Raw genomic sequence first — 72,089 nt, 5'->3', positions numbered from 1 at the left:
AGTGTTTACTGCCTCAGCCCACATGGTCTTGGGCAGTTTCTTCTCAAACAGGAGACATCTGGCCATATCCATCAGACTTCTGTTCTTCCTTTCAGATACCCCATTCTGCTGGGGTGTGTACACATTTGTAAGCTGGTGTTTGATGCCAGCATCACTGCAAATGGCTTGGAACTGAGCTGAAGTGTACTCAGTACCATTGTCTGACCTTATCGATTTCAGCTTGCAGCCTGTTTGTGTCTCTACAGCAGTTTTAAACTTCACAAACACTTAAGCTACCTCAGACTTGTATTTCAAGAAGAAAATCCAGCAAAACCTTGTAAAATCATCAATAAAGAGAATGAAATACCTGTTTTTGCTGAGTGATTCAGTTCTCATAGGTCCACACACATCAGAGTGCACTAGCTGCAATCTTTCAGTGGCTCTTCATGCTGAGTTTGTTGGGAATGGCAGTCTTGCCTGTTTTCCCATCTGGCACACTTCACACACATCATCATGCTCCACTGAGCTGGTGAAGTTCTCTGCCAAGCCTTCTTTGGCCATTCGAACCATTGATCTGAAGTTGGCATGCCCGAGCCTTTGATGCCAAAGCTTGGAATCATCAACAGAGCCTGTGTATGCTGACTTTGAGTCATTTGGCCAGTGCACCTCAAAGCATTTGTCAGTCATTGTGATTGTCATAAGGCTTGATCCACTTGGATCAGCAATGTGGCACTGTTTGTCCTTGAACACAACAGAATAGCCTTTCTCGAGCAATTGAGCTATCTTTGAGAAGGTTTCACAATCTCGAGCACCAAAAGCACATTTGGAATAATCTTGTTGCCTGTAGGAGTACATATCAGCACCTCTCCTCTTCCTTCAGCCCTTATGAACTGACCATTTCCAACCTTGACCTTGGTTTTGCAACTTCTATCCAAGGTTTTAAACAAGGAGGCATCTGGTGACATGTGGTTAGTGCAACCACTGTCTAATAACCAGCCTTTTGAGCATTTCTTCTCAGCAGCTAAGCAAGAAACAGTAAAGACCTGCTCTTCTCGGTCACTACTGTCCTCAGCTACTCGAGCTTCAACCTTTGGTTGTTGAAATTGACTCTGCCTTGGCTTGGTTTTGTTTTTGCAAACCCTCTCAAAATGGCCTTTCTTCTTGCAGTGTTGACATACTGCATCTGGCCTGAACCAGCATCTATCTTCTGGATGACCTGGCCTCTTGCAATGTCTGCAGGGCTGGTCATTGGTCCTTGCAGCATCAGGCTTAGGCCTGCTTTTCCAAAGCTTTTTGCCTCTTGGAGCATTGGTGCTCGAGGCTTCTCTGGCCTTGGCATTGAATGCACCTTCCTGGTGATCTTCAGCTCTGCTAGCTCTTCTTTGTTCCTGAGCATAAAATGTGTTGATTAGCTCGGTCAGGGAGATGCTAGCTAGGTCTCTTGAGTCCTCTAGAGAGGATATATTGGCCTCATATCTCTCAGGCAAAGTGGAGAGGACTTTCTCCACTATTCTTGCCTCATCAAAGTGCTCACCAAGGAGCCTTATACTGTTAACCACTGCCATGATTCTATCTGCATACTGCTTCACTGTTTCTTCTTCCTTCATCTTCAGATTCTCGAAATCCCTTCTCAAATTCAACAGCTGTTGTTGACTTGTCCTCTCAGTGCCTTGAAACTCCTCCTTAAGCTTGTCCCAGGCCTGTTTTGGAGTCTCACAGGCCATAATCCTTGTGAAAATCACATCTGACACTGAGTTCTGGATGCAAGACGTGGCCTTATGCCTCTTGGTTCTCTCATCAGCATGCTGCCTGATTTGAGCCACTATTGGATTGGCTCTAAGTGGCTCTGGTTCAACATCTGAGTTGACCACCTCCCACAGATCAAAAGCCTGCAGGTAGGTTTTCATTTTGACCACCCATATGTGGTAGCCTTCTCCATTGAAGACTTGAGGTGCAGCTGGTGAAAAGCTTGATGAAGCCATAGATTTGTATAACAGATCCCTTAAGAAGTAAGCTCTAGATACCAATTGTTGGTGTTGGAGGTAGTAGCAAGCTGCTGAAGCTTTGCTTGGACAGCAAGCCTCGAGGCTTGGAGAAGAAACAATCGAGCAAAGAAAAACAGAAAGAAAAATGCAAGTAGGAAAACAGAAAAGAAAAGAGATAATTTGAATGAAAAATAAGCTAATTTTCATTAACATTCAAAGAGGCTCAATACCATTACATATATGAGATAACACATCACAAAAATAGACAAGTTACCACCTAATCTTGTACCTAACACCACTAAATTACATTGAAACTTGATAATATGACTTGCTCAAGTTGTATTGCTGAATTATCAGTCAATCAACATCAAAGATACATCAAAATGTTTACCTACTTAGTTCAATTTGAACTAAATCACAAAAGGCTTAAAGAGTAACAAAATGCAACAAGCAAATCAGCAACTTCATTCTCCAACTGCTGCACACCACAGCCCGATTGCCTGCTGCCATTTCTTCCAGCATGGCCACCTTTGCATGTCGTGCATGGCCACCTTTTCATATCGTGCATGGCCACCTTTGCATTGGAACTAAACTCAACACTTTCCTTTGTTAAGTGCTTCAAACTTACTGCAGAAAGGCTCTCATCTTTCTATCTAACATCCCGATTCAGACCTATTACCATCTCCAGACAACACGTTCACTTGTGGCTTTTATGTTGTTGGTTTTACTAACTCAAAGGAGAAAACAGTTGTTTGGATGGCTAATTATGACAAACCCGTCAATGGCAAAGGTTCGAGAGTTTCTCTGCGACGGGATGGTGCCCTTGTCCTGACTGATGTCGATGGCTCCACTATATGGCAGACCAACACCAGCTCCACTGATGCTCAACAGGCAGAGCTTTTGAATAATGGAAATCTGGTTCTTAAGAACTCATCTGGCAAAATTCTATGGCGAAGTGTTGAAGATGAGGAGGAGCAAAGGAAGAAAATAGAGAGCACAGGACAATGAAGCAAGATGCAAGAAATATTTTTACTTGCTCATGAATGTGCAGCAAGGGAGCTTATGGCTGATAGCTCATTTTGCTCATTCATTCAACTAGAAAAAACAATACATTTATAGCCAAATACATCACCAAATACTACCTACTACCACTAATCCTACTTTGAAACAAGTAAAACTTAACTTGCACACAAGCTGATTATGTCAATCAACACCTAAAAACATCAAAACACTACCAACTTAGTTCATTTTCAACTAAGTAGCTTAACAAAGTAACTAAACAACCTTACTGTTACAGCAAGCATACATGTTACAGCATGTTTACAAGCCGCATGCACTTAACCAAAAATATAACAGCAGCATGGTTGGTCAATTATCAACACTCCTCCTTGGACTCCATGCTGCAAATACCAATCATTCATCAAGTTTTTTTAACTTGGCAGTCCTTGATGCTTTTTTTCAAGCTGACTCTGCTCAAGCAATTCATTTTCAACCTTGGCTTCATTCTCAACCAAGTCTGACTTACACACTTTACTATCCCAATCTTTTGTGCCAAAAATTTGTTCATCAAATGGAGTCTTGTCCTCCTTCACAGCCTTGGTTGACAACTTGCCTTCAAACACATCTTGCCTTGTTTCTTTGTTCATTATAGTCTTGTTTCTTCTTGCACATACTCCCTCCTACTGTGGAGTGTCTTCATGCACATACTCCATCAACTCTTCCTTCAGCTTATCCCAAGCTTGTTTGGGAGTCTCACAGGGGTGAGCTGTTGTTGTCTTTTTTACAAGCAGCCCTCAAAGACTTGGGCTCATGATACCATTTGTTGGGGATGAGGAGGAGCAAAGGAAGAAAACAGAGAGCACAGAACAATGAAGCAAAATGCAAGAAATATTTTTACTTACTTACAAATGTGCAGTAAGGGAGCTTATGGCTGATAGCTCATTTTGCTCATTCATTCAACTAGAAAAAACAATACATTTATAGCCAAATACATCACCAAATACTACTTACTACCACTAATCATACTTTGAAACAAGTAAAACTTAACTTGCACACAAGCTGATTATGTCAATCAACGCCTAAAAACATCAAAACAATACCAACTTAGTTCATTTTCAACTAAATAGCTTAACAAAGTAACTAAACAACCTTGTTTATTAAAGAAGCATAATCTTCTTGACATGTTTATAAGCTGCATGCACTTAAACAAAAATATAACAGCAGTATGGTTGACCATTTTTCAACACAAAGCTTTGATTTCCCTACAGATATACTTCTTCCCCAACTCTTTGCCAGGAGTAAAAGGTTGATTTCCAGGTTAGGAAACGGAAATTATGCTGCTGGATATTTCATTTTTTGCTTTGATAACGATAATGTCTTGAAGTTGATGTATGATGGGCCTGATACTTCAAGCTTGTATTGGCCTGACGTTGACAATACTATCTTTGGAAATGGAAGAATGAGCTATAACAGTAACAGAGTTGCATCTTTAGATGACGTGGGGAGGTTCTCGTCAAGTGATCAGTTAGAATTCAGTGCTTCTGATTTGGGTTTGGGGATCAAAAGGAGGCTAACAATTGATTACGATGGAAACCTCAGGCTATATAGCTTGAATTATGTAACAGGTTTGAGGACGATCACCTGGGAAGCTGTTCTACAATAGTGTCAAGTGCATGGAATTTGCGGAAGGAACGGGATCTGTGTCAATACACCGAGCCCAAAATACTCTTGCCTGCCTAGATATGAGATGACCGACCCAAGTAACTGGAACAAAGGTTGCAAGCCCAGGTTCAATAAAACCTGTTCAGCGTCCCAACAGCCGATGACATTCATGGAGATTCCTCACGTGGATTTCTACAGGTATGATATCATTTATAACATTAACAAGACATTTTGATTGGTGCAAGAATGTATGCATAAATGATAACTCTTGTCAAGCATTTAGCTATAATAAGATAAAAGGGGAAGGAAAATGTTATACGAAAGCTGCATTGTTAAATGGTTACAAGTCTCCTAAAGTTAGAGTCACCACATATTTGAAAGCACCTTTGTGTTTAGAAACATTTGAATACACCATTCCCAATGGCACTGGTCTTACATGCAGCACAAAAGGACCTAAACCTGTGACAAGCTTTTCTTCTATGTACGCAGCCAAAGTTAAAAGGATGAAATGGGCTTATCTATATTGGTTTGCCTTTGTTATTGGTGCAATTGAAATGATTTTCATAGTGTCAGGTTCGTGGCTTCTTTTCAAGAGACATGATGTGTCTGATGTGGTTAAAGAAGGTTATCGTGTGATAGCTAGCCAATTCACGAAGTTTAGCTATTTCGAACTTAAGAAAGCCACCAGTAACTTCAAAGAAGAGCTAGGTAAAGGAGCCTCCGGAGCTGTGTTTAAGGGTGTCTTGGCAGACGAAAGAGTGGTTGCTGTAAAGAAATTGGGAGATGCATATCTATCAGAGGAAGTTTTTTGGGCAGAAATGAGCACAATTCGGACAATCTACCACATGAACCTTGTGAGAATGTGACGATTTTGTTCAGAGTGTAGACATAGACTCTTGGATTATGAGTACGTAGAGAATCAGTCATTGGACCAACATCTTTTCTCGAGTAATGTTATTGGGTGGAAAGAGAGGTTTAAAGTTGCCTTAGGGACGGCTAAAGGTTTGGCCTATCTTCACCATGAGTGCTTAGAATGGGCTATACACTGCGACGTGAAACCTGAAAATATACTTTTGGATGGAGAATTCGAGCCCAAAATTTTAGATTTTGGACTAGCAAAACTGTCTCAAAGGGATCGCAAGAACCCTGAATTCTCTCGTATATGAGGAACAAAAGGTTATATGGCTCCTGAGTGGGCATTAAACCTTCCAATCACTGCAAAAGTTGATGTATAGAGTCGTGATCTTGGAGCTAGTGAAAGGCAATCGACTATCCAATTGGGTGTTGGAGGATGGCGAGCAGCAGGAAACTGAAGTGACGAAGTTTCTCAGGGATATCAAAAGAAAAATTCAGAGTGAAGAGGTGGCATGGATAGAAGATAGAGTGGATACAATATTGAATGGAGAATTCAATAGAAACCAAGCTGAGAAAATGAACGAAATTGGAATTTCTTGCATGGAGGAAGATAAAACAGGAGACCAACAATGGATTCCATTGTCCAAGCTCTATTGGAATGTGAAGAGGGAGCTAGAGTCCAGAGCAATCTTGACCCTCGTAGCAGCATCTGAACTGCAAATTTATTTTCAAGCTATCCAATTTGGTAATTTGTGTTTTTAAGATATCATATATTCCGAGTGATCCATCTCACAGAATACCCTCTGCGGACTTCATCAGAAATTAGCTTGACACATCCCTTTGGAGCCTGGAGGGGGTTTCCATCCCACATTTTTCACCACCATCATTTGTAGTTTTTGCTCTCACACCACTACATGTTCAACTTATTCTCTAATTAATCCTTTGAATAGTCTTCCATGATAATACATCTTCACATGGTTCAACTGATTATTGATGTATTCATGCTATGCAGCTTAATCTCGCGTTTTAAACTATTACACCTATGAGATCCAGAGATTTTAGTTTAACAACTTCACAATTTTAATAATTTGTCAATGTAATGTTTTGAAATTTATATATGGCTCTTGAATTCAAAATTTTAGATTTGGAAAATTAAAACAATTCAAATATAAGATTTTTACTCATTTGGATTTTAATTTCCACTTTTGAAATTTAGAAATTAATTGTTTAAAAACTATAAATGAATGGATAAATTATAGATCTATCAAAGGGTCGAGTAGACCGTCTAGCCCGATAGACCCGACTCAAGTCTGGTTGGGTTTGAACAAGGATTTTATACCTCGAGCTGACTCGGTCTGGTCCGAATTAATTTAAATAATTAAAATCATTTTTAAAATTTAAATTTATTATAAAATATCTACTAAATATTTTTTTAATAGTAAAAGGAGCTTTTTGGGCATGCCTAGGCAAGGAATTTTTTTGAAACTGAGCTTCAGCCCGACCCGGCATGACACAACCCATGGACAACTTTAGTAAACTATATCATTAGTCACTCAACTATTAGCGTGTTTCTATTTTGGTCACTAAACCATAAAAATTTTCTATTTCGCCATTAACGTTTTAGATCATTTATGTTTTGGTCACTACCTGTTAAATAGTAAACAAAAATATGACGTGTCAATTTTCTAACCGGTATAATAATTAATTTAGTCCCCAATATTTACATATTATATCAATTTGATCCTCAAAAACATTAAATATAAATATAATTAAATTATTATATATTATGAGAAAATACAAATATAATATTATTTATATATAAATATTATGCTTGAATCATATTGTTCCTTTTATGTTTATAAAGAAATTTTGAATCAAATATCCTGATGCTCCACGCTATGCATCTTTGATTCATAAATATTTTACTTTTTATTTACATAAAATAAAAAAATACGTTAATCATAAATAGTTTATTCTTATATATTTCTATATAGTGAAAGATATTATGTGCTTAAGCTTGTTTGAATCGATGTTGCAATAACAATATCAATAGACCAATATTAATAGACCTGGACGATGTTAGAAGGTAGGCAGAGGTTTTAGCCACACCAAAATTGAAAAATTACATTTTTAACCTTGGATATGTATAAAATTATAGGGTAAATTATGCTCATGGTCACTCTAAAATAGGGTATGTTCTATTTTGGTCACTCCAATTTTTTCTCAATTTAGTTACTTGAAGTAAGATAATTGTGCGATTTAGTCACTGTTGTTAAAATTTTCGTTTTCTTTTAACAAATTGCTAACGTGGCACAATAAGTGACTGACACGTGGCAATTTTTTTGTTGAATATTGACTAAAGTTTAGGGACCTTTCTATAAAGTTCAGGGGGAAATTATCTTGGACTAATTATAAAGAGGTCCTTAAACTTTAGTCAAAAGTCAACAAAAAAATGGCCACGTGTCAGTCACTTACTGTGCCACATCAGCAATTCGTTAAAAGAGGTAATTTTAATGGCAATGACTAATTCGTACAATTATCTTAATTCGAGTGATTAAATTAAGAAAAAATTGGAGTAATCAAAATAGGACAAACCTTATTTTAAAGTGATCATGGTGTAATTTATGCAAAATTATATGTTAGTGTATGGTAAAATTGCACATTAACTCCTTAATATGACAAGATTTTGAAAAATCTTTTAAAATTATAAAACTATTAATTAAGAAAAAGAGTAAAATTATATTTGAACTTTTATAAAATATATAAGTTAAGAGAAATAACCTCCCAACAGAACTAGAATTCATTCGAATTTTTTTCTACATTCAGTTTCACTAAACCTTAGATAGTATTTTATTACAATATAGCCAAGAGAAGAAAAAAAGTAGGCGGTTGTATATATGTACATGATGAGACAAGATGTGAAGAATGAAACAGAGTGAGACTAAGTAGTGTCCATTGTATGCTGCGGTTGAGGTAGTTTAATTATTTGTCTTAGTTGGATTGATAATTTAATCAAACAAAATTTTTGGATTTGTTAATGTGATTTATTTATAGAAATCAATTTTTGGTTTTTGAAAATTGGATTGAATTTGAGTGAATCCATTCAACCCTTTGAATGTGGAGATTCGGTCGAGATTGAGTTGTTGATTTTGAGATCATATCTTCGATTAAATGAACTTTGAATGTTAACGATGTAATAGTTATTTTCAAAGAATTATTTTATATTCACTTAAATTCTATGTTAGCAAGTTGAAATTGATATATGCTTTGAGGCTTGTCTAGGCTATATAATGAGAGCTTATTTAAGAGCACTTTAATTTGTATTAAAGTTGTGTGACCTAATCTTGTTAAATAAAATAAGAGATTGCTTGCAAGTCAAGTTAAACAAAATATATTTTTTTCTAAAAGATTTAGTCTTTGTTAGTATAATATATTTAGCATTTATTAGCATAATTTATTTGACCTCATTTAATTTAGCCTATAAATAGGCTCTTTTACAACTTTAGAAAACACACCCATTAAAAGATTATAACTCATAACACTTTTGGAGAATTTTGTATTTACGTTTTGAGGGTTCTTTGTTTTCGAGTTTTGGGATTTAGTTTTTATCTCCATCTTTTGTACTCTTAATTCTTTTGCCATTATAATAAAATTATATTTGCCCGTGGTTTTTTATCCTCTTTGGAAGGGTTTTTTTACGTTAAATTTGTGTGTTCAATTTCTTAACCGGGTCGATCCCCAACAAGTGGTATCAAAGTAAGGTTCAATTTTTGTAGATCAATCCGTTCAGAGATGGCAACAATAAGGTTGGACATTGAGAAGTTCAATGGTGTCACAAATTTCAATTTGTGGCAAGTTCAGATGATGGAAATTCTAGTTCAGACCGGCCTAAAAAGGGTCGTTATCGAAAAAAAACCTAAAAATTTAGATCAAACAGAATGGGAAGAGCTTGATGGAAAGACCATGTCGGCAATCCAGTTGTGCCTCACGAATAAGGTATTGTAGGAGGTATTGATGGAGAAAACCTCATCCGCCTTGTGGAAAAGGTTAGAAACTCTTTATGTGACCAAGTCTCTGACTAACCGTTTAGTGTTGAAACAATGTCTATTTACGTTTCGCATGAACGAATGTGAGCTTCTTAGAGATCAAATTAGTTAATTTATTACTTTTTGAATTATTTAAAGAATGTTAAGGTGAAGATTAACGATGAAGATCAGGCTATGCTATTATTGTACTCTTTACCCTCTTCATACAAGTCTTTCAGGGAGACTCTGATTTATGGCATAGACAAACTCTCATTTGAGGATATGAAGGGTCATTTGTTGAGTAAAGAAAAACTCGACAATGAGTTTGATTCGGATAGCAAGGCAGGTTGGCAAGCTTTCGCTTTGATAACATCAAAGATGCAAAACAAAAGGTGTCACTATTGTAAGAATTTAAGTCACGTCAACACATATTGTTATAAGCTAATAAAAGAGCTGTTGAGAGTAACGAGGAAGATGTAGTTGGTGCTAATTTGGCCGACGAAAGTGGTGATGATTTCTTGCTAGTGTCAACGAGTGAGAGCTCTGAGCTTATGTCCGAATGGATCCTAGGTTCAGGATGTTCTTTCCACATGTGTCCCAACAGAGAATGATTATTCACATACAGTTCGGTTGAAAGTGGAGTTGTACGCATGAGAAATGATTCATCCGGTAAGGTAATCGGAATTGGTACTGTTGAAATTAGGATGCACGATGGGATGATTAGGACACTCTCAGATGTCAATTATATATCTTATTTACGAAAGAATCTCATCTCTTTAAGTATTTTAGACTCAAAAGGTTGCAGAATCAACATCGAGTTGAGCGATATTAAGGTGTCTCGTGGAGCTCTCATTTTGTTAAAAGGTAAAAGGACCGACAATCTTTATATTTTGGAAGGTTCTACAGTGACCGGTGAAATCGGACATCCCTCGTCTGTTACGGAGTCGAAATCAACTCGTTTGGAGCGGAGGTAACTTGGTCATAGGAAGGAAAAATTTATGACCATTTTGTTGAATAGAGGTTCTCTTTTGGATGCAAGTTTTGAAAAGTTAGGGCACTGTGTTCGTGAAAATTCAGACCTGGGTTAGTTTTGATTTCGCAGTGCACAAGTCGAAGGCTAGAAGTCTTCTAGCTTTTAAGCACAGATTTGACTCAGTTAATTCCCTGCATAGTTCAAGATAGGCCCATGGCGAGCTTTGGCAAAGATGGCATTGTGAGAATTCATGTCAATGTGAAGATTGTTAAAGTTGTGTGACCCAAATTCCTGTTAAATAAAATAAGAGATTGCTTGCAAGTCAAGTTAAACAAAATATATTTTCTTTCTATAAGATTTAGTATTTATTAGTATAATATTTTTAGCATTTATTAGCATAATTTATTTGACCTATAAATAGCTCTTTTACAACATTAGAAAACACACCCATTAAAAGATTAGAACTCATAACATTTTTGGAGAATTTTTTGTTTATGTTTTCAGGGTTCTTCTTTTTCAAGTTTCAAGGTTTAGTTTTTATCTCCATCTTTTGAACTCTTCGTTCTTTTGCCATCATATTATCTTTGCCCGCGGTTTTTTATCCTCTTTGGAGGGGTTTTTCCACGTTAATTTTGTGTGTTCAATTTCTCAATTTCTTCCTCTATTTTTACTTGTTCGTTGCATAATTAGGTTGATCCCCAACAATATATTCATTCAGGAATTATTTTTGTAAGATAGAACAAACTGAATTGTAATCATTGTTGAGTGTTTATGGCCCAAGTTCTTAAGGGGAGGAATTGTAGGTGAGTGTGGTAGTCTTTAAGTACAAAGGTCAGATCTCTATACTTGAGGAATGATATAGAGTGAATCACTTGTTATATTGTGGACCAAATATAGTGAAATTACTCACTGAGTTAGGCTCTCCAGACGTAAGGAAACCGAACTGCCTAAACAAATATTTGTGTTCTTTGTATTTTTGTTTGCACAGTTTTCGCAATACTAAGTTGTGGTGGCTACTACTGTGACACCCCAAACCCAGCCGGGATGATCTAAACCGAATTTCGAGCGACACATTAGCCATTGAGGTGACTCTCCGAAAAACTACCACAAATCATACCAATCATTCATACTCACCATACATATACAAAATATTTCATACAAGCATTTAGTCCTAAGAGCATGCTTTTCTAAATCAAACAATAAGTCATATAATAAGCAAAATAAGGCGTACCTGAATTTCGACAGGCTTTACTACCTGCAAAATGTCTCGTTAGTTCATATAGGCAATATTATATAATTCAAACAACAATTTCATACAAACAAGCAAACATGGAGATTAAGAAGTCCCAAAAATTAAACAGACCAAAAACTCAATTACAACCCTTTAAATAAATTATTTTTAAATTGTCTTAAACTATCTAACTCCCATTCTAAGTCTCTAGCCCGAGAATGTCCCACATTGCCATATTGAGGATTCTATAAGCTCAGCGCACATACCATATAAAGAAAGTTTATGTGATAGATCACTGAACTATCACCCTCCTCGCTATCCCGCGAGCTGTTTAACTGGAAAGAGAAAAAAATAAAGAGATGAACTTGGGAAGGCTCAGTGAATAAACATGTATACAACACTAGAAAACACATCAATATTCCATATACCAAACAGCTCACATACAAACAAATCATATATAACAGTTTGCATATAAACGGTTTCACATATAAGTGGTTCGCATATCATCAGTTCACATATAACTAACCCAATTTAGTTTAGTGATATATTGGTAGTTCGTGAAAAGGAAGCATAATCAAATTTTATACTCATTGGATAAACGAATCTCCCAAAACACACCCTAAGACTCATAAAGTTACTCGAATCGCCATATAAGTGTAGCACGAATGCTCACACTCTCTGGAAAACACACATTTACGATCTCCGGTGAATAGAGCATTGCTCGACATTCCCTTATTTCTCCATCGAATCACCGGGCCAAAATACCCTATCACACTATATGGGTGAGCACTCACAATTCTATAGCATGCAAACTATATCCAATGGTTCCAAAAATTTACAATGCCAACATATCACAGTAATATACATTTACAAATCACGTCATTTTAGGCACACAACTTTCACTGAGCTCGCAGTACCACAACACGTCATAATATAGTTCGCAAAGCATTAAGCTCGCATATACAGAACATCAAGCATAAAATAACAAGGTTCGTATATGACATATGTTCGCATGCAATGTGGGTTTTCATAATATTATAGGTACACACACAACATAATAGATTTAAAGTTTGCACACTGCATATATACATTTATATATTAAATAATACAAAACCCTTTTAATGCAAAGATATATATTATTTATAATAAAACCTACGCATCCATTCATATAATACAAAATGCAAAAATATATATTATTTACAATAATCTGTGCATGCATTCATTGTATATAGTAGTACCCTTCTTACATCATGATTATATATTATATAAATTAAGTCCCATAACACTTATATAATATATATAACAGTGCGCATATTTATATTATATAACAAACTTTAGACTCACATATATATAGTATAGTATATCTTTAACCTAACCTTGGACACACATATACATTTCTTCAAGGTTCGCACGTCTTACTTGACTTCCAGTTGTGCGCTACCTCATTCTCAGGTGCAGTATACAGAGTACTCACTTTGTTCACCACAACATCGACTATGTGACCTTCTCATTGCCTTTATCTCTACTAGTCGATGCTCCTCCCAAATTTTCAGTTTCGCACGAACAAATACACATTACATAATTGTTTAAAATAATTTAATTCATTCTCTACTGCACAAAAGTCCACTATTTACGTTATTTTTAACAGACTTTTACTATGTCATTATTTCCCTTTATTTTTTTAACTTTTAACCCTCCTAGCTTACATATATTTGCAGACCTAAGTTGTTAAAAAAAAGGTAATCCTAAACTTTTTTCTTCCACAACCAACCACTGTTCATCGTCTTCCTAAAGAGCAAAACCATTTGGTTTATAAATTCCCTTAAAAACTTTGCTGAATCAGATCATAAAACCTTCTAATATTATCAAACCTCATTGAAAATCATTTAGAAAAAACATATTTCATAGCTTTACCAGCTTCGGTCCACTATTTTCATGAAGCCAAACATTAAAAAAAAAACAAAGACTATTATATTTCTTAATCTTATCTAAACCATAGATAATTTAGTCAAAAGCATTTCATGCATATTTGATATGAAAATAGATTGTTTACCTTCGATTTTGCTATCCTTTGTGACTCCCGAGTGGTCTACTTAATAACTGAGCCAAAGCTTAAGAGAAAAAAATGGTGTTTTACTTGAGAATTTAAAGAAGAAAATGGTGTTTGGTTGCTCAGAAAATACCATGTGCAGAAAATTTTTTAGAGCAAACCAACTACCAGAAGCAACAAATTTTTGAAATGAAGGAAGTGTGAAAAGAAAGAAAATAATAAAATAAAGAAATTGAAAACATGAGGAAGAAAATGAACAGTAATGGCTTATATAGCCAAATTCATTTATAAATTTGGTTTATTTATCCTATAAATTCCTCCTATTTCTACCATTGTTTTAACAAGTCCCCCACTAACCATTAGTCCTAATTTACCCATTTAAGTTCTCTAATTTAGCTTCTATTCCTATTTAGTACTAATTACGAATGTGTTTTCTATTTACCCTATTTTTAATCTACAACTTAATGCTAATACTACCGACCCGATTTTCAGGATGTGACAACTCTCTCCTTCTAACAAGAATTTCGTCCTCGAAATTACCTGAACTGAATAGATAAGGATATTGTCGTCTCATCGCATCCTTGGTTTCCCAAGTATCTTCCTCAGTCTTGTGGTTGCACCACAAAACCTTTACCAAAGGTATGTTCTTGTTACGCAACACCTTAACCTCATAAGCTAAGATCTCAACTAGTTCCTCCTCATAAGTAAGATCATGTCGAACATCGATCTCCTTAACCGGAATAACATGCGACGAATCAGATTGATACTTACGTAACAGAGATACATAAAATACATTGCGAATTCGCTCAAGTTCAGCTGGTAATCTGAGTCAATAAACTACTGCTCCAATCCTCTCAATAACCTCATAAGGTCTAATAAATCTCGGACTCAACTTTCCTTTTCGTTCAATTCTTAAAACTTTCTTTCCAAGGTGAAACCTTGAGAACACTCGATCCCCAACCTAAAACTCGATGTCACAACATTTCAAATATGCATAAGACCTCTGCCTATCAGAAGTGGCTTTCCGCCTATCACCAATCAGTTTCACCTTTTCTTCAGTCTCCCGAATCAAATCCGGACCCACAACACGTCTTTCACCCAGCTTAGACGAACAAAGATAAGTTCTACACCTCCTACCATACAATGCCTCGAACGGTGCCATCTAAATACTCAATTGGTAACTATTATTGTATGCAAATATCACTAAAGGTAGATATCGCTCCCAACTATCACCAAACTCAATGACACAACTGTGTAACACATCCTCAAGTATATGAATTACCCGTTACGATTGACCATCTATCTGGGGATGATAAGCCGTACTAAAGTTAAGCTTTGAACCCAAATTTCCCTAAAGGCCCATCTAAAACCTCAAGGTAAATTATAGATCTCTATCTAAAATGATTGAAACTAGTAAACCATGAAGTCGAAATATCTTCACCACGTACAACTCAACCAATCTCTCTATCGAGTAATTAGTATGCACTGTTAGAAAATGCGCACTCTTTGAGAATTGATCAACAATCATCCAAATCAAACTTTTCTTCGTCGGAGCCAGTGGTAAACCCAAAATAAAATTCATCGTAATCCTTTCCAGTTCTATTCAGGAATCTGTATCGGCTGTAACAAACCCGAAGGATGTTAATGTTTCGCCTTCACCTTTTGACAAACCATATAACGGCCCACGAAGTCGGTAACATCCCGCTTCAATCTAGGCCACCAATACAACTCCCTAAAACCCCTATACATCTTGATACTATCGAGGTGCATAGCATAAAGGCTACTATGCGCCTCAGTAAGGATCGTATGCCTAGGTTCCTCATCAACAGGCACACACAGTCTCCCACAAAAACTCAAGATGCCATAAAAATTCAACTCAAAATTTCCACTGCTACCATCATCGACTTGCTTGATCTTTTTTGCTAAGAACTCATCCACTAACTGCCTCTCATTAACCTGACTAGACAAAGTTGGCTTCACCTGAAGCTCGACCAACAACCCACTATCACTGGTTAAACTCAACCGTTCAAACATAGCTCACAATTCAACCATCGACTTTCGACTCAAAGCATCAACAACCATATTCGCTTTGCCAATGTGATATTCAATCACACTATCATAGTCCTTTAGCAACTCAATCTAGCGCATCTATCCCAAGTTTCGCTCCTTCTGGATAAGAGATACTTAATACTATTATGATCGGTGTAGATAACACACATTTCACCATAAAGATAGTGACGCCGAAACTTGAGCACAAAGACCACAGCAGTTAACTCCAAATCATGGGTTGGGTAATTACGCTCATGTGACATCAACTGTCTCGAAGCATACGCTACCATTTTCTCACCCTGCATTAAAACACATCCAAGCCCCGTATATAATGCATCACTATTGACAACATACTCTTACCCAGACTTAGGTTGAACCAACACTGCCGCCTCAGTCAATATTGTTTTCAGCTTCTCAAAACATCACTGTCTTTTCTCAGTCCACTTGAACAGCACATACTTCTGAAGTAGCTTCGTTAAAGGTACAGCTATAATGGGAAACCCTTCAACGAATCTACAATAGTACTCCCGTTAATCCCAGAAAACTGTAGACCTCAGTAACACTCTTCGGCTACTTCCACTTCAGAATAGCCTCAACCTTCTTCGGATCCACACAAATCCCTTCGAAAGACACCACTTGCCTGAGGAACATTACTTTCAAAAGCCAAAACTCGCAGTTACTTAACTTCGCATACAACTGTTTCTCTCGCAAAATCTGAAGTACAACCTGTAGATGTGTACCATGATCATCCTTGGTACAAGAATACACGAGAATACCATAAACACTACAGGTGCATTCGCCAACCCAAACGACATAACCAAGAACTCGTAATGCCCATATCGAGTCCTGAATGCAGTTTTTAAGATATTAACCTCTTTCACCTTGAGTTGATAATACCCAAACCTCAAATTGATCTTCGAGAACATTGTCACTCCTTAAAACTAATCAAATAGGTCATCAATTCGAGGCAACAAATACTTATTACTGATGGTTAACTTGTTCAACTATCGATAATCAATACACAACCTCAAGGTACCATCTTTCTTCTTTATAAATAACACTGGCGCACCTAATGTGATACACTCAGTCAGATAAACCCTCGATCCAACAAGTCTTGCAACTAGATCTTCAACTCTTTGAGTTCTTTTGGTGCCATGTAATAAGGTTCCATAGACACCGGTACGATACCAGGATAAACCTCAATACCAAACTTAACTTCTCGATCTGGCAAAAAATTGGGTAACTCCTCTAGAAAGACATCAGGAAAATCCTTCACAGTGCGAATATCCTAAACTTCCGAACCTTTAATCCCAGAATTAAGCACGTAAATTAAGTAAACTTCACAACCTTTACTCATCAGCTACTCAGTCTTAGTCGCGAACACCACATTAGAGAAGAATTTGGGTCACTCCCCCAAAACTACAATATCTAATCCGCCTTCGACTCCGAAAGTAAGATGCTTCATATCAAAATCGATCCTTGCCCTATGCTCCGTCAACCAATCCATCCCAAGAATTACGTCAAACCCACAAAACAAGAGTTTTATCAGATCCACATAAAAAGTGTATCATAGTACTACTGCCAATGGACACATTTGATAAACCTAATCAACCAAAACACTTCCTCCCAACAAACTCATCACTACCATTCCCTGCCTAATGGTCTCTACCAGAATCCCTCACTCACTTGCTAAATCAGTCACAATATACGAATGAGTAGAACTCGAATCTATCAACAAAATAAAGAGAATAATTTTAGTAGAAAGGTACTTGCTATCACATCCGTCATCGAGCGCTCCCGCGACTCCTTTATAGCATAAACAAGAGTAAGTCCACCCGACTCGGTTAGTGAAGTTACAGTATGGGCGACTGATCTCCGACCCATCGATCTCCCATTCCCTCCACGACCTCAACCTCGGCCTTTAACAAGTGTTGCAGTATGAGCCATCTCGTCTCTCATCGGACAGTTATGAATTCAATGCTCCTTCGACCCGCAGTGTAGGCATGCCCCAAACACCCTCCAGCACACTCATGAATGCCTACATTCACAGTGTTGACACACCGGGAACCCGACCAATCCACCCGAAAAAACTACCATTGTACTCTGTGGTCTGGCCTGACTCGAACGAGAATCTCGCCAATCATTCCTATCAGACCTTTGAATCTCTTGACCTCTCTTGCCTAGCCTCCCCGATGACTCTGACCAATCAAAGCCCTTCTTCCCAGCCTCAGTGGCAACCGGCCTTGGTGGCTCGGTTAACGTCTCTTCCACAGCCTTAGCCCTTTCTACCAAATTATTGAAAACCTCTGCACTCTGTGTTACTAGGTATACTCGAATGTTTCGATTTAGCCTAAATCGAAACCTCTTACATATCTTCCTTTCAAAGAATACCATCTCCGGAGTATTCTAACTGAGTCGTACAAACTCAGACTCATACTCAGCCACAGACATAGTTCACTGAACCAGATCCAAAAACTCTCTTCCTCGCATTTAGGTATTGCTCTCCCAAGTACTTTTTTGGAAGGATTCCAAAAAGAACTCTCAAGTCAGGTGATCAGCAGTAGTCCCCTCTTTACCGTATTCTACCATCGATGAGCTTCACCGTTTAGTAAGGATACGATGCAACCCAACCTTTCATCATTCGAGCATCCCATCTGTTCAAGGATCCTTTCAACACTCTCCAACCAATATTCAACAATCATCGGATCAACTCCCTTAGCTCCCCAAAACTCTTTACCACCCAAAGCTCGAAGTCGTTCGAGTGACCAACCTCTAGCAGTTGGGGCATGGTTCCCACCAACTAGGGGTGAGCAAAATTCGATTCGATTCGAAAAAATCGAAAAAAAAATCGAATTTTGAATTATTCGAATCGAGTTAATCGAATTAATTGAATCAATTCGAATTTTTTCTTTTGAATTTCGAGTTCGAATCGAGTTGAATTTTCGAATTCGAATAACTCGAATAATTCGAATAAAAACTATATTTTTTATTTTTAAAATATACTACATATATTTTTTATTTTTAAAATACACTACATTTAAAACAAAATTACTTCCAAAATCCCTAACTAAGCCCGTGCCCTCCCTCCTCCCTTTTTTCCCAATTCAAAAATCTTCACCTCCGTCCACCCTTCTCCACCGATCCACCTCCATTCCCGGGTCCTCCACGGTACCGATGCTCCACCGCCAAGGTTTTTACGTCTTCTACCTTGGATTTCTAAGGTATATTAACTTTATTCCTTTCCTTACATCGTATTTTCTTTAACATGTTCGGTTTGGTAATATCTTTTCTTCCCATAACAATACAAAAATAAACCAAAGCCCTAAAACAACCCAAGTATAATCTTAAGAAAATGGAAAACAGTAGCTCTACTTAACAAAGCAAAATCAGTTCCTTTAAACCCATCACCCAAAATACCTTTCTTTTGCCACGTGTTTCTTCTTTCCGAACTTAAACCTATTCTCATTATTCAACTTGCTTTTTCCCTTTTCGGGTATCAAATAAATATCCCTTTTTTAATAAATATTGGATCTTTTTTTCTGTTTGTTTTTGGATTCAGCTTTGGGATCTGAGATTCTTCACATAAGGTATACCTCTATACCCCTTTTTGTTTCTCTCTTGGTGTTAATTCTTGTTTTATTTCGTATTTCTTTTGATTGAATGATCATTGGGTGTTTTGTTTCATGGGGAAAATGGGATTTAAATAGATATTGAAGGGTTATTTTAATAATTATTATTTGTTACTTCTTTCCATGAAAAATGGGATTTTAAGTAGATATCGAGGTTCTTTTTAATCTTTTTTCTTTAGTTCATTCTAGCTATGGACTTTACTATTTTAGTGATTGAATTTAGGAGGTCTCATATGTGTGTGTGTGTTCATGATTTTCATCTTCATTTTGTGATAGGTTGTTTTTCAATTTTAATTCATAAACCCTAGGGCAATACCATCTATATTATCTGTGGAATTTGAGAACTTAGGCCACACTTAATGGAAAGTGGGAGCAGTTTTCAATTGTGTATTTAATATCATTTCTATACATATTTCACATCTTTGTATTTGGCATTTTTTACCGAATCAAGTGCTTATAAATAACTATTTGAACATTAAAACACTGTTTTAACAACTAGTTACAAAGTTCAGTAGAGCTACTATTTTTCCATTTTTTTGATTTCTAAGGTATATCAAAGCAGAGCAGGCTTGAGTTTTCTTTAAGTTTGCAGGGAGAGAGTGGAATTCCCTTTTATTTTCACTACTTATTGTTTAGTTCTTAAGCTTTTCTTGTGGGGGTGGTGAGAAAGAACTTATATCATCTCTGGTACTAAACATAACCAACACAAAAAATAAGAATCTTTTAGTTCTTAAGTTTGCAGTCAATTATTTTTTATTATAATCTTTTTGTATTATTCTTGTTGTTTATTTGGAATCATGTTGTTTATTTCGGTTGATGTTGTGTTACTTTTATTTATTCACTTATTTACTTCAATTTTTGTTGTATGATTATGTTTAAAAACTTTAAAGAAAATTATTTTTAAAAATTACATAAAATAAACAACAATAATTTTATTTTATTTTTAAACTTAACTCGAACAAATAATTCGATTCGATTCGATTCGATCTCTATCTCACTCGATTCGATTCGATAAAACTTCAAATAAAGTTAGGATGATAAAATGATATTCGAAAACTCGATTAACTCGAAAATTTTCGATTCGATTCGATTCGATTCGATCGAATGCTCACCCCTACCACCAACTATACTCTAGAACGCCTCAATCAGTGCTTAAACCAAGGGCTTGAAACCAGTTCCAAATGCAGCTTGTCTCGGAGGTGGTTCCACCAGTGCATTCGTAGCTAGATGCCCACGTCTAGAAGGCATATCCATCTATTATTTGCTTTAATTTAAATAAAATAAAAAAGTTAGAAGTGCCAAGTGATCCAAGGTAATTTTTTTCAAGAAAATATTTTCAAAGAAGACAATGTGTTCTTGTTCCTACCCCATTTACAACTAATTTTCATACAAAATTATTTTTGTCCAAAAATGCTAAAATTATTTATTTACTTATTAAAACCCCATTTATTATTTTTATTTTATAAACCTAGCTCTAATACCACTAAATATGATACCCTAAACCCAACTGAAACAATCTAACCTAAATTTTGAGCAACACATTAGCCACCAAGGTAACTCTCTGAAAAACTACCACAAATCACACCAACCATCCATACTCACCACACAGATACAAAATATTTCACACAAGCATTTAGTTCTAAGAGCATGCTTTTCTAAATCAAGCAATAAGTCATGCAATAAGCGGAATAAGACGTACCTGAATTTCAACAGGCTCTACTAGCTGAAAAATGTCCCGTTAGTTCATATAGGCAGTATCATATAATTCAAACAACTGGAGATTAAAAAGTCCCAAAAATTAAACAAACCAAAAACTTAATTACAACCCTTTAAAAAATTATTTTTAAATTATCTTAAACTATCTAAGTCACATTCTAAGGCTCTAGCCTAGGAATGTCCCACATTGCCTTCTTGGGGTTCTATAAGTCCAGCGCACATACTGTAGGAAGAAATTTTGTTCGATGGATCACTGAACTGCCAACCTCCTCGCTATCCCGCTAGTTGTTTATCTAGAAGGAAAAAAATAAAGAGATGAGCTTAGGAAAGCACAGTGAATACACATGTATACAGCACTAGAAAACACATCAATATTCCACATACCAAACAGCCCACATACAAACAAATCATATATAATAGTTCGCATATAAACGATTTTGCATATTGGTGGTTCGCATATCATCAGTTCACATATAACAAACCAAGTTCAGTTTAGTGATATATTGGCAGTTCGTGAAAAGGAAGCATAATCAAATTCTATACTTATTGGATAAACAAATCTCCCAAAACACACCCTAAGACTCATAAAGTCACTAGAATCGCCATATAAGTGTAGCACGAATGCTCACACTCTTCGGAAAACACACCCTTACGATCCCTGGTGAATGGAGCATTGCTCGACATACCCTCATTTCTCCATCGAATCACCACCACAATGCCCTATCACACTATATGAGTGAGCACTCACAATCCTATAGCATGCCAACTGTATCCAATGGTTCCAAAAATTCACAATGCCAACATATCACAGTAATACACATTTACAGATCACTTTATTTTAGGCACACAATTTTATCAAAGCTCGTAATACCACAACCTGTCATAATATAGTTTACAAAGCATTAAGCTCACATATACAAAACATCAAGCATAAAATAACAGGTTCGGATATGACATGTTTGCATGCAATGTAGGTTTTCATAATATTATAGGTACACACAATGTAGTAGATTTAAGGTTCGCACACTGCATATATACATTTATATATTAAATAATACAAAACCCTTTTAATGCAAAGATATATTTATTATTTATAATGAAACCTGCGGATGCATTTATTGTATATGGTAGTTCCCTTCTTACATCATGATTATATATTATATAAATTAAGTCCCATAACACTTATATAATATATATATAACAATGCGCATAGTTATATTATATAACAAACTTTAGACGCCTATATCTATATAGTATATATTTAACCTAACCCTAGACGCACATATATATTTCTTCAAATCCGCACGTCTTACTTGACTTCCAATCGTGCGTGACATCGTTTTCAAGTGCAGTACACAGAGTACTCACCTTGTTCACCACAACATTGACTATGTAACCTTCTCCTTATCTTTGCTAGTCGATGCTCCTTCAAATTTTTCAGCTTCACACGAACAAATACACATCACATAATTGTTTAAAATAATTTAATTCATTCTCTACTCCACAGCAGCCCACTATTTACATTATTTCTAACAAATTTTTACTATGTCATTATTTCCCTTTATTTTCTAACTTTTAACCCTCCTAGCTTACATATATTTGCAGATCTAAGTTGTTAAAAAAAAAAAGGTAATCCTACTTAACTCTTTTCTTCCACAACCAGCCACTGTTCATCGTCTTCCTCAAGAGCAAAACCATTTTGTTTATAAATTCCCTTAAAAACTTTGCTAAATCAGATCGTAAAACCTTCTAATATTATCAAATCTCATTGAAAATCATTTAAAGAAACATTTCATAACTTCACCAGCTTCGATCCACCATTTTCATGAAGCCAAACATTTAAAAAAAGAACAAAGATTATTTATATTTCTTATCTAAACCATAGATACTTTAGTCAAAAGCATTTCATGCAGATTTGATATGAAACTAGATTGTTTACCTTCGATCTTGCTATCCTTTGTGACTTCTGAGTGGTCCGCTCAATAACCAAACCGAAGCTTAAGAGAAAAAATGGTGTTTTACTTGAGAATTTAAAGAAGAAAATGGTGCTTGGTTGCTAAGAAAATACCATGTGTAGAAAATTTTTGAGAGCAAACCAACTACCGGATGCAACAAATTTTTGAAATGAACAAAGTATGAAAAGAAAGAAAATAACAAAAGAAAGAAATTGAAAATGTGAGGAAGAAAATGAGCACGGATGGCTTATATAGCCAAATTCATTTCTAAATTTGGTTTATTTATCCTTGAAATCCCTCCTATTTCTACCATTGTTTTAACAAGTCCCCCACTAACCATTAGTCCTAATTTACCCATATAAGTTCTCTACTTTAGCTTCTATTCCTATTTAGTCCTAATTACTAACGTGTTTTCTATTTACTCTATTTTTAATCTATAACTTAATGTCAATACTACCGACCCGATTTTCAGGATGTAACAACTGTAGTCAAGCACTTCCATTGACAATTAGAAAGAATATATATAAAATTAAATTCTATAAATATATAAAAGAAGTGTCGAAACCATTTTTTTGTAAAAGGTCAACTTTTTATTTAAAAACTAAAATGGAGTCAACACCAATCCTTTTTATTTAGGTGTGATCAGATTACCTCATAATTTAATCATTTTAATAAAAGTTTAAATTTACTAAAATGATAAATTTTGGTGTACAAAATCTAGAAAACAGATTCGGGAGTCAGTTACACACGAGGAAGGATTAGCACCTTCGATACGCCCAAAATTGGTACCTAGTTGATTACTTAATGCCTTAATGTCGAAAGTTAAAATTTTGAAAAGATTTTAAAATACGATCCCTTTTTTATTAATGTTATTTAAAAAACGCTTGAATTAAATTGAAACGAGCATCAAAGGCCCTCTCGTCCCGCGATAATAAAATGACACATCCCGTTAGTTAGGATGCAACATTTGAACCCTCGAGAATAAGCTTGCCTTTAATTTTTATTCAAATTCCATGTATTTTGAAATTTTAAAAGGATATTTTGCTATTCAGGTTTAACGAGAAAATCAAAACCCCATAAATTAGGGTACGGTTTTCTCAAATTTCCAAAACGCAAAGTATTGCCTTATTTTGAAAATTTTCTTTTTGAATTTGAGTAAGAATTAATGAAATATTTAAAAATAATATATGTGCAATTTTGATTATATTTAAAAAGAAACCGTTTAAAACGAAAAGGGTCGTATACGACTAATAATAATAACACAACATACATTTAAAATAATCATGACATAATAAAATAATAAAATAATTATATATAGCATTCATACTAACGAATCCTAATGCTAACATGCATGAATAAGAATAATGATGCAAATGACAATATAATAATAACAATAATAACAACAACAATAACCATAATAATAATAAGTCCGAATTTTGAAAGTATTTGAAAAATAGCAAATAAATAAATAATGGAATAAAATAGCACTAATAATGGCAAGAGTAAAATAAACAAGCCAATTAAAAATAATAAATAAGATAAAATAAAAACTAATATAAGTTGGATTAAAAATTAAAAATAAGTAAATAAAATATTAAATAAAACTTTTCTTTTAAAAAATAACAAAAAAAATTTAAATTAAATAGGCTAAGAATTAAACTAAAATCAGAATGAAATTTGGGGTAAAAAATTATAAATAAATAAAAAAACGCTACCAGGAACCAAAATAGAACACGCTCGAAGAATGAGGGACTGACTGGGAAAATATTCCCAGCACTCATGCGCAGCATTTCAGCGCGGACTAAAATGAAACAGGCAGAAAATTATGCAGCTAAAATAAAATAAACAAATGGAGACCAGATTGCATTATGGCGCAAAAGCAGAGGGATCCTGCGTGCAAATATCCCTTTCACTGCAGAAACACGCCGATCCTGAGGGCAACTAGGTCGGGTCACGGGTCAGAGGTCAAAACGGCGTCTTTTTGGCCTCTAAACCTAAAAATCAAAGCGGCGTTGTTTTGGCCTCTGAACCTAAAAATCAAAACGGCGTCATTTTATTTATGCTATTTAAGCCAAGATTTTTTTTTTAGAAAAAAACATTTCTCTTCTCTTTAAAAAAAAACTGAAGATACCCCCTTTTCTCTCAAACACTCCCTTTCCTCCGGCCTAGGGTTCTGTCGACGATCTGCCGCACCGCCGCTGTGGCCAGTGGCCGACGACGGGAAAAATGGGTTTTTTAGCCCTCGTTTTACGGCATCCTTGAGAGCCAAGCCTTCTCAGCCCAAAAAAATTTGAAAGAGTAGGACATTCGACCCCCTTTGGATCCGATTCTAACGACGGAGAAGAGTCCTCCGACGGTGTGGTCACGGGGCGTCTCCGATGAGCCTCTTTTCCCCTTTTTTATTTTTATTATTTTCACATGTGAAAAAATGAAAAATAAAAAAAAAAATCCAACAAGTATTTAAAAACGAAAATAAAAGTAGAGAATCACCTCTAAAGTATTTTTTGTTTTTTTATTTTATTTTCTAATGTTCGTAAAAAAATACAATGGTGAGATTCTGGCTTTTATAGCCGAATCAAGACTGTTTGTTTATTCTTTTTTTTCTCTGTTTCCATGTTGTTTCTTCTGTTTGGCCTTTGTTGTTGCGTGTTGCCTTTGTTTTGCAGGTGTCAGACGCGTGGATGGCCGGTGATAGGTGAGCCTCGAGCGGTGGCGGCGTGCGGCGCACCTAGGGTTTTTTCTTTTCTGTTTATTTTTTATTCTGTTGGGCTTTGGGCTACTAGGGTTTTTTTATTTATTGGGCATTTGGGCTTGTAATTTTTTTGGACTATGGACTGTTTATTTTTTTATTTTAGGTTTTATTTATTTGGTTTTGGGCCTGGGAAAAAATGGCCTATTACAAGAAGTTTATTTAATTTTTTATTTTAACAAAAATAAACATTAAATTTTGTCATTTTATATAGATTTATTATATTTATATCTTCTTTGATTTCTATGTTATACAGAAATATTTTTTTACATAAATTAATTATATTTATATTTAAGTATATGTGTTTGAAGATGAAATTGATAGAATTTATAAATGTTGAATGTTAAATTTATTTATTTATTTAGTTAGAGTTAGGATCATATTTATAGAATCTGTAAGTATTGAAGCCTAAATGTGTTGTTATACCCGTTAGAAAGAGGCCATGCCATTTCTATTAACCATTTAACGAGAGTGATCAAAACAAAACGATCTAAAACATTAGTGATAAAATTGAAATTTTTATAGTTTGGTAACCAAAATGAAACATGTTAATAGTTGGATGACTAATGGTATAGTTTACCTTATTTTTAAAAATATACTTTTTAATTATTATTAATTTATTATTTGTAAATTTTGAAGTGATTTAAATCCAAATCTAAATTTAATGTTTGGTTTTAGAACTTGGACTTGAGATTAATTTGACATATGCTATCATTGTTATAGTACTTTTCATTTAGGGTAAATTATAATATTAATTATTCAACTATTAGTTTGTTTTTTGTTTTGATCACCCAAATATAAAATTTTCAATTGAATCACTAACATTTTAGATTATTTTATTTTGGCCATTCACGCTTTAGATGTTTCTATTTCGGTCACTCTATGTTAAATGGTTAATGAAAGTGATGATGTTCCATTTTTTAACTAGTATAATAACATATTTAGTCCTCAATGCTTACACATTCTATCAATTTGATCCTAATTCTAAATATTTCAATAAATTTAACCATTCACAAGAATAAATTCCATCGATTTGATCCTCAAACACATATAATTAAATATAAATTATATATTATGAAAAAGTATAAAATATATTATTTATATATAAATAATATTATGTGTTTATATTTAATTATAATTATAAGGCTCAAATATGCATTTAGCCCCCCGAATCTGACACCTTCCAAGTTGGTACCTAAATTTTCATTCTGCCAATACTTTTTTGTAACAGTGTTAAATATAGGACACATGGCACTCTTAGGTGGTGACGCATGGCATTGATGATGTCATAATCTATTATTTATAATAATATTTAAAAATTTAAAAGAAAAATAAAAAATTTGTATATATTTTAAAATATAAAAGAAATAATAAATTTTAAAATACATGTATCTAAAAATTTAAAATATTACAAAAATAAAAATTTAAATTTACATCTTTTTCTAAATAATTTACAAACAAATTAGATGAAGATAAGCCTTACAATAAATTTTATGCTTAGAGATGGGTGCAAAATATTACATGATTCATCATGTTGTCAAGACTGCAAAAGATGATGATTTGAAAAGGTTTATAGGAATCTTTTTCGTTTTTCTTTTATTTGTTAAATATTTGCTAGGTTTTATAGGAAAATTGGGTTTCTCTGTTGAGAATGCTATTAGTACGATCATGAATGAAAGTTTATAAAAATCACAAATTTACTGAGTTTTTGAGGTTATGAGTTTTGAGTTTATCAAAATCACTAATTTGCATATAAATTTATCAATATTTAATTATATGTGTTTTAGGATCAAGTTGATAAAATTTGTAAATGTGAAGGGTTAAATTTATTAAATTATTTAGAATTAGAATCAAATAGATAGATCGTGTAAGCATTGAAGACTAAATGTGTTATTATATCAGAAGAAAAAAGTCACATCATCACTTCTATTAACCATTTAATGGAGAGTGGCCAAAATAAAATAATCTAAAACATTAGTAACTAAATTAAAATTTTGATAATTAGGCGATCAAAATTGAAACCAATTGGGTGACTAATTTTATAGTTTACCTTATTTTTAGTTTTTTGATCAATTTCTTTTCTTTTTAAAGAACTTATAGAAAAATACAAATTTCAAGATTCTTTGCCATAGAAACGAAGGGCAATGGTTTGAATGGACCAACCTGGCATAATCACCTTGTTTCTATAATGGAAAGGAGCTTGAGGTCTGTCATAAACGGGCCATGGAGGCAAAGGGCTAGATGGGCTATGGCTGTAATACAATCTTCATGGGCTTGTTTTTATTACTCCAAGAAGCAAAAAAACTCATCCACTAGAGATTAGACGGTTTGAAATAGGATTTTGCCAATAACACTTAAAATAGAAAAAGAAAATAATACAACGTGAGACTTTAACTCAAATGATGGAAACAGTAGAACAACAAATGAGCCATTGATGGTGTCCTGGAGCCTACCTCGACTCAACCGCCAGCTTTCCAAATCCTCTTTTGGTATATGGAGAATTTACTTTCTCTCCCTTTTACCAACCTTTGATTAATTCCCACAAATAAAAACATGATTAGATGCCTAACCTAACTCCTGGATTTGCTAATCTGTTTCCTAATATCATCAACAGCTGCACCACAGTAACAACATATCAAAAGAAAGCTGCTTTTGATTTGATTTTTAAGCTCAAACATCAACCCCACAGCACCAACAACAGCAATGTTTTTTTTGCAAAAGGCATGCAGTGCACCAAGGCCTGCCAGTGTTGCAGTTGCACTCTTTTTGAACTTCACAGCTTTCACCAATCATCTACCAGTGGACCACAGCTTCTCCCCTGCTTTCCTCTCTCAACTTGTGTACTATCTGGATCAAAGTATACCCTTACAGAATAACCTTTCACCTTACGGTCTCTCCCCCTTCCCCCGACTCTTTCGGGGGGACCCCAGCGTAGGAGTGGAAATCGAGGCGGCTCTCCCTTTGCCACCGCCTGCCCTCAACCTCAACCAAAACAATACCATTATTCGAATAAATTAATATAATCAAAGACTGAAAAGACTGAAGAATTTAGAGGCCACATTCACCGGTGGACAACCCTACCCACCATCCATGCAACTACACTAACCAAATTCCCAAAACTTTGTATTATTATATTACATTCCATATTCCATATTATATATATCCTTGACCAGGTCTAAGGCATTTTGTTTTTCACCCCTCTTTATAAACCTGAATTTCCAACTTTCTCCATCCAAAGTGCTTTAGCCCTGCCAAGCTACTTGTATTAAAGGTGCTCAGTTTAAACAGGGATAAGAAATAGTCAGTAGTATTCACTTGCCTTTGAAACGACAACGAATTATTATAATGGAACTCATGCATGCATATTCTAAGGCCAGACTTGATTTGACGGCCTCAAGCGTTTATATTTTCTATCATGTAAATTATAATTTTACACAAGAATTTTACACCAATAACCTTTGCCCCGGCGGACATTTTCTGAAAGAAAATATGGACTTGATTTGATGGCATAAATCTTGCACTGTAAAAAGATGGCAATCAGCTTGCATTCTGGTAATCAATATTGGCTTTAATCTACTCGAAACTTCGTTAGTATAATATACTGTCCAATTAAATAATGACCAGAAAGCTTTTTTTCTCTGAAACATTTTTTCAACCTACAAAATCGTGTAAAAGTTGTCCTCCCATAACATCCCTGCCAAAATGCCGATTTTGTGCTTCATAACCACCGATAACATACCCCTCACTGCTTAGGCCAAGGCCAAACCGCTGAGCTGCATTAAAAGAAAATGGCTCGGATAAGCTGATACCATTGTTCTGATGAAGACCAAGTGTTAAGGAGACACCATTACTCCCACCAGCCATGCTAACACCCATACCAACATGTGGATGGCTTGATAAGCTGTTGTACGTCAAGTTATGTGGTTCACTTCCAAGGGGTATATCGGAAAGTGGTTCACTTCTTGTGCGCTTTGATGGGGTATCCTGAGCCCTTTGAAAGGAGGTAGATGGATTTTCGGGTGCGATAGAGTTTGCGGAAGACAAATGGTCACTTGACTTGTTCGGATTTCTAGCCTCCTTCTGCGAATTTTTTTGAGCTTGTTCGAGCATGTGTATTTCCTCTACCATTGGCTTCCAAAGTCTCACTCTCGCATTTATAAACCAATTCGACACCTGGTTTGCAACAGTATCCTTTCGAAGTTAATGTTGGCAAAATGATAATATAAAAGAACGTAAAAATGATGATAAATGGCAAACCTGGCTCCGTGATAGACCAGTTTGTTTAGCCAACATAAGCTTGTCTGTGTCAGTTGGATAACTGAAACATTGAACAAAAAAGTTAAAAAACCAATCAATTACCAATGACAGGTTTACTTTTGCAATTCAGGTACTTACGGGTGTAGAAAGTGTTCAAATAGCCATGCTCGAAGTACAGTTACAGCACGCTCAGGAAGGCCTCGTTGAGGTCGCCAAACAGGTTGGTGCTCATGGAACCCAGCATTATGAACAGCTAGGTTATAAAGGCTTCTTTCAGTGTTTCCAAACATTGGACCTTCATCTTTTCCCGGGCTTGTCCGACCATGAGGCTTATTAATGAACTGAAGCTGGTCGGTGATTGCGTTCTTCAAGCACCTGAAATGTTTAGACATGGCTTTCAAAGCCAAGTTTGCGTAAGGAGCAGCATTGCCCAGTCCGGCAACATATTCAAACGATGCAACTACAGCTTGTATCTGTTGATAATATTGTTTGTAGCTCCGGTAAACCTGATAATGATAAAGATGGTCAGAAAGTTGCAAAATGGTTAACAAGTAGCAAAGGGTGTACAATTCTGAAAATCGAAAAGCACCAATTCAGGAATTTTTAAGATCTTGGGTGGTAACATCCAGTCTAAAAATTCATTTTAATCAACAATAAACACAGTTCCTTGCAAGAAATTAAAAAATAAGTCATTGTGAATTAAATATGGTAACAGAAATTGAACCCTTAACAATATCCAGTGGAAGAAAATACCGTAAACCACAGATCGAACAATTAAACAAACGCAAACCGAAAAGGCTGAAGCTTGATGCACCTAGTGAAGACAACAGCATAATTTTGAAAGAACAAGATACTTGTTTTGATGCTATGCTCTTTTGTCATTTGGTCAACTACCCAAACAATTTCCTTATAAAGTGAAAACCAGTATGTAGGATTTACGATAGTACATAATTTCCACCATGAAGCACCAAACCAATTGCCAAGCAAAGGACTGTATCAACATGACCCCCTTATTTTACCAGCTCAGTTCATCACATCGAACTGTTCTAGCTACTTGTAAATGGAAATGAGGGCCAGAGGGGCACCCACTTGGGGATAATAAGTTAAGAATAAACTATGCATCGTATGGAATGAAAACAGAAAGTTCAATGGTCATACATACTATTTAGATCTTTTATAAATCATTATTCAAACATTTAAAGTATATATCTTAAAACTTGTGCTTGAAAGCTTTAGAAAATATTATAATTTATAACCCAACATAATTGCCCCATGTAGAACTTATGGCATAAACCTTTCCATGGTAGACAATCAAACATTTAGAACATGCAATTACTCGTCTATTCTATGTCCCGACGGAGAGACCATCAAGGACACAGCTTGATTAGCTTCAGGAAATTGATAAGAGTTTTATATGAAATTGAAGAAAACACATCTTCAAACCACAGACCGGATGACAGTGAACTGCAACAAGCTAAAAGCACAAAGACAATACTTAACAGTTACAAGAACAGACAATTCTCAATCCAATAACAGGAAAGTTATCACATCTGAGAGAAATAATTCCCCCCGACTTTCAGAATACATATCACTTAGATTTATTCAACAAGCAAAAGCTAAAAAGATAAGCAGTCTGAAGCCTTCTGTCATCATAACATTAAGTTTGATGAAGCTTTTGTCTTGGGCCCAACCAAAACATGAATCACTAAACTCATGATTCAGTATTATTATTTTATGAAAGTAGCTTATCAAAACATTTAAAGCACTGCAAACGCCTGTTATTCCGGATAAAGTAGCAAATTCTAAATTTCAAGGTGTTTGGTTTGCCATTTTATTCACTACAATAAGCATTCCAAGGAACCAGTTAAGTATCCCTAACTCTTAAAAACAGTACTTAGATAAAAAGTGGAGGGCTAACTAAGATCAGTAATCTACATAGATACCAGTGTTATAGTAACTAAATGAAGTTATAGCCCTTGTCTTCTGCAGATCTGGAATAACCAATTAGGTTTTCCACAAAACTTTTTTTTTTTTTTTTGGAGTATAAATCTTTTCAAATGGATTCCTTCAATCACTCAAAAAGCACATTAAGTAGCCCCAAACATTGGTGACATTGTCACTTATTAGAACTCTTTCTATGGTTGTGAAGCATTTTTTAACACTTATCTTAGTGCATATATTCCCTACTATCACCTTTACATAAAAGGATAATTTTTTTTGGTGATCATAGAGGCCATTCATCAAATGCAGGAATCTAATTCACGTAATATTCAATTGAGGAAAGGCTCATAAACAACAGAGGGAAGGGAACATTCATTTTTTTTTTTATAAAAATGGATGAAGGTAGAGTATACTTTACAGACAATTATGCATGCAACACCCAAGATTGCATGTTGGTTCAAGCACTGACTAAACTTAAAGCCATTAAAAAGTATCTGACATTGTTTATTTTAATAATGGATGATGACTTGTACAGTGACAGAAACGCTCGAGTTTCATAAAGAGACCATCTTCAAGGAAGATTTTAAAGGGGGATAAAGACACGGATACAAATAAACTAATATACTACCGTTTTAAGACCAACTTCGCAGAACAGAAAACCAGGACTGCCAACCATGAAAACCAAAAACAAAAAAAAAAGTACATCAAACATGAACTGCATGTCGGATCATTCATATATCAAAGCCCAAATCAGAAGAAATGGTAATGAGAAGCTAACCTCGTCAAGCATTGAAATTAGCCTCGACTTCTTTCTTCTACTCTCACCACCATCTCCCCCACTGAGAGAATCATCAATAATTCCAGTACCACTCAAATTCTGCAATGAAGGGTCCATCAAAGAAGAATCAGGAGTCATTTTTTCAGCATAAAGTCCCCTACCCACATCGCAAAGCTCTTCTAATAACATCTGGGCGGGCCTCAAAAACCTGGATCCCTTCAAAATCGAAGCGTAGCCAGTGAAAGGCCCGAGAGGGAGGGAGCCCCTGGAAACCTCATTCGACGTAGAAGCGCTGCCACGAATAATGCTTGGAACCACATAACCACTGTCAGTGACCTTGTCACTATAGATGGTAGACCCGTATCTCTGTAGATTTAGCTCCAAAGGAAGATTGTTTTGGTGGGTATTATGAGAAGATAAAGAAAGAGACAAGGCCTGAGCAGTGGCACTGGACTCGTGGTTCAAGGACAAAGGTTCAGGTTTATAAACCACGACTTCACCACCACTGTTATAAGACTGGTCAAAATCTCTTATGGTTTGAAGGTTTTGCGGGGTATAAAGGAAAGGGCTGTTATTCATATCATGAATGGAGCTAGGGTTCACGGGTAAAGACGATTGTCCGTCCAAATAAGGGTGATGATGAGAAGCTGATGAAGAACCATTAACAACCCCACCAACAAAACCCATGGAATTCACACCTTCTTTAACTCCACAAACGAGGCTACTGTTTTTACCAGAAGCCGAAGCCGAAAGCTGGTTGGCCTGGTGATGGTGAAAGTCATGGCTAGCACTAGCGTTGGCAGCGCAAGTCAACAAATCGGAGGAAAGAAGAGAAGCGTCGTACAAAGGAAGTAGACCTGAGCAGCCTGGAAGTGTAACAGCCGTCGATTCAACACAAGCTGAGTGGTTTTGTGCCACAATTCTTAGCTTATCTCTTCTGCTTTGTTGTGGGACATGGTAGGGCTCAAAACCCTCCGCCATAGCCACACAAAAACAAATAAAAAAAAAAAACCTCTCTAGCTGAAACTCTAAGAGATAGACACGCACAGTTTTAACTGTTTCAGTCTACAAGAAAACGCCCCAGAAAAAAAATGAAATTTATTGAAAAGGGTACAGAAAAGAGAAACAGCAACCAAAGAGAGAGAGTAAATAAGTAGAACAAGATGACTATATCCTTGATATTGTAAGGTTTTATATTAAAAAAGGATTTGATTAGATAAAAAACAGTGAAAAAGATAAAAGGTGGGGGTTATATTTTGTAAATGATTTAATGAAAGGTTGATCATGGCAGAGAAGAGAAAGCCGGTGCAGTTAACAACTGATTCGTTCAAGAGATACAGAAATTTTGGCCCTGGGACTTAAAAAACTTCACACATCTTTCTCCTTGGTTCTTTTTCTTTCTTTTTTTTTTTTTTCTTACACAAAAAGAAATGAACTCAATGTCATGTTAGTCACTCACTCTCAAACTCAAAAAACACACACCGGCACTCGAACGAAATCTTTGTTTATTTTTTTCTCTGTGATCTTTCTCTCTCTGACCACTTCGAACGTCTGGTGATCATAGGGTTTCGAGAGACCGGAAGATGACCGGCTATTTGCGGTAATAATTGAACAAACTGTGTTGCAGATATTTCTGACAAAGGTTGGGAGAGATGTTTTGTCGTTTTATCTAATCTTTTGGTGTTTTATGCTATGGGGTTATTCTAACCAGCAAATCAAAAAAGAAGAAGAAAAAAAGTAGCTTTTCTTATTATTATATTCTATGACTGACTATTCATATCTTTATGAAAAAAATAAAACCCGTTTTATTTTCATAAATATGAAGATGTGAAAATTTGGTTTATTGTGTAAAAAACGATCATTGCCTCTGAGGTGATGACGCACGTGAGGAGATCGATGAATGAAAGAAAGGCTGAGTTTGCCGATCTTAACACTCAATCCCATCTATCCCTCCAATGCTTTCCATTTTCGCTTTACGAGGTTTTCTTTCTTCTAATCTTTTATTATTTCCTGATTAAATCCATCCAATTATTAATTTAATAATTTAATTAATTTGATTGATTTATTAAAAACTGGTTCAATTGAATTAATCTGTATCAACTCTCAATTCAATCAATCTAAAATCTTTTGATGGTTCTTGTTTCAACTAAAACGACTAACTCGATCCAATTCAGATTATCACAATGTTACTCATTAATAAAATGAATCTCGATTCAATCATTATTTATACAAAATGAAAAAGTTGGAGTCATCATTAAAAACATTTTCTTTTATGAATTCATGTTTCAAAATTAATATTTTTATTTAAATAAACAGACGTTGAAATTGAGATAAATAAACCTAACATTGAACAAGTATATATACTTTATCTTATCAATGTGTGTGTACAAAATATTATTTTTCTGTTTTCAAGTGTTATATTAAGGGACTCGTAGTTGATGCTAAAGTAAGATATATGATTAACCTTTATTCCACGGGAAATTTAATGTTAGAACCTATTTTATATTTGCCTTTTTATATTATATGATTCTCTTGTCTCTATATTTGTATTTTTATATATAAAAGTTTTGCGGGTAATTTACTAATAAAAGCCATTTTTTTCAAAAATTATCGAAATAGACCCATTATTTTATTATTTATCGTAATAGTCCTTTTCCGGGAAATCGCGTCCACTTCAAATAGCGATGTCGAGATCTGCTGATAAATCGCGTCCAAGTCAAGAACTCATACGACGTGGGACGCGATTTAGACCGCGCATGAACAGTACCCAACAATCAAAAATTTGACCGTTGCCCTCCCCCCAACGGTAAAAAAAAACTATAAATACCCCCCACCCCTTTTTATTTTTTCACAAACAAATCCTCTCTCATATTTCCTCTCAATTCCTCTCAATTTCCTTCCAAAATTATCTCAATTTCCTTCCAAAATTCTCTCAAATCCATATTTAATTTTAATTTCCTCTCAATTTCCTTAAAAAATTCTCTCAAATCCATATTTAATTTCAATTTCCTCTCAATTTCCTTTTTTAAAATAATTTTAAAATTTTTTATATTTTTATAAATTGTAAAAATTTGTACGATTTCATCAATGGCCGCATCATTGACTCGTCTTGATAGGCATCACATATCGGTGGAACAAATGACAATGGTAAGTGTTAAATTTAATTTTTAAATATTATTTAAGAATTTTTTATTTATACATTTTTAGATAATTATTAATTTATTATTTGTTATAAAAGTCTGAAGATCGGGTATTGGAATGCAATATCCAGAATATGCATGCTCCTCCATCACCGTTGGTAGAGAACTATCTACGAGAAGTGGGTTTTTGGCACGTGGCGACGGTGGGCCGGGGATGCAAGTTGGACCCGAAACTGATCAGTGCGTTGATCGAGAGGTGGAGACCCGAGACACACACATTCCATCTTCCATGTGGAGAGTGCACTATCACTCTAGAAGATGTTAGTCTGCAGTTGGGATTGTCGGTGGACGGGAACCCAGTCACCGGGTCTGCCCAATCTAGCAATTGGGAGGCGGTGTGCTACGAGCTTTTGGGCGTTATTCCGAAAAAAATAGAGGGAGGTAAGGTCGAGATGGGCTGGTTACGTGACACATTCCCTAATCTGGATGAAGATTCAACCGAAATTGAAAGAATCCGATATGTTCGGGCATACATTCTTCAAATAATTGGAGGTTATCTAATGCCCGACACGTCATGAAGCCATGTACATCTAAGATGGCTACTAAAACTCATTGATTTTAGAGCAGCCGGTGAATTGAGTTGGGGGTCTGCCGTCTTGGCAACATTATATCGGGAGATATGCGGGGCGACGCGACCGAGGAGAGCAAACATCGGAGGTTGCTTGTCACTATTGCAGTCATTGGCACGGTTTTGCTTTCCATTTCTACGTCCTCGAGTGAACCACCCATATACATTCTCACTCATAACGAGGTAAATTTTATTATATTACATTTTACAATTATTATGTAGATTTTTAAAAATAAAAGTATGCTAAAATTTTATTTAATTTGGTGGAACCATCTGGCAAGTTATGCTCGATTACCGTCCTCTCTTGAAGATATACGGCTTCTATTGGACAAACGGTCAGAAGCAAAAGTAAGTATTATTGCAAATAGATATTTTCATACATTCGCTATTCGATTGATATTTAGTATTTAGTATTTAGTATTATGTATATAACTAATATTTCTATCATGTTCATATAGTTTCAATGGACACCATACGAGGATCCAGCAATTCGGGCAGTAATCTCGAAAGAGTTTTTACAAAATCCACGAGCTTGGCACGTGAAAGTCGTGTTGGTCAACTACGCAACCGTGGAGCTGCATCAGACAGACAGAGTGCTACGACAGTTTCGATGTAGACAACCGATTCCGGTGGATCCTAAGGAGTTTGACGATCAACACAAAGTCGACCTTCGGCAATTGAATACAGATTGGCCGAGATACTGGTCTGAGTACATGGAAATGTGGGAAGATCGGTATGAATATCTACCTACTCGAGAACCAATCATCGTTCCGGAGTTATCGTGCATTCCAGAATACATGCCATGGTTTAGGATCCATTGCAAGTCGTATTTACTGACGCTAGAGGAGAGGCAGCGGCAAATACGTGTCGAAAGGGTAAAGTGCGGGCCTCTAAATCCAAGACGACGAGACGAAGGCAGCCCCTCAACGAGGCTTAGACATTCACCCGGCTCATCATCAGCGGCCATAAGATCACCAGGCCCAACGAGAGCACCGACGCAGCAGTTCAACTGATGATACCCACGCAACTGCCTTTTCAAATGATGTCAGGTGCGTTTCCTAGCCCTTATATGTACCCTAACCCTTATATAGAGCCAAATGCCCGGTTCAGCTCCATTTCCTATTATGCCGAGCGGACCGCCGATGTATAGGCCAGCGGCGCACGAGGGATCGCAAGGGGGGCCGTCGGGGAGCTCTCCTTTTTACCAATCCCCACCAACGTATGGGTTTCAAACACCGTCGCCGTTCCTGATGCAAACACCTCCACATACCCTATTCTTTGAAGGTGGATCATCGTCCTAAGTCCGACAACCAGATGCCGAACCGGAAGAACCATAATCCCCACCGGAGGAATAACAACCGCCGCCGGAAGCTAGACAAAGGAGGAATCCAGCGCGTAACCGTCGACGGCCGCCATGTGGCACTGAATCCCCCGGGTATAGACATTGATTGCCGTATTTAAATTTATTTGTACAAATATTTAGCTCTATTTTGATATTATTTTATGTAAAAAATAAAAAAATTTTGAGTTATTTTGATATTATTTGATGTAATAAAATAGAAGTTTATTTGATGTAATAAAACCCTAACCTAATTTAACCCTAAACCCTAACCTAAATTAATTAAAAACCCTAACATTAACCTAATTTAATTAAAACCCTAACCTTAACCTAATTTAATTAAAAACCCTAACCTAAATTAATTAAAACCCTAACATTAACCTAATTTAATTAAAAACCCTAAACCCTTAATTGAAAACCCTAACCTTAACCTAATTTAATTAAAAACCCTAACTTAATTTAATTAAAAACCCTAGCCTAATTTAATTAAAAACCCTAACCTAATTTAATTAAAAACCCTAACCTAATTTAATTAAAACCATAGCCTAATTTAATTAAAATCCTAAACCCTTAATTAAAAACCCTAACCTAATTTAATTAAAAACCTAACCTAATTTAATTAAAACCTAACCTAATTTAATTAAAAACCCTAGCCTAATTTAATTAAAAACCCTAAACCCTTAATTAAAAACCCTAACACTAACCTAATTTAATTAAAGACCCTAGCCTAATTTAATTAAAACCCTAAACCCTTAATTAAAAACCCTAATCTTAACATAATTTAATTAAAACCCTAACCTAAATTAATTAAAACTCTAACCTTAACCTAATTTAATTAAAAACCCTAACCTAATTTAATTAAAACCCCACCTAATTTAATTAAAAACCTAATCTAATTTAATTAAAACCCTAACCTAATTTAATTAAAACCCTAGTCTAATTTAATTAAAACCCTAAACCCTTAATTAAAAACCCTAACCTTAACCTAATTTAATTAAAAACCCTAACCTAATTTAATTAAAAACCCTAACCTAATTTAATCCCTAAACCCTAATTTAATTAAAAACCCTAACCTTAACGTAATGTTAGATTTGGAAAAATGTTTGACCGGTACTAACAAATAATAATTTTACATAATTTGATAATTTTACTAACCATTAATACAATTTTTGACTTAATAATTTTACATTCACATAATGTTAGATTTGGAAAAATGTTTTGACCGGTACTAAAATTAATAATTGTATATAATTTGATAATTTTCCTAACCATTAATACAATTTTTTAACGTAATACAATTTATCAATTAATAGTTTCACAAACTTAATTTTTTTTACAATTACATTCAACTATTGCGATTAGGGCATGATCGACTTGTATGGCTTGGATTCCTACACCATCAGCACAACTTCGTTTGACTGGTTGTTTCTCGGATATCCATATTGTTATGTATTCTAGTCGAGCAATGTCGACCCTTTGGTTTGCTACGTAATTCTTTATATGGTAACAGCTTAAAAGGAGCAAGAGATATGGGCAGCCACTTACGTTCATCTGGGACCGGTGGGAAAACGTGTCCCCATACGTTGTACATGCTTTCTAATTTGTACACTTCGTCCACATAACTCATCGGATCCAGACGGAGTTTCTGACAAGCTGCAATAATATAAGCGCATGGATAACGAAGTACATCAAACATCCCACAGTCACAAGTCTTATTTCGCAAGTGTACACGATATTGTCCGCCAACAACACCTTGGTGCGGTCTGTCAAACTCTGTCACGTAAAACCATAAATTGTCTCGATCGTGACACACTGTGTGCATGGTGTTTGCCCTCGCCTTGGCCTTGTTAATTTCTTGAACTACCTTACTGCACCATACATGGCCTCCCTACATCTGGCCTGCATAACTTGCTGCTCGCTTTGGAAATAGCGCCGCCAAACGAAAATATGTCTCTCACACAACCGATGTTATTAGTAGATGGCGCGTTCCTTTAAGAACAAAATTTATACATTCTGCCAGGTTCGACGTCATATGGCCATATCGTAGGCCGCCGTCGTATGCTTGTGCCCATTGTTCGAAACATATGTTACAAAGGTAGTCCGCCCCTTCTCTGTTTTGGGATCGTAAAATTTCTAACATCTCCTGAAAACTATCTTTATTTATTTCATACCTTACCAATATAATATCATAGCGAATAATTTATACCACTTCTACCAATAAAACTAATTCAAATTGACAAACGAAACAACACAGATATAGACTAAATACCCATGTTGGTCACTTGTCGTCGTTCGCTCTTAGATGGATATTGCCTGTAGTAGTTCGAAGCAACATGTCCTAGGCAATATCTATGGTGTGTGCGCTGCCATAAGCTTCCCTCTCGATCAAATACAGCTAGTATACCGGCGGCCCGATCTGAAATAACACAGATATCAGGTTGGGGGCACACATGCCTCCTTAACCTAGAGAGAAAAATCTCGATCATCGACGACTCCCGGTGTTATTGCAAATGCAATTGGAAGAATTCTCCCACCGCCATCCTATGCCACTGCAAGCAATAGCCGATGAGTATACCTACCGAACATGAAGGTACCGTCAATTTGTACCAACGCCTTGCAGTATGGAAATGCGTCTCAGCATTGCTTAAAGGTCCGAAACAGGCGTTTGAACACTTGGCATCCACGTAGCAATCGGTCATTGTAGTACGCATGTTCCGTTTCAAGGTCCGTGGTGGCACCGGGGACGTATCTCTCTAGCACCTGACACCACTGCCATATTTCATTATATGAGGCGTCCCACCCACTATGCATCTTCTCCAACGCCTTTTGCTTAGCTATCCAAGCCTTGCGGTAAGAGGGCGTGTACCCCATTTGGCTACGGATATTGGCAATTAACACCGGCACTGAAGTTCTAGGATCTGCTTTTATCGTGGGCAGTATCAAGCTAGCTAACATAGCTGAATCCATTTTGGGATGATCTTGTGAAACACCTAAAAAGGGAGTACATTAAATAATGCAACATTGCATAATAAAAGTATTATTCAGATACAGTCAATACTATACCTGCAGCACATGTATGTGGACCTTTGTACTTTTTTATCTCCCACAACCCTGTCATTTTCCTTAACGAGGCGTAGATTTTCCATGAACATGTGCCGTCTTGCACCGCACACTTCGCCTAAAATTTATCAGATTTTGATTTAACGACGTGGTAGTTAACGTCGTTTTTGATGCTATGTTGTTTCAAAGCACCAATAAAACTATCCTTGTTGATAAACTGATTACCAACTTCAAGTTCACCGAAATCTACCCCCGAACTTGTACGATCATGCAACCGGTGTGGTAGATCTGGAAACTCTAATGCCTCATCTGCAGACAGATCAACATTATGCATGTGGGCTGGAGGTGAGTATGCTCTGAATCGTGGATTTTCATTCTCATCTGAACTCCTGTCAGCATCTTCAGCTTCTGTTGGAATAGGCTCCGGTTCAGAAAATAAGCCAACTTTTACACCATCCGGCCCGGGCTCTCGAAGTAGATCCACATCCGAGTCATCTTCAAACCCACAATCATCTGCAGTGTACGAGGTCCCCTCACCGGTTGACGTCGTAGGGAGTACATCATCCCTTCTTTTGGGCATTTGATAACGTCCACAATTGGATGTAGATTGCCACTCTCTAGAACTTGATGCCGCTCCCCAGTACGTATTGCCAGCATCAAACATCGAGCCACCGACGTACATGTCCCATCCACCGACAGAGTGTCTTGCAGGGGATGTGCAATCGACACCGCTACCGAACATGGGTTGTTTCGTATTTTGTAACCCGCTGACCGAGTGTCGGCCAGGAGTGGTGTATACATCTCGAACACCGGCCGCTGGTACATCAGTTGGCAATGTAAATTGTACATATAACTCAATATAAGGTGCTCCACTAGCAAGATGAGTCAGCACTATTGCCTCTAAGCTACGAGCACCTTTTATGTCGAACGAGTCATATGTCATCGGATCAACAGAAGAACAAAATCGATACATGATAGACAGAAATTTCATTGGCGTTGTTCCAAAAATTTTACGCCTAATCCTTTTACGAAGTTTTGTCAAATCTATGTTCTGGTTAAAACCAGTCGCACGTATTCTCCGACAAAAAAACAACACCATTCTCGGTGTGGCAAACCTCACCATCGTAGTAAATAACAGCACTAATACGTTCACTCATATTTGAAACTCTAACCTTCTTAGCCTCTCTAAATTGTTTCTGCGTGACTTATGCATTACGAGAACATTTTCGCCTAATTTATAACCTCATTAAACATGCTATCAGAGTAAAAGCGCATCCACGAGGGCGCGATTTCACAAATTCTTCTCAAATAGCATCTTGCTAGAAGCGATTTTATATTATTTGCTCAGAAACGTCAAAAAAAATTTATTTCTTACATGACCTACTGTAGCAAAAGAGCGCTGACGATGCCGCGATTTCACAAATTTTTCTCAACTAGCATCCTGCTAGAAGCGATTTTATACTATTTGCTCAGAAACGTCAAAAAAATAATTATTTCTTCCATGACCTACTGTAGCAAAAGCGCGTCCACGAGGGCGCGATTTCATAAATTCTTCTCAAATACCATCCTGCTAGAAGCGATTTTATACTATTTTATCAGAAACGTCAACTCGAAATTATTTCTTCCAAGACCTAAAAACCCTTAAAAGCCTGAACCCTAAACCCTAAAAGCCAAAAAAACCTAACGTGGGAAAAACGGTAAAATCGCATCCACGTCAGCGCGATGTCAGTGTATGCGCCAGGAAATCGCGTCCACGTCAGCTCGAGTTGCTGACGTGGCAGCAAATCGAGTCCTTGAGGGCACGATTTGTTGTCACATCAGCAACTCGTGCTGACGTGGACGCGATTTCGCGGAAAAAGGACCATTTCGATAAATAATAAAATAATGAACCCATTTTAGTAATTTTTGAAAAAAAGGGCTTTTATTGATAAATTGCCCAAATTTTGCACCATATAATCGTGTAATCTACCAAAAATCATTTTTTTAATTTCCAGGACAAAAGTAGATGAAATCATTGATGTCTGGCATATTTACAGTTGAAGTGTTTATTTCTCTTCTAGCTATGATTTCATATAACGAAATCACCAACTCATTAATAATTGATTAAGTTTACATCTACCATAACTTTCTAATTTGTTTTTATTTTTTCAATTCATAACAAATTTTGACCTATTTAATTAATTCTCAAAAATTATTTAAATCAAGAGATGCAAACCCTAAAAAGTCTTTACCCAAGTTTAGGCCATCGCCATCGTTCAGCTTGACATGGAAGAGGGTGGAAAGATGGGCGGCAAACAAGAGGTTCACAGTTGTCTTGTTCATTATGATATATTCTTTTACCTTATTATTTTACAAACGTAGTATGAGATAATTTGTTTGCATAAGAGAAAGATATATTAAAATAATTTATTTGATAAATTATGAAATATGGTGTAGTGATATCTCATCCTTCAAGATGGAGGAATTCGCGTCTATGGAAATAAAATATATTTCATAACAAATCATTTATTTTTTTCATACAACACTTATACAAGGGCATTAACCTACCGATGATTTTGAAAAAAATAATAATTTATTTGATAAATCTTAAGCTGTATATTGATTACCCCGAAGCATGATGATTAACAAAGGCAGACTCTTTAAGTAGCAACCTAAGGGGGCTTGTCCAAAGTATTTTTGGATTTGTCCTTGTGTACGTGTATTAAGAGAGTAAAATGGCCCCTCAATCATCCTTTGATTCCTGGGTTCGCTATTGCTTCCAGAAATTGTCCATAAAATCTACTTTTAATATAAAAAAAAATGTATGTGGCAATTCCAATAAATGAAATTGAGACACATCACAATATTACTTTAAATAAAATATTTTATGAAAAAAGCATTAATTAGTAAAATTGAAAACTGACTAAAAAGCTTTTATTTCTCAGAAAAACCTTATACCGCCATTGAAATACATTTCAAACTCTAAAAGGTTTTGAAACCAAGTGAATTTGCACCAACTTTTCTGAACCTTTGATACTAACCGGAAACCTTGGAGGATAAAATAAAATAAAATAAAGCGTCTTCCCAGGTAAAACAAGCTTAGAAGCAAGAACAATAAGCACCTCCATCACAGCGTCCAGCACCTTTGTGGAAAAGAGCGGTGGAACACCAATAAGATCTAAAGTGAACCACTCACAACTACTAAACGAAGGGAAAGGAACTGATCGGCATATACCAGGTGGATGTAGAGGGACACAAATCATTTAATGCTTTGGGATTAATAAGATTATTATTAAATATATTTTAATAATACTATTAATATATTTATTAATAAAATATGAATTAATAAAAATCATAGTATATATAATATTATAAAAATAATATATAATCTATTTTATTATTTTTACACTACAATGCATATTTAATGTGTTAAAATATGGTTGGCGAAACAAATAATTTAATTATTTTTTAAACTAAAAAGAAAATTATTAGAAATAATAAATAACTTGATAATTATATTTTACATCCAAACATAATGTTCATACATTAACAAAAAGTTACATATCTTCGAATAATTACTGCAAGACTAATTCTTTTACGCCTCTCACTTTGTACTTTTAAAGGCAGACGAGTCATCACTGCAGGATATTGAAGTGTTACATATCTTCAAATCATAGTAAAATGGTCACATTTCTTCCATACTAATCTCAATAATAGTAAACCAAATTAAAGAATTTAATTGCAACAGAACTTACAATGATTCGGTGAATAAATGAATGGCTCAATTGTGGGTGGATGAAGCAATCAAGCAAGCCAAAGAAGAAAAGGAAGCAATAACACACTACCAATGAAAGATGAACAATACATATTAAGAATCTTTACAAATCACAAAATAGAAATTACAAATATCTTTGCAAATAAAAAACCTGAAATTCATTTCTTTATCAAATTTCATTCAACAAAACTGGCTCTTTATTTAGCAAATAATAATGTCTTGAACAAAATTATAGTTGTTTTAAAAATGATATTTAAAGATAACTAAATTACTTTAAAATGTTTCATGGCAACCGACTTAGGATCAAAAGTTAGAAATCACATATACATTCATACAGACACGCAGGTACCATATACATATAACATTCAGTTCCATGAAGCCCCAATACATAGCGGATGTAAAGTAGAAGCTAAACGACTGCATTTTCAAAAGACAATCAAATTAATGGCAATCCTCTTTTATGAAAGCCATTAATAAACCTGAAATGAGAGCTACTTGGTGGAAATGAATTTTGGATTGTAAAGCAATGCCACTTTGATTATATTAGTTTTTCGAATTCTTGCCATCGAAATTTTGAATCTCAACATAGGAAAACGTTCCAAGGTCTAAGCATATGAGTGTCACCGTAATCCCATCGAGGTTCGACCATGGTGTATAAAATGAAGTTATTCCACAAAAATTATAGAATGTATGTTTTGCGGTGTGAGTTCCGAAAGTGTATGTAGTAATGAATTGGACCGAATCACCTAAAAGCTCGAACCTTTGATGTGGGACAGTGAAATAAGTGTTCCCTCTCATGGAACAGTCAAAACAGTTAAATTTCTAAGCAATAACACTAGTAGGTGCTTGGACTTTCCATCTTTCTTACAGTGGCAATCGCCATTATGCAGTACTAACTCGATTTCCATGCTGACAACAACCAAGGCAAGTGCAAAATTTATCCTAAAGCTAATTTGTAGTTAGTAACTCAGTTCAAATGCGATAGCATCCTAACAACCATTACGAATAAAACCATTAATCCTAAATCTTCATAGCTCAGTCATAATCTAAGTAGTAAGTAGCATCACGCAATGAACCATTAATCACAAATCTTCAAAACTCAATTCAAATGCAGTAGCATCCTAAGTACCGCCACTACCATTAATCCCAAATCTTCATAACTCGATTCAAATGCAATAGCATCTTAAGAACCATCATGCAATGAACCATTTCCACTTTTCTTTTAACCCTACAAAAATGCATAAATATGAACCAATGAAAAATTGAACACAACAACACCATCAATCTTTCATCTTTAAGAGAAAAAACATTTATTAAAACACCTTACATAGAAAGGAAAAAAACCCAAAAATCAACCGCTTATAGCACTTAAAAGATTTAAAAAAAACTTGTTTCATTTGAGGAAAATCTGGATCCCAAAATAGGGAAATAAACTTGTGATTCGACATACTAATTTGCATAAACAAAAATCAAAATAATCATCAGTTTTAGAGTTACTTATGTTGCATAAGCTCCTTTGAAAATTACTTGCTTTTGGTTCAGAAAATCTGAATCAATACTGAGAGATTGATTAGAAATTGTATGATCTGGTGTTCTTCAATTGAGTCAAGATTTTTTTTCCTTGCTGAAGATTTTACCCTTAATTAAGAAATTTCTACGATCTCGATTCCTATGAGGAAAACATTAAAGAAGTTGGTGAGGGGCAATGGTGTTTTAGGGTTTTGGAAATGAAGAAAGGAATGAATGTGGAGGCTGTAGTTGAAATTGTAGAAAGAACGATGATGAAAAAATTAGGGCAAAAATGAAAAAGTAATCTTCCAGCATTCCTACCGTGCTATGAATAAGCAATTCATAGGTTAGGGTAAAGAATGGTATTCAACCTTTATTCAGAGATTAGTGGGAATAGAGAGCTAAACAACAACACCTGTAATAGGCATTCCACTAATAAAATCAAGATATCGTTGATGAGTTATTTCACCAATAAAATCATATGTGTATGTGTGTAAATATGTGATCAAATTAAATTGATCCTCTTAAAATAAATTTTAACATTATAAATTTTTCAATCATATATGTGTAAAATTAATTTTTCTTAGATATTCACTTATAAGGCTTTGATCAAAAGTATTAAAAAAAGGCGTTTTCTATCTTTTTTTATCTTCTTTTCTAAATTCACGATTTTCACCAAAACCAATAAAAAGTAGATTATATTGTTTGATGTGAAGTGATTAAAAAGGTTGTTAGGACCACGACTGTCCAACAATGTTTGCTCAGTGACCTGATTGGTAACGGACTTAGTCAATTACAATATAAGACAACTTGAGTATTTTTACTTAATGAACTTTTTAACATATGCATTGCTTTTAAAACAAATGGACCTCATGAAATGCAACATTCATGCTCTCAAAAAATGAACTTATTAAGAGGAGTAGTGTGTGAAGAGTTTGAAATAGAATTTGACTTGGATTATTTAAGACGTCGTCATTGGCTAGTTTCAAGGAAGGAGTTTCTTATTGACTTAGGAATCTATTGATTGATTATAAGGCACACAGGAAGTCAAGTTTATTTAGATTTCTCGACATTTATCATTACTGCCTAGGATGCCTACAAAAAGGCAATACTTTGTACATTCGATGTAGTTTTTTTTTTGTAGAGAGTTGTGAATTGTTATTCTGGCTAATTGTTCTCTTTGTTTTTACACTTAGTCTTAAGAATTAATTGTGATTGATAAACTATAAAAAGTAACATATTTTAATCCCATTCTTAATACATTTTTAGATGATTAATTATAAAAATTAGTGAATTTGATGCTTCTAATCCTTTAAATTTATGTTTCTATACTTATGAGAGCATTTGAGAGCGAAAGGAGCGAAAAACGAGCTAAAATCGGACAAATAGAGTTGTTTTAATATCCACATGGCTTGGGCATTTCCACACGAGCTGGCCACATGCCCATGTGCCAGCCGTGTCGATATCGCATCATGCTTCTCAAATACGCGGAAAAACCTAATTTTTAAGCTTTCTGAGCATTCTAAAATCTATAAATATCAATTAGACGAAGACTTAAGGGGGAAATTAAGAAGATGTAAGAAAAAGCTCGAAGAACGCCATCGGAATCAATTCAAAAGCGAATCTCCATTAAGATCAAAGATCTTATTTTAACTTCTTTCAAAGTTTTATTGAGTTTCTTTATATCTTGTGGTTATCCTAACTTTGAGATGTTTCTATTCAGGATTATGAACTAAATTCCCTAGACACCTAGGGAAGATGAAACCTATGATAAATCTTATTATTTGATTTCTGATTTACATGATAAATACTTGATTCTTGTTATCAATTATGTATGCTTATTTCTTGTTTTAATATTTTTGGGATAGTAATTCATGTTTAATGTGCTTATTTCAATGGAGCAAAAGTCATTGTTTAAGAGTAGATCTAGCATAATTGAGTGGAGTTGCATGCAATCCTAGAAATAGGACGACATAAATTTACCATATTAGAATCAAATCTAATATGGGAATCTATAAATCGAGTTAATGCGACAATAGGGGTTTTAATTAGAAAGAGATTTCAATTAATCAACCTAGAGTCAGTTGTTCTTACTCTCAAAAGAGATATTAACATAATTTAGGGATTTCTACGAATCAAGATACAAGTGAATAAATCGTTTAATTCAGATTCATAATAATAGGTGAAGCCTAGGTGGATTATTTCCTGGGTATTGTCTATCTCATTGGTTATCTTTGACTATTTTCCTATTTCATTCTTTGTTGCGTCCTTAGATAAATTAGTTTAGTAATTTTAGATTAAAATACATCACCCCAATTTGTTAGCTAGATAATAAGAAGACGGTAATTACTAGCACTTTTAGTCCTCATGGATACGATATTCCCTACTCACCATAGCTATACTATTGTTCGATTGGTGCGCTTGCCGTTATCGTATTTATAGTTAGTTTAGTGACCATCAGTGATTGAATTAAACCTTTGTAAGTTAGGTTTGGGTGAGTGGTTGTAACTAGCTAGGGCTAGATATTGGGGTTGCAAATACATCTTATAGAAGGGTAGTTTGGGCTTACACTAATAGGTGGTTAGATTGTTTGAGGAATTAGATATCATTCATTGAGTAAAGCTTCGTAGAGTAGGGTTATTTCCTAATTGCATAGACAAACTAGCTAGGGTTAGATATTGGGGTTGCAAATGCATCTTATAGAAGGGTACTTTTGCTATTTTTATTTCTATTTTATTATTTGAACAATTCTATGACTAAACTCGCTATTGAACAATCAAGTGATATTCACAACAAACTAATGCGGTTTTTCAAGTGATATCATAATGTGTTTCAAAAGTTATTTGGAGAGGATTCTGAACACTATTTGTTGTCATGAAAACTATGAGACAAGAAAGCTCTACCACTTGAGCACCTCTTCTAGTTTGCTCTTCAAACTATGCCATTAAAAATCTTGAAAAAAAATTTCATTATGCCAGTTGTTGAATTAGCTTAGGAAGCGGTCAAGGAAGAATAGAGAAAGCCCGAGGTAACAGGAACTGATGAAGCAGCCAAACCAAAAGAAAAGCTCGTTGGACATGTTTGATGAAGAAATTCCACAACGAACTGAAATCTCGATAAAATTCGATACCCTAATTGACAAAAAAACTTAAGAAAAAAATATTGAAAAGCTTATTGACTTCTTAACGAAGAAAAGAGACTCCAAGAAAGAAGAAAATGGTCTAGATTCTCCTCCTACTATGTTTACTGAGGAAAATGAAGATGTGGTATCCTTTCAAAAAGAAACTGTTGAAAGTGAAGAAGAAGGGCAGCAAGAAAGAGAGCCTAAGGTGCTTGATGAAATGTTTGAGTTGACTAACATGGTTGATGATAAGTCTATAAGTAAACAAGGCTCATTATAATATTAGCTTAGGTTAACTGTAATTTGATAATGTTGACATCTAAAGGACTAAATCGTAAAGTATGAAAAATATGATTATTATGAATAGATTCAATATATTGAATAGATGTGAAATTGTTGTATGATTGAATGATATATATATGATGATGTTACAAAGTTTGAAATGATATGAAAATGGAAACAGTGCCTGTGTGAATTTAGTAAACGATTAGGATACGAATGGCATGCCATTAGGGTCCAAATGAAAAAAAAAAAAAGAAATGGTACAATCGATAAGAATGAAAAAGGGTGTTCGATCAGGGATTAATACGAAACATATGTTTCGAATTCTCTAAAGCTAGTTTTAGCAACATCAAACTAGCTCGTGATAGCAACCCTGCTCTGAAGCTAGTGTTAGCAGCCCGAATCTGTTAGCTCATGAGAGAAAATTAGTCTTGTGTATCCAAGTTCATTTTATTAGGGTTCTCCAAGTGAAACAGAAATGAAAACGATATTAAATGGTAAATAAATGATTAAAGAGAATTCTTGTGAATGGAATTATACATGTTTGCAAATGTGAATATGATTGGGATTGTATATACTATATGATAGATTGTTATATATATATATATATATATATATATATATATATCCATATGGTCGTGTTATAAGTTCATATCTTGTAAATGAACTAATCAGTGAAAGTATTTGTTAATGTGCATATGAGAATAATAGGATGTCAAAGGATTGTCATGCTTATTTTCGATATGTTTAGTTGTTTAATCGCTAAAGTATCAAGGTAAGTTGAGTACATTTCATATAGACTTACTACACATTCATTATGTTGTTTTCCCTCTTTCTTGTAGATTGTTGATTTGAGGAATGTGTCGATTGGATCACCTCGAAGCTCACACTATCCAGCTCTGACTCAATAGTCTTTTGATCGTTTTAAGTCAGTTATGTGGCATGTACATAAGTGTTTATATTTGTTATCTTGGAATGTTAACTTAGTTGAACCTTACATAATGCTTGATTTTGGAAAAAATAGTGCTCATGTGTATATGTGTTTAATTTGATAAATTGTTGTGATTTTGAATGCCTTTCGAAAGGTATGTTTGAACTTGAAATGGTATGGTGGAATGATGGTATTTAATGGTCAAATGCATGATTTACTTAGTTAAAATTGTATAGGTAGAATTGGTATATGTTGAATGGTTTGTTTTGGTGCCAAATTTTAGCATACTGGGTTAAATGATGCAAATTGATTGAAATATGATTGTTTAGGTATGTTTTTGGATTAGTTTGTTGCAGGTATAAGTGTGCATTTATACACTAATTGTATAAGTTGTTGTTGTCATGAAATAGGTACCAAAAATGAATATTTTTGTAAAATTAACAAGAGGTATCGATATCATGGGGTTGGGCATCGATACTTCAGAAATTTTCTTGAATTTTCAAAACATCTAACCTCAAAACGGTATCGATACCATCATAAAGTATCGATACTTTAGAACATGTATCGATGCTTGTCATTTTTTATCGATTTCCCAGAACTTCGAAGCTAAAAATAGTACTGGCACCTATCAAGTGTATCCATACCTTTTAAAAAATTTTAAAAGTTTATAGTTCGGTCCTATATCATGCTCGAGTCAGTAAAAGACCTCTCATAAGCTCGATTGAGACTCGAAAAAGATTGTAAATCGTGTTTTGGGTGAAATTTTGAAAATTTTGAATGTTTAAATGATCTTTTTATAGTGTATTTGACGGTTGTGCTCCAACAACAATTGTGGCATCCTATAGCTCGGACTTAGCGGTCGGGTTAGGCAAGGGGTGTTACACCTTTATCTACAATATCTCTATTTATTATACAATGTGCAAATATAATTTTTAATATTTTACAATTACTTAATTTATGATTTTAAATTTATATATTTTTAGAATAGTATATTTTAATTATCTTTAATATTTTTTTCTTATATTAATGTCATGAAATATTTTTTTATTAAATAATAAAAAAATAAACTTGTTAACGAGCAACATTAACAGGGGAAGAAAGTGATGGTTGGATTGGTGGTTCACCTGTAGGTTAGGCGAAGAGCCACTTAGGGCAGGTGGTTTTTTAATGGTTGAGTTGGAAGAAGAAGAAGAAGATGTGGTGGGAGTGGAAGAAGTGTCTTGTGAGTTGTTGCATGGGCCCTTTTATAGTGGAGACAAGATTGTTCACGTGTTTAAAAATTACTAACATTGAGATCTGATCTAGTTTCTTAGCAGTGACAATGATGTAATGTCCTAAGATATGACATCTTAGGACAACTAGGTAATCAATGATTTTGAACTTTCCACATACATCTTATATATATATAGGCAGAGCCACATGCATGATTGTAAGGTCAAGTGACCCCACAAAAAAAAAGAAAATTTTACTTATAATTTTTCTAAATAAATATGTATATAATTGGTGAATTCACCTCATAAAAATTTAAAATTATCCACCAAATTTTTTAAAAATAATTTTTATATAAAAATAAATGAATATCTCTACCCACTAAAATCCGAAAATCCCTAACCATTTTATTTTCTTTTAACACTCATTATCTTTCTTTCAAATCTTTCTTATTCTCTTACACACACTATGGTATTTTTACAAGAAAGGTGATTAATTTTTCAATACTTTCAAGTGAGTCTACTTAATTGGTAACAATTCTTCATTTTCTTTTCAAGCTTTAATGATTAATCTCTAGAAAATTAAAATTGTAACTTTTTCTTGTGATAGATTAAGATTTTTATGCAATAATTTGTTTTTATTGATTGAGTGATTTTGAGATATTAATTTTGTATGAGATTCCTAATATTTTGATTGGATAATAATTTTTAAAGGTTAACTAATATAAATCCGTGAAGAAATTAGGATTGATTATATTTATAATATTGATCTTTTAATATTAATTAGAAATTTAGTATTTTTATTTAGAAATCGTTAGTACTAGTGTGGTTATTGTGAATTTTGTGTTTGAAAATTGATATATTACATTCTCATGACACTAATAGACATTTAAGTGATTTTTATTTTGTGAAAGAAAATTACTAGTTGTATGTTGTCTTCGGTGAAAACTTTTGTCTTTAAGGCTTAAATTTAGTTTTCTAAAGTCTACTAGTGAAGTAGAAAAACAACAACAAGACAAGAGTAAATAGTCAAAGTGAAATACAAACCAATATAAAAAAAAAAGTCAAACTAGTCAAATTTAACCTTTAAAGCCTTCTAGTCATTCAAAGATTGAGAGCTAAGATTACAAATTATCATCTAAATGGTAGAGATAATATAAGAAGGTCATTTTTGCAAAGAGTACCTTGTCAACCTCGCAATCACAACTTTCCCCCAAAAAAATTACGAGAGTGGATCAAAAATTTTCAACTTATTAGTAAAGACGGTAATAGTCTTACATATAACCATATTATACATTGTTTTATCAAGGAATAATATTCTACTTTAGTTTATATAACTTTTATAAATGTTTTAATTTTTCAAAACTTGACCTCATAATTTAAATTTCCTGACTTCGCCCCTGTGTATATGTATATATTCAGCAAAGGTGTTGTGCTTTGTGAGGTACGCCAAGCTCAGGTTCACATATGGTAAAGAGTAGAAGGTATACTGGCATAGTTTAGTTCTTAGATACACATAGCTCGCTGAGGGATTAGCTCCGCTGGAGGATACGTGTTGAGATGCGTGGTGTAGGTATAACAATTACTACCTCAAGTGGTATCATAACCCTAACGGGTGACCTATATACCATAAGTGAGGGGTTTAAATCCCATCAAGGGCGAGATGCTCATGTTGCCTCTTGGTGGGTGGTCATACGTCCACATATATTCGAGGTACCCCTTTCGTAAACTATACACAGCTTTCCGTGAAGCCGAAAGGACAATATATTCCATTATTGAGGAATCAGACTGACATCCCTAAGAATGACACTTCGAAGGCTTCTCTCGGAATAGTTCCATCCCCTCAACAAAGATAAAAAATATATATATGCAAGTTTAGTTTAAGAAAAATCGATTGGCTATGTTAAAAAGGAGATTAAGATGACATAAATAATATTATATATATTAAATGAAATTGCAAGAAATTTAATAAAAAGAAATATAAAGTTGATTTGAAGAAATGATTATAATTAAGCTGTCCAAAATCAAATACCTAGATGTAGGTTATGCATAGTTTTATATGATTACTTATTGTAGGCGAACTTTGATGGCAGGTCCATTAATGTTAACCTAACATAAAAAAAAGGTTGGTTGACTGAGGTCTACTCTATTTATTGTTGTACGATCGTTGGGTTGTTCTTTATGATCTTCCTCTAAATTGTAAAATCAGATTTTCGTACAATAATAACACATTCTTTTCATTATCCGAGGTCCCATGATCCTTTATTTTTTTATGTTTTGTATGTTTGATTTAATTAAAATATGCTCTCAAATGAATGTAATTATGCTTATAATTGTAATTATACTCCTAATTCAATAACATCTTTGAATTATTTAGAATTTAAAGTAATCTTTTTTATTTAATTAAGGGTGATCGAGTTGAGTCAAAAAATTTTGAGTTTGTCGAGTTGACAAAATCTATTTTAACAACCAAACTTAATTCGAAATTTTTTCGAATCGAGTCAAAAAATTTCGAGTCGAGTTAACGAATCATATTATTTATATTCAATGTTGCGTTTACATGGACCGTTTATTTAACAAGTAAATGAAGTATAATATTACTACATAAACAATATAATGGTTTTGACTTTTAACTTTATGAGTAAACATTTATCAAAACAACATAGTTTTATCTTTTCTTATTCGAATTTTTGGATAACTCGAATTGTGTAATTCATATTCGAGTTAAATCGAAAATTTTAATTTTTATTCGAGTTGATCCAAATAACTTAAATTATTTAATTCAAACTTTGAAATTCTTTATCAAATTTTTGAATTGAATTAGATTTTATTCCTCTAAATATAATAGAATTTAAAGCAGCGAATTTGTCAAATAGGAACATGGCCACCCTCTGTACGTCTATATATAAAAGCAAAGCCATTTTATTTTTTATAAATTTAAATATCAATCCCCTACTTTTTACATTAAATGAATGATTAAATTTTAATTTGATTTTTATATTTTGTTTAAGTTTAAAATTTAATTTATATATTTTAATTTTGACATAATTTGACACCTTAGTTTAAATAATTTATTCTAATTAAAATGATTATATGAATTTTTAAGAATTGTTAGTGCCGTTAAAATTCTTTATTAAATTCAAGTTTATTACAATTTTTTTGGTTACATGAGTACCAAATTTATGTTTTTTTCTTCAAAATGTCACACCAACATGAAAGAATTCTAATAATATTAATAATTGAATTTAAATTTTAAATTTGAAAAGTAGAGAGACGATTTTGAAATAAAAATATAGAGACTAAATTCAAAATATATGAAGAGTGTAAAAACTTTGAGCAAATTATAACTTTTAAATTTTTACACTGTAATCTAGTCAAAGAATAAATAATTAATCGAAAACAAAAACATACTATTAAGTAGTAACTATATGTAAAAGGAACCTTTGTTGACGCGTGGATAAACCTCCTTTTTTTTTTTTATTATATAGCAAACTGCCTAAATATCGCATTCTAATTTAAGATTCAATCTTTATACTTCAAAGTTTTATATAAATTGGTACCTCAATCTTTTACAATCTTTATTTTGATTAAAATATTAATATAACTTTTAAGAGTAGTTAACATTATTAAAATTATTTGCTAAATTCAAGTTTATTGTTGTGCCATTTTTTATCACATGACTATTAAGTGAGTTTTTTATTATTTTAAAATGTCACGCCAATGAATTTAACAAAAGAATTTAATGATGTTAACAATTTGATTTGAATTTTAAATTTGAAAAAATAGAGGGCTAAATTTTAAAAATAAAAGTAAGAAGATTGAATTTCAAATATACAAAGAGTATGGACACTTAAATTGTATTGTTGAGTATGACTCATATTTCAGTCAAATTTGAGAAATAATCTCCCAGTTAAACTCTGTCTATTTGTTTCAGTCGAACACTGAGTAGTCTAGATTATTTTATTATTATTTAACCTACGAATTTAGCCTATAAATAGGCTCTTTTACAACATTAGAAAATACACCTATTAAAATATTAGAACTCAACACTTTTGGAGAATTTTGTATTTACGTTTTGAGGGTTCTTTGTTTTCGGGTTTTGGGGTTTAATTTTTTTCACGTTAAATTTGTGTGTTCAATTTCTCAATTTTTTTACTATTTTTACTTGTTCGTTGCTTAATCGAGTCGATTCCCAACATTATTTTAATATTCAAATATTTAGTCTATAATTTAACCCAAAAATAATTAATAATTAACCCGAGACAAAACGTTGGAAAATCTAAAATAAGTTTTTTAAACTAAGGTGTCCTTCAATCATTTTAGATTGGATTAATTTCTCTTGAGAGGAAGGCACTAAAATAAAATTCTTTTGCTAATTACATTTTTAAGATTTAAATATATATTTATAAGAGGAGATTATTATTACCCTTTCATTCAATAGTTTATTGTAATAATTTATTGAGAGTAAAGGTTGGTAAAAGGAAAGGATTAAAATATTAGGGTTATGAATTATGATAGAGTTAGGGTTGGATCCTTGTTGTTGGAAATAAAACATATTTTGTCAATTATTTATTTCTTTAAAAATGATTAATCACTACTACTTAGTAGTAGACATACTCATTAAATATTGGGACGATGTCGATAGATAGTTTAACCGAAAATGGTGTAGATTACTGAGTTAAAAATTTTGGAGAAGCTGATGATGCATTTGCAATTTGTATTAAGTTATCTGTTTAAATCATGGGAAAGGAATGCAATGGCGTCTACAGTTACGTAAAGGAAGGGAAGGAAAATGAAAAGAGAGGGGGGTATTTTTGGAGCCAAACCATCTCTATCTCTAAAATGTAAAAATGGACAAAAAGTAGCACAGTTGTAGCAAAGATAAAAACCCTTTCTTTGTTTAAATGTGTTCTCATTCATCAGATGAAGGAACAACATCTCTCTACCAATACCATCCATAGAGACTACCTCCTTCCTCTTCTTCTTCATCTTAGCACCGACCGATGGTGTTGGAAAAAACGTGTTTGGGAACTGTAGCAAAAAATAAATTTAGGGAAATACCAGAATTTAAAAAAAAAAATTCAAAACAAGACATTGGTTGTAATATTTAAAGTAATAACCACTTAATCAAAATTTTACCTTTTCGATTTGTCTGGATGAACATTTTGACCGGATAGTCTTCTCCGTTATCCTCAACCTCACGTCTGCTGAGTGTGGACTCGCTTCGAATTAGAAAATTTTTCACAAATATTACAAGTGGGGCAATTTTGCAATTTCTCTGAACTTTTGAGTCAAGTTGTAAATTGGAAAAATATCTTCAGAAATTTTCTGGAACAATCTCTTTAGAAAATTTTCTCTCTATAACTTTCTCTTAAATTTAAGTGCGTGTAAATAATGACCTAAGGCTCTTTTATATAGGAAGAGTTTAGAGAGTTCAACTATGATTAAACTTAATAATTTTAATATTAAATTTAATCTAATATTTTCTTATTAAAATAATAGAATGTTTATCTACAATATAAACATTAAATAAAATTTAATATTAAGATAATCACTTTAATATTAAATTAATAAAATACTATTAAGATAAGTATTAAATTAAATATAATATTAAAATATTAAAATAATATTAATTTTGGAATAATTAATCAAAAATCAAATTCTCTGGTAGAGTCACAGTAGGGTTGCAACCCTTCTACTACTCAACCACTAATGACCAACCATCGCTGGTTACCGAGACACCACTGTCGCAGCCAGCGACACTTCTGTGTCCAATGATGCAGGTGTGACACCCTTATGACACCCCGAGCCGGTTCGGCTACTACTGGTTCGGTCCGGGTCAATGACAACTCGGCTGGTCTAGTCTAGTCGACGGTCCAACGGTTGGACCGTTGACTCGATTTCATATACTGAGCTTGATTAGACCAATTTTTGGGTCTTGGTATCGATTTTGGGCTCCCGGACCCAATTTACGATCTTAGGTCTAATTTTCAAGTTCAATTAGGCTAATTGTCTAACTTGAAAATTAAATTCCAAAAATATCATATTAATTTTAATTGATTTGATTAATTTAATTTTACTTGATGAAAATTAATTTTTTTCAAAAATCACTTAGATTTTCCAAATTAATTTTTCAAAAAAATTATTTAATCAAATTCTCTAGTTGAATAATTCTCACAACCACCTAATTTAATTCCACATCGAATAAATCGAATCAATTAAATTATTCCCAAATTTGTAAAATTTTCTTCTAATTCAAATGCAATCCGATTGAGTTTTTGTTGAGCTAGCGGAGGGACCAATAGAACATATACAATTGGGCTTTAGTGATTGTAATTATGTCCAGAAGCATTGTTCTAATAATTCACAATTACTTAATTATGGAGTCAGTCTACAAAAAGTACCATGATTGAAAACTCATAATTGTACACTCTTTACGAAAGCAATTCATCCAACTGCTTTGTCTAATAACCTCGTCATGTGTGTGTTACCCTCATATGATATCCTTAATTCTTTTTAGTTAAATCCGTTCACTCAATACAACCTATTTTATCCCATTGTTACCATTGTATATTCTTAATGATTAATATGGTCACTGTCAACAAATGACTGTGATAAATTGCTCGTTCGGGAACAAACAACCCGTGGCTACGTTCCATATTTATCAATCTATACAATGCTAATGAAAGAATATCATTAACTCTTTAATTGAGCTATGAATTTCACTGTTGCTAGTAAAGTCATGCCATACATAAGTCATGTACCAAACATACCGGCTATGGGCTTGATCATTTTTAGAGTATAATCCTCCACTTATATTAAAGTACATTAGTTGGATATGCATGGTCAGTGACTGCTCCGATAGTCAAGACTAGCCATCTCAATTAGAATTGTAGACGACATAATAATCATTCTCAGTATTTGAATTAAATGTTCACTTTGATTCTTATACGGGATTACGAGCTCATTAAGATTATTTACTCAAGTAAGTAGTATTTCTCGCAATGTAAAGATTCTTTACAATGTCACTTATTTTTAGTTTGAACTTTTAACTAATATTTACTTATTGCAATTTTGTTATGCATGCAAAATATAAAAAATATAAGTATAAATATAAAAGACATAATAGTGAAACTATTCATAGTTGAAATAAATAAAAAACAATTACATATGAACATATTTCTCAACAGATTGGTACTCCCTCCACTCCTCGATGTTGATGTTCAACACTGGCTATGCCTGACCCACCCACCCCTTGTCTTCACTCTGTCACTGTGCCACCTGTTTTTACTGTTTGGTGCCCCCACACTCCAACGCTAATTATTCTTTCTTCCATTTCACCTATTACCTTCTTTAGATGCTATCACATTTCGTAGGAATGAATTCGGGTAATAACTTGAATGCATGTTCTATTCCCGTATGTGTGTATATATATATTCAATTTAGTTCCTTTCAGCAAATTCCATGATAGTAGGCAACATTGTTGCATATATTAATATCTCTTTATTTGTATTCAATAAATTATTATATCACCAATTGAAATTATTGGATTTTTTTTTATATTTCCGTAACTATTTTTATGATTTATATTTTCATTTTTCAAAGTTTAAAATTGTATTTTCCCATTGAAATTACAATATGTCTTAACTACCACATCTAATACTTATTGATATGTAAAATTAGTACAATTAACCTTAAAAAGATTAAGCTTAGAAGAAGAAAAAAATTGGGTCCAAACCCTTTAACCCAGACATGGAGGGAAACAAAGTTCAAAGACATTTGATGTGGAAGTTTCAAAATGCGTGAATGAATGAGGAAATTTGCAGGTAAGTTGGTAGTGGTATTTTGAAGATTTGATGTCATTATCACAATAATTGGTAGTGAAATTGTAAACCATGCCTATTCTCTCCGATTATGTCCCAAAGTTAATGATTAGAGCTATCTTTTCCCCTCTCTTTTTTTAATCAAAATTATTAGAGCTATCTTTATAAAGATAAAGTGGGCAATTTGTAAGGTTTGAGAAAAGAATAATTTGAATAGTAATCTTTGATTCGATTTTTATTTTAGGGTTTATTGAACTTGATTCGAAAATTAAAAAATATTAAATTTTATGTCAAATATATTTTTATTTATGAAAAGTGAATTTTTTATAAAGAGTTATTTTGATTTAACAATCAATAAAATAAACTAATACCAATTAATGAAATTTGGTTTGGATCATTTAAAAAAATCAAAATATTACAACTTATTTATATATAACAGGGTAAAACTACATTATTAGTCACTACCCTATGGATATGTTTTCATCTTATTCACTTAACTAAAAAGATTACAATTTAGTCACTGAAATTTTGAAATTTTTTTTACTTGAATGTTAAGTATCACTTTTTAATTGGTATAATACCAATTTAGTCCTTAGTTTTGTACTTTTGTCAATTTGACCCGATTATATAAAATGATAAAATTGAAATTCTTTTTAAAATTTAGAAAATTATAAAAAAATAAAAGAAGATAAAATTTTAAAATAGATAAAGTGGGAGAAAATAAGGAAAAATTGTTTTAAACCCTCCAAATTTTCTCTCTATATTACTTGTATAGAGATTTCCAAATACTCATTCTTTAAAAACATAGAAAAAAAAACATAAAGAAAATTTATTGATTTCCTATTTTTTACCGATAGCTTTTCTTGATATGAAAAGGAAAACAATTTTTATTTTAAAAATAATTTTGAGTTTTTTATAATTTTATATGTAATTAGAGTAAAATTGACAAAAGTATGAAAATTGTGGATTAAAATTGTTATTATATCAACTAAAATTTGCCACTTTAACAATTGGGCGATAAAAAATTTAAAATTTTAGTGACCAAAAAAATTACCCAAATTTAATGACTAATGGTATAGTCAAGTTTATGAAATTACAAAAAAAAAGAGCCAAAATCATTAATTTAATATAAAAGACTATACTACTCTCTCGAGGGAAAAGAAAAGTATTCGCTATCTTCTCACATTAGAAAAAAAAATAATGGAGCACATTTCATAGTAAGTTGTTTATCTTTTTGGATGACACCTGCAGTGAGGGAATTAATTATAGTCGCAAACGGTGGGTACCCTAAGTGCGACAAATTTTAATATAAATTATCGTTGATGTCACTTATCAAGGGCATCCTAAATTAGTTGTAAAATTACTAAAAATTCATTACTTTTACAAATGTAAAAATATTATTTTAATAGTTTTATATCCTTTATATTTTGATAAATTAAAAAAAACATAATGAGAATCATGAAAACTTTTATTATCTCAAATTTATCATTTTATTAAATCTAAAAAAAGTTTTACCACCTTAATTAAAATCACATTTGAATTTTATATTAATTTTTCACCCACCCACGTCGTGTAAATTAATATATAAAACGTTTTTTTGTGACCATAAATTGTAGTTGCCTACAAAGTAAGATTTACTCGTTTGGCCAATATAACACAATAATTAACACTTAGCACTGTTTTCCCATAAAAAGCATTCCTTTTAGAAATAATAATAATTATTATTACAATAAAAAGAACAAACATTGGTGCAATGTCCTGCTTCAGCTTCACCATGTTCCAATCCGCTTTAAGGAGAAAAAGATGAAAGGGACTCCCAATGACCCAACCCCAGCCCCATGCTTCTGTCTATTTAATACTATATATACATAACTGGCAAACCAGAAATTTTATACGACTAACTGTACAAATCAATCTTTTTCCTTTCTTTTACTAGTAAATAAATTTGGATTCCCCATTTAAGAATACGTTCAATATGAACCAATTTAGCTAAAAAAAGTCATTTTAAGGGCCCGCCCACCTCAGTACTGTACTACTTGTACTGTTGCTTCTTATTCATCATCATGCATTGTTTTTACACTTCCACAATCATTTTATTTCCTCTTAATCGTTTCACCACATTTTCTTACTTCTTAATCGGCTCCCTAGTGCTTTGAAGAAGAAGAAAACCTGTCACTATTACATGCAATAATGAAACATTAAGAGAGTGATTGGTCCAATTCAACTACCTGCAATGAGAGAAGGGGTATCACAACCAAAACAAAGTTACAACATGTTGTATGTCATTTAATGCCATACTATTATCAATGGAGGCAAATAGAAAAAAAAAAAATTGTCACATGGCCCCATTAAAAATGAGGGGTTTGGATGCGTTAGAAAGAGTAAATAACTGTCGTGCAAGCAAGCTGTGAGCACTATCATTTGAAACACAGACATTTACTGTGTGTGTTCCACTCAAAGTGTGTTGCAGTCTTCAATTATCTGATGAGAAATGAACTTGTTAAGACAAGGATTTTTTGAATGGATTTTCCTCACTCTCACCGACTTGTGTGACTAATTTGCCTAGAGGAAAATGCCAAGTTAACATGTGGTTCTTAATAACTAGTGTTACTTGTGAAAGATCAAAACATATGAAAAATTTGCATCGAATTTTTGGGCTGAACATGTTTGGAATTTGATCTACTTGTAGGCGTTATGGGTACATGTGAAGTTAGCCTACTGAAAATGTAAAATGAATGGATTGGTGTAGGGTTGAAGCCCATCTCCAATTTCATAATGAGGTAAAACTTAGTAGAGTCTGAGACGGTTAAGCTCAGAGGCAAAGTCATCAACAGCATCCTTTGTCAATAGGGTGTTGACCATCTCACCAGCGTTTTTATGAATTTATGCGCAGCATCACAAATAAATGAATAAAAAACCTTTAAAAGAATATGGCAAATGAATTCTGAATATGCAATCTTATTATGGCGTTTAGATTGATTACAGTGTTTATTGATCAATTTATAGATGAGTGAACACACTAGAAAGAATGAAAATAGCTACTTCTTTTATTTATTTAGCTGTAATAGCTCCCAATAGGAGCCCAACTCAATTTACAGAATAGGAAACTGCTAATTACTGATAAGGTTGTTACTAACAACTCATCCCAAACAATCAATTTAGTTGTTGACAGTAAAAGAAGTTACAACCATATTTAAACTAACATAACAGGCTAGTAAAAAACTAAACCTATCAATCTCTGCTTGTTATGTTTCCTAAAAAAACCATGAAAAACAAAACCAAATTAACCAACAACAAGAAATCATACTTGAGATCAACACAAGGCATCACTTGAAGAAGGTAGCAAGGTAACGCCTAGCTTGCCTCGTCACCGGCAAAATGATGGAGCAGATAGGGCTTAGTAAGTATGTCTACCACTTTATCATAGCCAGGAACTTCACCAATAAATACTTGTCCCTCTGCAACTTTCTCCTCTGATGCAACACCTTTAAACTTGGAATGCATAATCGAATTCGCGGACACATCAACCGTACTAGTATTATTGCACCAGATTCTTGATTTATCATCCATAGCAACTCCTAACTACATGAGTAAGGACTCAAGCCACATAACATCAGCTGTGGCAAAGGCTAATCTTCGATGCTCAGCCTTTGCTGTGGAACAAGAGACCACTTGGCTGCTTCTTAGAAGACCATGGTACATGATTTCCACCAAAGAAGATGCAATATCTGGTGGCAGAGTGCCTATAGTCCACATCAGATCCCAGATTCGCATCAGCAAACCCTTCAATAGATAATCGCAATGTTAGCCAAAACATCAAATGATGATCAGCCATACCCTTCAATTAACGCAAAATTCTCTTCATAGAATTGAAATGCAAATCTAATGGTTGATGCAGGAACTGACATGTGATTTACTGCAAAAGCAATTTCAGGTCTGGTTATCACAATATACAACAATGCTCCGATACTAATGTACATCAACGAAAGCATCTCCCCTAGTGGTCGAAAGTGCATATGTGCTTACCATAGGCGTTGGTTGACCTTTAGCTTAGTCCATATGAGCTCTTTTTAACAATTCTGTAATATACTTTCTCTAACTAAGAAACAACCCATTATTAATATACTTGACTTCAATTACTAAAAAAATAATGCAACAACCCTAAATCCTTCAGTGAAAACATGACATTTAGATATTTCACAAAGTCTGCAATATCTACCTCATTATTCCTAGTCAGTACAATATCATCAACGTACAGGAGTAAAAACATGACACCCTGGTCGTTCTCCTTATAAACAAAGACGCATCAGATTTTGCTGAATAGAATCCAATTGACACTAAATAAATCTTGAGTTTTTTAAACCATACCCATGGAGCTTAAGACCATAAGAGCTTTGTTTAGTTTACATACAAGCCATTGACCATTGCTGCCATACTTTTCATAACTGGGAGGCTATTCCTTATACACTTCTTCAACTAAATCACCATTTAAAAATGCATTGTTGATGTCAAGTAGAAGCAACTTACATCCCTTCGTAATAGTAAAAGAGGGAATGACACAAGTAGTAACTGGCTTCACAACAAGATTGAAGGTTCCTTGAAAATCAAAGCCAACAATTTGTGAGTAACCCTTTGCAACTAACCGAAATTTATACCTTGAAATTGATCTATTAGGATTTCTTTTGATTTTGAACAACTATTTACACCCAATCGGTGTTCAATCTTGTGATAGAGGGACCAAAGACCAAGTCTGATTCTTTATCAAAGCATTGTATTCTTCTTGAACTTTATTCTTCCACTCTTCACTTGTAAAAGCTTCTTGTTGAAAGTTTTCAAGAGAGTATTTAATAAAATTGTTCTGTATTTTATTTACCTAACTAGAAAAATAATTCCCTTATTCTAATAAATTTTAATTAATTTATTTTAAGATTTATCTACTTAAATAACTTTAAAAAATATCCCTAAAATATATGGGATTTCACGTATTTCAACATCCTCCCTCATGTTGGTGTATATATATCAATCATGCCCAACTTGCTTACAAGAAAATTAAAGTTTGTCTTAGGGATCCTGTAATGGCCCAAATTCAAAGTTATCGGAATAGTGGTTTCGTAACCACAAATCCTATTTAAAGATAAATTTATTTTAATATTTTTGCATTAATATTGATATGATAGGAAAATCGTATGAAAATATCGATAGAAAAATTTTACCGATTTAGTGGTTAGTTAGAAAAGAAATTATTGAAGAAATTGGGTAAAAATAAGGTATCGAGACTTTGATCTCGTAAAACCTAGTCAAAAATAAATTTATAAATAATTATGAAATATTGTAATATGATATAAAAATTTCTTTAGAAAATTTTAATGTTTGGATAGTCAATTACGTAAAATGACTAAATTGAAAAGGTGTAAAAGTTACTAGAATGATTAAATAGCTCAATTGTTAAATGACGAGGGACATAAATTGCAAATAATGCCAAAAGAAGATATTTTGGGCGGCATACGTTGAGAAAAATCTGGAGAATTGAAGAATTAAGGGTAAAATTAGAATATTGCAAAAATTGCTTTAAAAGTTAGGACTAAAGTGGAATATCTAGAATTCTCTTCATATTTTCTGCATTCTCATCAGCCAAAAACGTCCCAAGGGTTTCTTCAAGCTGGTTTTTCATAATTTTTGCACCAAGTGAGTTAATGCTTGCCTTTTTCTTGTAATCTTTGTGTTTCTAAGACTTTTACAACTAGGTCCTATTACTAAATTCATTAGCTTTTGATTTTATGAATGAAATGGAAAGTTGCTATGAATATGTGCTGGAAGTTTATGATGAAATAGGATGAAAGTGAAGTTTTAATTTGTTTATGAGATGATTTTATTAGGTGATTTCAATAGAAATTGATTTGTAGGGCCTACTTGTGAAAAAGTTTGGAATTAAAGTCTAATGCTAAAATTCTGATTTCCAAAGGTTATAAAGTAGTTTAAAGTGATGGAATAATGTGTTAATTTAGGAAAAATAAGCTCAATTGAGAGGTTAATTGAGCAAGGATGAAATTATCATTTACTGAAAGTTTAGGGAAAAATGGTAATTAACCTCATGCACTAGAACAGTTTGGACAGCAGCAGTAGGTTAACTTTGAAAAATCACCAAAAATTGTAGAAATTGAATTAGAGGATGAATAAAATATGAAATTAAATCTTATTGAGTCTAGTTTCTTATAAAAGAAATGATGTAACCAATAGAATTGTAAATCATGAGATATAATAGATTTTGTGATACAAGGTCAGAATGAATTTGGGTTCCCTGTTCTGACTTTGGAAAATCATTAAAATTTTACAAAAATAATTATGAGTTATAATTTATATTCTTAGAATCCTTAATGAGTCTATTTTCAGATGAAACAAACAAAAAGATCATCTAAATTCTGTACAATGAGATAATTAATTTTTAGTGAAGAGGGGTCGGAACTGTCAAACAGTGAAACATGGGAACTTTAAAGAATAAACTGTACTTATTGGCTACACCAAAAATTCTGAAAATTTTATGGTAAGAAGATATATGAGTCTAGTTTCAGAGAAAATTAACGGATCTTGATTTGGAGTTCTGTATCTCAAGATATAAATAATTTAGTGACTGTGACTCAGTGAGACAGCTTTGAATGCACTATAAATAATAATGGACTTATAGAGAATCTTACACATGAACATGAAATGTATTAGATTAATGATTAAATTTATTTATTTAGATCCAGAAAATTCAAATACGAAGCTAGATCGAGGAAAAGAAAAAGTTCGGGATTAGTAGATTTTTTGTTTACGAACAAGTATCGAGGTAAGTTCATGTAACTTGAATTATATTCTTAAATGCTTGAAATATATTTTGTTGTTGTGAATATGATTTGGATGTTTATTGTATGATAATTGATGAAGTATTGATATTCTTGATGAAAAGAGAAAATAAATCCCGGTTGAATGAAAAGAAAATTCGATGGATCTTTGAAAAGGAATTGACGGTAAAAAGGATCTAGCCCGGACGGGTGATCCTATCCTGATATAGCCCTCCCGAAGAATATATGGAAAATGGATTTAGCCCGGACGGGTAATCCGAATTAGGGTCTGAATTTAGCCTGGACTGGTAATTCATATCCAAGCTCATTAGAGTAATTGTTGTTGCAGGGGATTTAGCCTGGATTGGTAATCCCGACAATACTCTATGTGTTTATATTACAGGGGATTTAGCCTGGACTGGTAATCCCGCTGTAAGGATGAGGTTCACGGGAGTGTGCTCTCTGAAATGGAAATGTGCGCACATGAATATGAATTGACGGACCCGGAATTTGTACACTTAGGTGTACCCCTGAAAATCCATCGAAATTCCAAGTAGTTCAACGGGATAAATATGGAAGAATAACAAGGAAATGGAAATCATGGAATTGATGAGCTCATCAATCATGATATATATTATTTATACGTGGAAATTATTGGACTAATTTGAATGTTGAGTTTGTGCATGATAGGGGAATAATGTATTGAATGAATGTATGAATGTTTATTGCATTGTATGAAAAAAATTAGGTAAGTATAATTCCTGTTACATGAGCTTACTAAGCACAAAGTGCTTACCCTGTTTCTTTTTCCCTGTTTGTAGAGTTAAGAGCTCGGAGGTCGGATTTGGTTAGAGACACATCACACTATCAACCTCAAGATCTCGGTACATAAAGAAACTTATTTTGGAAATCAATGGCATGTATAAGCTAGTAAAGTAGATGTTAATGTGGAATGAATGTATAGTTAGCCATTGGTATGGCTACCAAATTTTGATTTTGGCATGTGATGAGATTATCTTATGAATACAATAAATCTATCTTGAAAATATGTTGAAATGGATTGGTTGTGTTGGCTTGGTCTCAGTTTAAAATTTGCAGGGAGGATTAGATATTTATAAAGGGGTTATATTGAGTTTAAAAAAAAATCAGTAAAATCTGGTAATACCTCGTATCCTATTCCGGCGACGGATACGGGTAAGGGGTGTTACAGATCCCTTTGGTGAGTATGTCAGCAATTTGTTGTTTTGAAGGAATAAACGACATGCACACTTGGCCTTCTTCAATCTTCTCCTTGATAAAGTGTCTATCAATCTCAATATGTTTAGTTCTGTCATGCTGGACTGGGTTGTGAGCAATACTAATGACAATTTTGCTAAAATAATACAACTTTATTGGTGAATTTATTGATTTTCTCAGCTCTTCCATAATTCTTTTTAACCACATCATTTCACAAATTCCTCCCATTGATCTAAACTTGGCCTCTGCACTACTTCTTGCTACAACACTTTGTTTTTTGCTTTGCTAAGCCACAAGGTTTCCCCAAACAAATGTACAGTATCCTGATGTAGATCTTTTATCTGTTATTGAGCCAGCCTAATTTGCATCTGTATAAGCTTCAATTCCTCTTTGTTTGGATTTCTTGAAGAATAAACGCTTTCCAGGTGAACTCTTCAAGTATCTCAGAATCCAAAACACTACTTCTTCATGTTCTTCCATTGGGAAGTGTATAAATTGATTCACTAAGCTCATTGCAAAAGCTATGTCTGGCCTTGTATGTGATAAGTAAATTAACTTACCAACTAATCTTTAGTACTGTCCTTTATCAACTAACCGTCCTTCTTTATTTCTGAATTTTACATTTGGATCAATTGGTGTGTCAGTTGGGTGGCAACCACTCATCTCAACCTTTTTTAAAAGATCAATCACATATTTTTCTGATAGACCACAATACCTTTTTTTGATCAAGCAACTTCCATTCCAAGAAAGTATTTTAAATGACCCAAGTCTTTGATCCCAAACTCCAATGCTAAATGCTAATTGAGACACATTATTTCATCAACATCATCTCCTGTAGGAATGATATCATCGACATAAACTATAATAACCGCTATTCTACCTCTTTGTAAGTGTCGATAAAATATTGTATGATCAACTTGCCCTTGTGAGTAACCTTGTTTTTTAACAACTTGAGTGAACTGTTCGAACCAAGCTCGAGGAGACTAATTTAGACCATACAAAGATTTTCTGAGCTTTTATGCTCGAGTTCCAATTTTTTTTTCAAAACCCAGAGGAGATTCCATGTAAACTTATTCTTCAAGTTTCCCATTTAAGAAAACATTTTTCACATCTAGCGTTGTAAAGACCAATCAAGATTAACAACAATTGATAAAAAACCTCTAACAAAATTTAACTTGGCTACTAGAGAAAATGTTTCAAGATAGTTTACCACATATGTTTGAGTGTACCCTTTAGCCACTAGTCGGACTTTGTATCTATCTAAAGATCCATCCGGTTTGAGTTTGGTTGTGAACACCCATTTACAGCCCACTGTTTTTTCCCTACAGGTAATTCTACTATTTTTCATGTACCTGTTTTTGTAAGAGCACACATCTCCTCTAAAATAGCCTCCTTCCATTCAGGAGCCTGTAAAGAATCTTTCATATTTTTGGGTATTTTTATAGTATCAAGACATGAAACAAAGGCTGAGAATGTAAAAAATAATGTTTTATAGGACACAAAGTTAGACATGAGATATTTGACAATAATTCTAGCACCTTTTCTTTTAGTAATTAGAATATTTAGATCAGAAAATTCATTGGTTGGAGTATAAGTTTTACCTAGACTTTTGACAAGATTTTGTAGATCGGATTCTTTGTGATGAATCTGGTGGATTCCACTTTCTTGATTTCGCTTTCTTCTTGAGTTAACCAATAACTTCTTTGTTTGTTCCCTGTTCTCATGATCATACTCTACACCTTCATACTCCTTTTTATTAATAACATTAACATCATTAATTTCTGTGTTAATCATAAATTCACCTTCCCCATTATTAAAATCTCTATGTTGTATATTCCTAGTCTTTTCTTGATCAATTATTAAATCATTCTTAATATAATTCCCTTCTTGAAGATCAGAATCAAAGTAATATTGTGTTTCAGCAAATGTGACATCCATGATAACAATAATCTTCCTATCAATTAGATCATAACAATTGTAACCCTTTTTATTAGAAGCATATCTAACAAAGGCATATTTTTTTTGCTCTAGGATCTAGTTTACCTTGGTTGTGAAGATGAACAAAGCCACTACACCCAAAAACTCAGAGGGATAAATCTGTGATCAATTTAAAGTTAGGAAAGTTATCTTTAAAAAGATTGAAAAGAGTTCTATAGTTTAGATTTTTACTGAGCATTCTATTAATAAGATATATAATTGTTAACAAGGTTTTGCCCCAAAGATAACATGGTACCTGACTAGTGAACATCAAGGCTCTAGTTACTTTCAAAAGATGATGGTTTTTTCTTTCTGCAATCCCATTCTGTTGTGGTGTATTTGTACAAAAGCTTTGGTGGATTATTCCATGTTTAGTTAAGAAAACGCCTAATTGGTCACTAAAAAATTCTCCACTATAGTCACTCTGAAATACTTTTATTTTCACACTAAATTGTGTTTTCACCATAGCACAAAAAGATTGAAATACATTTTTAACTTCAGACTTATCTTTTAATAAAAATACCCAATAAATGCGAGTATAATCATCAATAAATGTGACAAACCAATGTTTCCTAAAAAAATTTGAGACTCTCGAAGGTCTCCAAACATCATTATGAATTAGCGAAAAAGGTTTGGAAGCTTTATATTTTTGAGGTGAAAAGAATGACCGATGGTGTTTAGCCAATACACAAAATTCACAGTGATATGAAGAATGACTTTTATTTTATAAATAGATCAGGTAACAAATATATTAAATAGTAAAAATTAGGGTGTTCAAACCTATAATGCCAAATCATAACCTTATCAAAACTAGAAACATATTTTAAACATAGAGTAGTTGTTTGTCGACTTAGATGGTCGTCATCAAGAAAGTAAAATCCACCAGATTCTTTAGCATTGCCAATCATCCTCCCCGAGACCATGTCCTGAAATTTACATATAGAGGAGTCAAATATAACATGACAATTCAAAGACAGGGATAATTTACTGACTGATATGAGATTACAAGTTATATTTGACACATGTAAAACATCATGTAAAACCAAAGAAGGTGAAATTTTAATAGTGCCTTTATTGGCTATTGCCGAGAACGACCCATCTGCTACTTTGATCTTTTTGTTTCCTGCACAAGGTAAGTTGAGAAAAGAAAGTGACTACTAGCCATGTGATCACTAGCTCCAAAATCAACGACCAACATGTTTGTTTTACAATGCTTGACATTAAAAACAAAATAGAAAAATCAGTACCTGATTGGGCAAAGGAGGAGGAAGAATTATTGGATGAGTTAGGAGTAGAAGAATTCATCCGAAACTGTGGTGATTGAATAAGCTTGTGTAGATGCTCTAATTGTTCCTTAGTGAATGGAGACCTTTCTAGAAAACTTTGTTGCTTATGATTTTCATTAGTCGTTTGGAAAGTTCTACTATCCCCTGATTGTGAACCACGACCGCTGTCATTCTTTTTTTTCCCATTCGTCAGTTTTTTATAGAGCTTTCAACACGTTTCTCGAGTGTACCAATATTTTTTGTAATGGATGCACCAAGGTTTTTTTCCTTTTTTCACTATCATCATTATTTTTAATAGTTACAAGAGTAGAACTATCATCATTAGTTTCAAATCCTGGTCTTAACATTACTTTTCTCCTTGTCTCATCTCTTTTAACCTTAGAAGTGTTGGAAGTGGCTTTTTTCCTAGGATCCGAGACCTCACTTTATCAATTTCTTTACTTAAACCAACCAGAAATAAATAAGGTTGCTCATTCTATTATTTTTTCATAGCTTTTACATTGTCTTCGGTACATTCCCATTCATCATTATAACACTGATCCGGTTCTTACCAAAGAGACATCATCTCGTTATAATAAAAAGTAACTTCCTTTCTCCATTGTCTAGCCTTTCAGATTTTTAGTTTTTAACTTAAAAATCTGTGAAGCATTTTTTAAGTCTGAATAAGTGTCTTTCACAGCCTCTCAAACATCTTTAACAGTCGGGAGAAAAAGAAAAAGTTTACCTATGGATGCTTCCATGGAATTAATAAACCATACAATTATCATAGAATTTTTTGACCTCCACTTGCTCATATTTGGATCGCCCACATTTGGTTGTTTGACTTCTCCAGTTAAATGACCTAGCTTGTCGCGCCCATCAATTGCTAACTTTATGCACTGCGACCATTCGAGATAATTATTGCCATTCAACTTATAAGATGCCAGCTGAAAAAAAAGGTGAGACTTTTCTGCCTCTTGAGTTATTACACTCTCGGTAGTTGTTTCTATGACAAAAATTTCTACCTTCGTTTGATTGCTGGATCTCTTATCTCCAGTGAAAGTTTTTTTAACCATGATGTTACTGGAGATTTAACCTAGCTCAGATGCCATGAAAGTTTTCAAGATAGTATTTAATAAAACTATTATGTATTTTATTAATT

The 72,089-nt window shown here is 33.8% G+C and overlaps 1 protein-coding gene, 1 long non-coding RNA gene and 2 pseudogenes across 2 annotated transcripts; 1 reads left to right on the top strand and 3 right to left on the bottom strand.

Moving 5' to 3' along the window:
• The first annotated feature begins 2,405 nt into the window (after nucleotides 1-2,405).
• Nucleotides 2,406-6,193, top strand: LOC105779045 (putative receptor protein kinase ZmPK1; annotated as a pseudogene).
• A 14,203-nt stretch (nucleotides 6,194-20,396) lies between these two features.
• On the bottom strand, nucleotides 20,397-23,428 carry LOC105778738 (uncharacterized). Its single transcript, XR_008195460.1, has 3 exons — nucleotides 23,093-23,428; nucleotides 22,522-22,594; nucleotides 20,397-21,446 (listed from the first exon to the last, which is right to left on the bottom strand). It is a non-coding gene; the product is annotated as an uncharacterized LOC105778738 (long non-coding RNA).
• Nucleotides 23,429-29,386: 5,958 nt separating this feature from the next.
• On the bottom strand, nucleotides 29,387-34,499 carry LOC105780532 (BEL1-like homeodomain protein 9). The gene is made up of 4 exons (XM_012604918.2): nucleotides 32,834-34,499; nucleotides 30,253-30,620; nucleotides 30,115-30,175; nucleotides 29,387-30,030 (listed from the first exon to the last, which is right to left on the bottom strand). Exons 1-4 carry the CDS (start codon nucleotides 33,812-33,814, stop codon nucleotides 29,509-29,511), a joined length of 1,932 nt encoding a protein of 643 aa, XP_012460372.1. The 5' UTR covers nucleotides 33,815-34,499; the 3' UTR covers nucleotides 29,387-29,508.
• Nucleotides 34,500-45,195: 10,696 nt separating this feature from the next.
• LOC128040422 (uncharacterized) lies at nucleotides 45,196-45,662 on the bottom strand (annotated as a pseudogene).
• Between the last annotated feature and the right edge of the window lie 26,427 nt (nucleotides 45,663-72,089).

Source organism: Gossypium raimondii, chromosome 4 (assembly GCF_025698545.1).
Source record: "Gossypium raimondii isolate GPD5lz chromosome 4, ASM2569854v1, whole genome shotgun sequence".
In the NCBI taxonomy this organism is placed as follows: Eukaryota; Viridiplantae; Streptophyta; class Magnoliopsida; order Malvales; family Malvaceae; genus Gossypium; species Gossypium raimondii.
Note: the sequence above shows the minus strand (reverse complement) of the source record. Positions and strands in the feature narration are given on the sequence as shown.

What these genes read in the sequence shown, in the direction of transcription:
- LOC105780532 (XM_012604918.2), bottom strand. Translation starts at nt 33,814, where the DNA reads ATGGCGGAGGGTTTTGAGCCCTACCATGTCCCACAACAAAGCAGAAGA. An exon ending in TAATTTCAATGCTTGACGAG is followed by an intron (nt 30,621 to 32,833) that starts GTTAGCTTCTCA and finishes TATCATTATCAG; the next exon opens with GTTTACCGGAGCTACAAACA. An exon ending in TTTGAACACTTTCTACACCC is followed by an intron (nt 30,176 to 30,252) that starts GTAAGTACCTGA and finishes TCAATGTTTCAG; the next exon opens with TTATCCAACTGACACAGACA.